This window comes from Lactuca saligna, chromosome 1, assembly GCF_052625555.1.
Source record: "Lactuca saligna cultivar CGN05327 chromosome 1, ASM5262555v1, whole genome shotgun sequence".
Lineage (NCBI taxonomy): Eukaryota > Viridiplantae > Streptophyta > Magnoliopsida > Asterales > Asteraceae > Lactuca > Lactuca saligna.
The window spans coordinates 11567348-11639436 of record NC_136417.1 but is presented as its reverse complement, the minus strand read 5'-3'; the positions used below and the strand labels follow the sequence as shown (position 1 = coordinate 11639436).

Sequence of the window (72089 nt, the reverse complement as noted above, 5' to 3'; positions counted from 1 at the left end):
TACGTCTCGCCTTTTGGCCTAATCGCCCACATTACGAACACCATTTACAGTTGAAAAGCAAAAAACAAGTAAACACCTTGGACCAAATCTTGATTAGGGTTTTTGCGTACAAAACGAATGAAGAAGAAGATGGAAGTGGAAGATAACTAAATATTTTGTGATTTTGTGTGTAATATGGCGCTAAGACGGTAACAAGTGGGTTTATTTCAGGAATTGTAAAAATGGTCCCTCACGTAAAAAGACATTTATGCCCTCGTGTGCAATGAACGTGAGAGGTTTAACAGCCACACACAAACGACTGTTAACCCCAGGGACTTGTTCCACAAACAAACCTTTCAATCAGGAACAGATATCCAATTTTTAAAAGGTTTGGACCATATCCACAAAAAATGACAAACCATAGGGACCATTTTTGCATTTTTGTCTTAAGTTTATAGTAATGTACTTTTAACAAAAAGAAATTGGTTAAACAATGTCGCGGCATGCGGGCTTAAAACCTCGTTGTGACACATTGCGAGAGTAATCGATGCGTGGCAAGTTCTGAACGACACACGTTTGGATGCAACGTGACCATAAAAGGGCGACGACGTGGCCCCTATGAATTTTGGTGTATTTATACGAAGTCTAGTTCTTCATTTAGGATTTTTTTCCAAATGAAATCATATGGAGACTGAGAGAGATATTAATTTTTGAGAACTCTATTGAAGAATTGGTGTTAAAACATGATGAATGAGGTGTCGACCAAGTTGATCTATCTTCTTGTTCTATTATTACATTATCGTATTCATAAAATAATTACGAAGGGTTTTTGGATACCGAGTTTGTCGATTAAAAATCATAATATGGTGCAATTATAAACTTCGTTATAAATCTATCAAGTGAATTCCACAAATGGGTTTTTGTGGGTTATAAACCCTAACTTATGGAATTAGTAGAATTACGAGTATTAAATAATAACTTATGGGGTTAAGTTAGTAAAAATTTGTATTATGGAGTCTGATGAGTTTGGTGACAACTAGTCACGTAATTTTATCTTGTAGTAAGTTATGATAGGTTTAGAGGAACCTATTGTTTGTTGGATATGTGTTGGTAAAGTGGAAATTGGTTTATATCCAAAGATGTATGATGTAGATGTAATGAATCGTTGGTTAGCCATAACGATGTCTTGAGGTAATAACCAGACTTCGTGAACTAATAATACTAGTAGGTATCAAAAGGAGTGATGATATAATAATCAATTGACTTTATATAATTAGTATATTTGATGTGATCTATGTTTAATTGTTACAGGTATATATATATATATATATATATATATATAGAGAGAGAGAGAGAGAGAAGAAATGGAAGGGGTACAGAGTAACCTAGCTCTAGCATCATTGCATCTAGTTCATGAACTGAGAACTCATCAATGTCTACTAAATCAGTATATCGCACTTCACCTTTAACATATTTCGTGTTTAGAAGCTTCGTAAAATTTCCACCATGGTGTAGCTTTATGGTTAACATTGTTGGTACACGCTCTACAAGATACAAAAAACATTAAGAAATTATCAGATGTTTGTATTTTTGGCTCTGTTCTTCAGATCATCAAGAAACCCAACAAAATTTCGTAAACTGAATATAAGTGAAACTAACCATATTCATTTGTGATGTCATACGTCTCGCCTTTTGGCCTAATCGCCCACATTACGAACACCATTTACAGTTGAAAAGAAAAAACAAGTAAACACCTTGGACCAAATCTTGATTAGGGTTTTTGCGTACAAAACGAATGACGAAGAAGATGGAAGTGGAAGAGATAACTAAATATTTTGTGATTTTGTGTGTAATATGGCGCTAAGACGGTAACAAGTGGGTTTATTTCAGGAATTGTAAAAATGGTCCCTCACGTAAAAAGACATTTATGCCCTCGTGTGCAATGAACGTGAGAGGTTTAACAGCCACACACAAACGACTGTTAACCCCAGGGACTTGTTCCACAAACAAACCTTTCAATCAGGAACAGAAATCCAATTTTTAAAAGGTTTGGACCATATCCACAAAAAATGACAAACCATAGGGACCATTTTTGCATTTTTGTCTTAAGTTTATAGTAATGTACTTTTAACAAAAAGAAATTGGTTAAACAATGTCGCGGCATGCGGGCTTAAAACCTCGTTGTGACACATTGCGAGAGTAATCGATGCGTGGCAAGTTCTGAACGACACACGTTTGGATGCAACGTGACCATAAAAGGGCGACGACGTGGCCCCTATGAATTTTGGTGTATTTATACGAAGTCTAGTTCTTCATTTAGGATTTTTTCCAAATGAAATCATATGGAGACTGAGAGAGATATTAATTTTTGAGAACTCTATTGAAGAATTGGTGTTAAAACATGATGAATGAGGTGTCGACCAAGTTGATCTATCTTCTTGTTCTATTATTACATTATCGTATTCATAAAATAATTACGAAGGGTTTTTGGATACCGAGTTCGTCGATTAAAAATCATAATATGGTGCAATTATAAACTTCGTTATAAATCTATCAAGTGAATTCCACAAATGGGTTTTTGTGGGTTATAAACCCTAACTTATGGAATTATTAGAATTACGAGTATTAAATAATAACTTATGGGGTTAAGTTAGTAAAAATTTGTATTATGGAGTCTGATGAGTTTGGTGACAACTAGTCACGTAATTTTATCTTGTAGTAAGTTATGATAGGTTTATAGGAACCTATTATTTGTTGGATATGTGTTGGTAAAGTGGAAATTTGTTTATATCCAAAGATGTATGATGTAGATGTAATGAATCGTTGGTTAGCCATAACGATGTCATGAGGTAATAACCAGACTTCGTGAACTAATAATACTTGTAGGTATCAAAAGGAGTGATGATATAATAATCAATTGACTTTATATAATTAGTATATTTGATGTGATCTATGTTTAATTGTTACAGGTATATATATATATATATTGTTATGTTATTGTAGTTGTTATTCACTAAGCTTTTACGGTGCTTCATTGTTGTTGTGTTACATGTTAGGTTGTTGTAGAGCCATCTTAACAATCTTTCGGTTTGTGGTTTGAAACCCCCTACGTGACTAGCACGTCGGGTGTATTCTTTTCATTTTATATCACCCATGCTTTAAACATGGTTTGTTCCCTTTCTTCCTTCATTTCTTTTCTCAATCGTGCTCTTCACTTTGTTCTCCTCCCTCATTTCTTCTCACTGTCACTACAAAATCAAGCATGGTGAAATGTAATTGTGGTGCTGTAGGTGTTATACGGACTTCAACGGCAAAGAGAAACCAAGTTAGCGTATTTTATGCTTACCCGCTACAGGTATGATGTTGTAATCGTTTTTGGTTATTTTCTATTATATCCGTAGGATCTGCTAATCGAAGCTATTGAGAATACATGGACCAAATTATGGCCTTATTTTGTGGGTAGATGAAGAAAAGCATGTTTATGAGGTAGAAATAAAAAATATAAGGGAATTTAAATCAGAAATCAAGATCTTCAAGTCCAAAATCGGAATTTCAAGACACTGTTAATAATCAGTTGGTTTTTGTTTTTTTGGGATAAATGTTTACAAGTTGTAATGTTAGGTTCAAGATCAAGTCATGTGATTTTAGTTGTTTGGAATGCATTGTAATGAATATATTTTGTATCAAGGGTACCCTTTTATCAATGAAAATAATATTATATTGAATTTTATTTGTATTTTTCAAATTTTGAAGTATATTGGGATCATATTATGCAGATGAACAAAACAAATAAAACCAAGATAAGATATATATATATATATATATATATATATATATATATATATATATATATATATATATATTACCAAAAGCAACGACCAAAAGTAAATTCCAAAAGCAATGAGCAAAACATATGACCAAAATAGAACAAAGTACATTGTTAAAACATAGTAAAACAAACTACATTGCTAAAACTAAACAAATTGCCAAAATAAAACAAAGTACATTGCTAAAACTAGATAATACAAGTAAACCATTGTTTGTCAAAATTAACCAACACAACCATGACAACATACAACCTAGTTCAAAAATAAAAAAAACATTGTTTTTCAAGAGAAACCAAAACAAAACATAATCACCAAAAAGCCACATTCATGGGACACCATTCCCTTTCTTGCTAACACCAGCAACCTTCACCTTTTCCTTTCCAATGCCACCAACATTTCTTGAACTTTTTGATCCACTAACATTCTGTCTCGATAGCATGAAATTTGACTCTTTCTTTAAACTCTTTGGATGTATTATAGGTTTGAAGGATATAAAATGGTTCACCAACATTTCTTCATCATTCTCTTCAGCTCTCTAGATAGCTTTGGTAGTCTTCTTTCATTGAGCAGCCATACCTTCATCTGAAGATGATCCTGACAAGAGAACGTCGTTATTTATAACTTCATTAAGCTCCCCTACATAATTTTCTTCTTGTACCAGGTTCTTCTTCTTCCATCCAACCCACTCTGCATGCACATCAATGTTAGCATTGAAATCGTTCATGTTAACTTCTACATTATCTAACATATTGTAATTCTCAACAAAAAATTCAATGTTATTGGTCTCACTGGATTCATAACCACAATCACCCCCATAAAAGCTTCATTTATGTCCTTAAACTTGTCCCTACTTTCAAATTTATCACATGGACTTCCATCCTCGTTATCATCAATATTATTATCCCTAATGTAGGCTTCCTCAATGTTATTGTCCCACTATCATTGTCAATTTTGTCTATATTGTCATTTAAAGTAATGTCCAAGTCGAGGGTCCAATTAAGAAAAAGTGCAGTCATTGCCAAAGGATTAAGGACACAAGCAGAAACTATGACACTCAGTTTCCCACATATTCAACAAAAACTGAAACTTCTAGTATGGCCAAGTAAAGTGGAAAAAGTAACGTTAAGTCAAAGAGTAGATCTAACGTTAAAACTAGTCAAAATAGTAGTCAACACTATGATTTTGTTGACCTTAAAAACTCGTGATGATATTTGTATGAAATTAGAATATTTTACATTGTTCAGAAACATAAAGTTCATTTTGCTACATAATCATAATGAAATTGTTTAAAACACACACACGAAAAAAAACATAACTCAAACATCAGGGTAATATGCAACATCTATCCACAGGACAATCTCAATTCACCACAAAGCAGCATGATCCTATTGGGGGACGCTACGTGAAACAATATATAAAGGTTAATATTAAGTTATTTTCTCGTACTAACTTATAAATTATAAGGTGAACTAAGCTACATACCTTAGTAACATTAAGAATACATTCGTACTCAGCAGCGTGCAGGCGCCTCATCTTGGGGTATGCAACTACCCCAGGGATAACAACCGGTATAGGGGAACTAACTATACTACTGGTGGGAAATGTCTCTATCAACCAAATCTACAAAATTAACATGTCAAACAAGTAACTAACTTAAGAAAGTTATAATACTTGTTGCTAAAAAACATTTTGAAAATAGTGGACATACGTTAAATGTTTATACAAATCCATGCAGAGTATATGTGTGTTTACTACCGATTCTTGGTGCATTGGGGTTTAAATGGTCATTAATCTTGTTAAACACAGTATGTAGCTATTTGTAAGTGTAATCTCATATCACTCTACCCCATGAGTATCAATGTCAACAATCACACTTTATAAGTATATGCATGATTTGATATAATATTTTTTAAAAACTACATACAGGTTCTCCTCGTTTAAATTAGGGACGAGTGTCGTATGTTTATTAGTAACCGGTTGTTGAGGGTATTTCCTCAAAAATCCTTTCTCTAGTATAAGTAGAGCGAGACTCTCACCATGTTTGCATCACTTAATTGATGAAGTAAAGTGCTTTCCTGTCCAACAAACATGATAGTCACCAACTGAAAATAAAAGCTCTTGTAGGTTAACTGGATCAAAAGTAGTAAATTCCTTGCACATAAGATAGTGATAGAGTAAATGGTGACATTCTACAACAATCTACATGTTCACATAATCACGAGAACCATATTTCATAAACAAGACCACACAAACTAGTCTATTATTTAAACAAGCCATGATTTCACACCCAACTTCACTCCTACAGGTTGTAGTAACAACCGCTTCATATGTTCTGTTGTGCTACAATCAAAAGAATCATTAATTAGCCATTTTTGTATGTATGTTCGAGAGGACATTGCTGAATACACATTTCCGGAACATAATTTCGGAAGAAAATTCTAGAACTAAATTCCAGAACAAAATTTCGGAATGTTCATCATATTTTGGAGGAGTTCTTTTTATTCCGGACATGTTTTTCGAATTCCAGACTAGTGAAAATGAAGTTTGTTGGTGAGAAATTTTGATGTAACATACATATATTCGTACATATAATCATATAATTGTCTTTAAACCAATAAATTTCAAAGGAAAACTAATAATACCTATCTAAATGCATAAATTATACAGGTTTTTACGTATGATCTAAAATAAAGGAATATAATTATATACAGAATTGAAACTTACATATAAGCAATGCATCTCATTCCTGCTATCTAAAGACTTTACTTTTGGTGGTGTCCGGAATACTGGTAATACAAAATGAGATAGTTTGAAATGACATCGGAAACAAGTTAAATGGTATTTATAAGGGAGACCACATTTCTGGGTCATATCCATTACCCATAAATGCACCGAAAACAAAATCGGGTCCGGAATGACCCATTCGAGACCGAATGGTCATTTTGCAAAAGAAAATTCTGGTTATATTATTAAAATAACATTAAAAAGTGGTTATATTACTCAATTTCCCTTTTTTGAGGCTATACGTATCTCTTTATTTAGGTAAAGACTGATATACAAATAAAGCTTTGTTCCATATTAGAATTGATGAACCTATTGATTAATTGGAAAAAAAAGAGCAATGTAAGTGAAGACTTTGTCATTTTGGAGGCTTCATACACCAGGAGAAAATTGGAGAGAAAAAGGGACTACCTATTTTGCTCTCTAAAATTGGTTCATTCATTTTGTTTAATATCAATTTATTTTAGTGTTTTTAGATATATTTTGTGAATTATATAATCTTTTAGTTTAGATCAATAAGTAAGTTGAACCTTTTGCTATCTATTTTTTTTTTTTACTGTTATGTGTTTTATGGGCTAGTAATTGTTGGGTATTATATTGAATTTAATTAATATAAGTTTTGTGGTAATGTTCTGATGTTGAAGTGGCTTAAATATTATTGAACATGATCATGTATAAATGTATGACATATTCATTATGATTATAACAATATAAATGTGTGAAACTAGTCTCTAAAAAACTCATTTATAATTAAAGGTTATTTATCGTTGCGATTTGATTAAATGAGATGACAATCAGTTCAAGAAAATAATAGCCGACATAAGGTTGGATTTTGCAAGTTTTTCTAGTATGAAGTGGTTAAATTATTATTGAATATAATCATGTATAAATGAATGAAAACAAAATGCAAAAAAACACACAAAAAAAAAAAAAAAGTGATGCAGAAGTGGTCCTTGTAATTTGTATGTTGTAACAAGAAAAGTGCATAAATGGTCACTCTATGGTTTGAAGGTATAATGGTCATTCTAAAAAGTTTTAAAATATAGCTGTTAAAGTAAACGAATTATTGACCAAAACCAAAGTTAAACACAAAAAAAAAAAAAAAAAAAAAAAAAAAAAAAAAAAAAACATTTTTGCTAGTAAACTATATTTTGGACGTTACTTATAGAAATCTGTAAACCAAAGGGACAATTTCTGCAGATTTGTCTTTTTTCTACAGCACTATAACCATGGTATTACTTTTTTTCTTCAATCTCTGAGTGGTATCTCATGCCTTAATGATTTCAAATGCGCAGGCAATGAGTTTAAGGGATCTACAGCGGCCACATCGTCTTTTCCAATCCCCAACGATCTTCTTAGTCTATATCAGCGGAAATGCAAGACCAATGAGAGGTGGAAGATGAATCCTGATGATAGGACAGCTCATGATCTTCAGTCAATCAGTTGCATTACAGATGAACAAACACATTCAAAATCTCTTTGCCCTTGTAACCTCAAAAGAAACCCCAGATCTGATGGATACATAAGGGCTTCAACGTCTGTTTCTACAGGGTTATCCGGGATAGCTTCGAGTTCTGGGAGTGCTCACTCTCTTCTGTCATCTCAATCTCGGATTACCATCTCTTGTCATTCCTCACGAACTCAAACATCAAACTCACAATCACACCCAGACTGGTTTCCTCGACATTTGCATCAGGATAATATGAACCCCTTGGTTGGGTTTGAGGGTAGTTCAGTCAAGTTTGCAATTGATGGGATGTTAATTCAAAGGTCAAAATGCATGAACTCTGAGGATTTGATTTGCTCTGGTTCTCATCACAGCTTGAGAGGGTGGAACATCAAAAGCGAAGCTCACAAATGAACACATGTCTATGTTCTTCTCATTGCAGTTTGTTTCAGTGTGGTTTAAGGGTGAACAACTGATATAGTTTACCTATGGATATTCTTACATCTTTACCGCTACTGCAAGCATACTGAGACTTATCACCTTCATTGTGTGAAATGGTAGATTTTGTATGTATAACTAACTTGAGTGCTAGAAGCAGCCACCCGAATGCTTTAGTGGGTGGTTTCTATAAGATTATCAATGCCACCGGTATTTCTGTTCTTTTTTGGGTGATTTGGACCTTTAGAAATGGGATTGTATTTCACAGCATAACGAGGAACACCACTGTTCTTGTTAGCGAGGTTAAGGTTCTTGCATTCCATTGGCTTAAAATTAGAGCTAGGAGAGGTTGTATGATAAATTGGGATAACTTTCTTGTAATTCTTGTAATTCTAGCTTCTTGCTAGCTTTTTTTTTGGAATGATAACTTTCTTGCTGCTGAAAAAAAAAATCCATGCCACTTGGTGGAACATTTGTGTAAATATGCAGGCATTCCAACTAAATGGTTCTTGGTGTATGGTGAACATATGATCAGGGTGCAACCTGATCAATTATAAGTTGATTTGACTTGTAAAATAAGGACATGCAAGCATGTTTCCTGTATAATTTATTTTAGGAGGGTGTTATTATATACTTTGAACTTGTTATATTGTCTTAGGAGGGTGTTATTATATTGTCTTAGATACTAGTCATTAACCTAGTTTTAGATGAAAGATTTGTGGTTGTAAAATCTATTGGCACCTAATAATATTGTAGTAAGGTTCTAAACTTCTAATGCGTTCGTTCTTGTGTCTAGGTTTATGTAACCTACTAAAACTTGAAGAATCTGACAATAGATTATGGAAAGGAGGGGGAGGGGGAAATGGATAAAAATGCCACTTCAAAGACATTCTATGGGTGGCCAGTATCTTTTTTGTTCCCCAAACGTGCAATTAATAGACATCCGGGGCACAAAGCTAATGAGATGAACAATACGTTTTAACAGCATTTCCAACATAAAACTAAAGCTTATTAAGTGATTTTTATATAATATTTTTTTTCATAAATAATGATTTATGTTTTATAAAATTATTAGCAAAACTAATCTACTCATAAACTACTTCTTAAATCCACCTATATCTACCACCGGACTGAACCCTCAACCTCAAGGAGGGAAATTTTAATGAACATATTGTTGTGTAAGGAAAAAAAAAATTGTTATTTAACTCTTATTCTTTTTACGATAAATATAGTGTAAAATTTTAGGACCCAACACCAAATGTTACGCTAAATTTGAAGTCTGTGAATATATACTATAAAATTTTCACTTGGAGACATTAGTTAACTTTATATATTTTTTTTACATTTTTATTTTATATTAACTAGAGTAAATTATATGAATCAACTTTGTGGTTTGGATGATTTACGTGTTTAATCTCTAATTTTTTTTTTTTTAAAACTTAGATATATATATATATATATATATATATATATATATATATATATATATATATATATATATATATATATATATATATATATGGTGAATCTCAAATGTAGTTGAAAATATAAAGTTTTTGTATTTTTCTTCATTTTCTTTATTTATTAATTATTTATATATTTTATGAGTTTATAAAAGGGTAAATTATACCATTCGTCCCTCGTGCAAGTACCAAAAGGCACGTTTAGTTCCTATTTTCAAAAATTAACTCGGACCGTCCATATGTTTGTTTTTTCTTGCATGCGTAGTCCCTATTGACATAAAATTACTATTTTACCCTTAATAATTTTTTTTTCATTTTTTTTATTTCTTTATCAGTTTTTAGATTTTTTTTTAATAATTAGACTTAATATCAAAGTTTATACCGTCGCTCCACCTCTTCCCTTCTCTCAACTTCTGTTGCTCCACTGGAACAAACCTAAATCGTATGGAATAAACCCACAGCAAACCTTAAATTACAGCGACATCACCTGGATTAAACCCTAACGAAACTAATTTCAGGTTAAATCCCCTTGAACAAATCATCCACATCGATGCTCAATTTGTGTATGCTGGTGCGGAAGAAATAGAGTTGTCGATGGCGACAGTCACCCCAACAAAGGCGACAAATAGTTAGTGTCGATCCCCTTAGGTCTATTTGTGGTTTGGAACTCAGTTTCTCTGATCTCTCCTCTTCTTAGTTCGATTTGTGGTTTGGAAATTTACAATGCTTCTAACTGTGAATAACAAAGCTTAAGGATATGGTCTTGGAGATTTGGTTCAAAATACAGAAGGATGGATAAAAGGGGTGAGACAAGAGATGATAACGTCGGTGGTGATGAAGATGTTTTCTCCGAAAGTGAGAGAGGAGATTGTTTTCGACAGAGATGGAGTTTGTTTCCAACGACTTCTACAACCACCCAAACCTACCGATATGGTGGTGGGGTTTGTGTGTAGCTTTAAGTTATGGGGTTTGATTTTGGGAGATAGGATGGTGGATCAAAGAGAGTTTAGGAGGTGATGACCATGTGAGTTGTTCAGCGAAGTTGAGAAAGATTGAGAGTCTGTGTGTATGTGCTGGCATCGATGTTTTAGAGAAGACAGAAGAGTTTCTTGATGCACATCGGAGGAAGATGAGTTCAGGTGATGTTCGTCGGAGGAAGATGAAGTCTAAGAGGTGTTGGTGGCGTTTTGGTGTTCCGATTTGAATCTTTTTCTTCTATGGTACATGTGGGTTCTCGATCTTCTTATTCTGCAACGTTTAGAGCGGTGGTGGTTGGAGGTGAATAGAGCGGTGATGGTGGGAACCTCGGAGGTGAAAATAGTTGTGGTGGTCCGGCGAATTGTGATTTAAAGGGAATGTAGAAGGAAAAAGGGGAAATAGAAAGGGAAGGGGTGGGGTATTTTATTTTATTTTCTTTTTATTTTGATACAAAATTAATTATAACTTAATTAAAAATAAAATAGTGAGGGCAAAATAGTCTTTTTATGTCTTCCAAAGGATACAACATGCAAATTCAAACTATTGAGGGATGGAACACGCAAGTTTTAGATATATGAGGGACAACCCGAGTTAATTTTTGAAAATAAGGACTAAACGTGCTTTTTGGCACCTGCACGAGGGACGAATGATGTAATTTACCTGTTTATAAAAATAAATAACGTGGCTACCACCTTATTCCTTACCCCCCCCCCCCCCCCCACACACACACACACATACACACAATGTTTCCAGTTTATTTATTGGTTAAATCCTCTTAAGTACCATTGGGTAGATGGACTATGTGGAACAGAATTGGATTGCATTGGACAGAACAAGACTAGACAAGGCAGGTAATTTGTATAACGTTTGGTAAGACTGAAACAAAATAGAACAAGTTGTCTGAAACTGTTTGGTAGCAATAGAACTGGACAAAAATAGATGTAAAAATGACCATATTATCATTTTGCAAAAAATATTAATAATAACTATATTTAACATACATTACTTCAAAACACTACTAGAAAAAAGGCCTTTTACGATGCTCATTGCACGTCGTAAAACGCTCAGACGACGCGCAAATGCGCGTCAAGGAAGGCCCTGTCATAACGAGAGACGACGCGCATTTACGACGCGCATTTATGACACGCAATGCGTATCATTAAAGCCGCTGTCAAGAAAGGCCATGTCATAAATGAAGATGACACACATTTTTGCGTATCGTAATTTTTATTTTTATTTTAAAAAAATATATATATTTATAGGTTTACTAATTTTCAAATTAAATTTGCATTTCATGTTTCATAATAGAAAATAAAATACCATATACAAAAAATACAATCCATTGCATAAAAGTTAATGTCATTCAAAATAAATAATAAAATACAATAAATAAGAAAGATAATTCATTGCACTAAAATGCAAATACAAATAATCATGGCTAACTACATAACCTAATACTACGTTGCTATTAAGGGACATCATCATAACTCACTGAAGGTCTTGGAACAATGTTCGCATCATCAACTCTTACACCAACCTTGCTTTAGTAGATGACTTTCACACAATCAATATTGAAATAGATGCTGCTCGGGCCACCATAGATGTTGCTCGAACTTACCGAGCTCAAACTTCCTAACCAAAACCCAAAACCAAACAAACACCATATCAGACACAATATTTAAATCAAAAATAAAAATGTAACGAACAGAACCTTGAAAAGCATAAAACAAAACTTAAAATTTACATGAACTAAGCTTCCTATATAAGTGCTCCAACCTTGTGTGGGCCCAATTCCTTGAGAATGAGGAAGAAAAATTTGTAAATAAGTTAGCAATAAATAAATTTTTGGAATTGGAAATTAAATTGTTAGGATAATATCATGAAAATAAATGAAGGATTTCATAAACCAACCTGTTCTCTTGCCAAATTTACCCATCCACCATAAACATAACCAAGGGCAATTCCTGTAGGTATGCACATGTAAAATATTCCCAACCAAGTTGTTCTCTATAAGAAGAAAAAAAAAGATAAATATGTTATATTTATATAGGGGTATTATCGTCATATGTAGAAATATTGGGTGATTTGTCGAAAAAGATGGAACCTGAGATAATTTCTTGAAAGATTCATTCATTTATCTCCTTCGATAACTCTATGTATGTCTTGAAACAATGGAATGAAATCAAATGTTTCTGAGTGAGTCGGATTAAAATTTTAAAGATTATTAAACATAACCAGTTGCTAGGAATAACCAACCAACAGAAGAATTTAAAATAGACAAATAATAAGCAAGAGGAATTTAATTAAATAAAGTACATTATTACCAGCTAGCAATTTTGCTTTCACAAACTGCAAAAAGAAAAAAAAAACTTAAATTTATAGCTCTTGAAATTACTATAATAAACTAATTTATGATTTGTTATTACCTGGCGGAATAGCACCCATGCATAACAGGTGTGGTGAATAGTCTCTGTTATTCCCAAGATACGCCACATTGACTTTAGAAGTTCAAGTATTTCTTCCACTTCCTGTATACATTCATAAAATATATACATTCATAAAATATAGCTGTTTGTTATGCGTCATCATCATATATGCTACTTCCATTTCTTTCTTAAGGCTTGTTAAAGCTACCCAATAATGTTGCCACTTCTTGCATTTAACTCCACTAGTAAATACAACATTAGAAGTTTAATGTTAATCATGCTACCATGGTTTGTAAGGGTACAGGTGGAGGGAGGGAATTTAATCAATTTATAACAAAATCATTCTTAACATTGGATATAAAATTTACATACCTCAGAAATCTGTGTTTACAACAATCATTATTATTATCAAGCACAACTTTGTGGGGTCCAGAGTCTACTAATTAATAACATGACATAAGGAAGTAGCATATACTTTATATAACTAATAGTAATATCTGTAATAGAACTCCTATCTGGTAAGAGCAAACCTAAACTCAGTATGGTTTCTAACAGTCCCCATCAATCATGTCCAACATGCAAACAAACCATATATCATACAAGCAAAATAGACTACTATATAAAACAGTGTATATATAAAACAGAAATATAGTTTGTACCTCCATCTGGACACACATTGTCTCCAGTAGGCCAGTCAAACCAGTTGATTGTTGGGATTGATTTGTAACTTGTTCACTCTTACTCCTTCCAAGCTTCTTCAACAATTTGGATTTCTTTTCTTTTTTCTTCTCCTTTGATGGCACTATAAGTCCCCTACTTAAACAATCATTACATAATAGTCAAAAGGTAGTTTGGCAGATCTGTAGTCCAGACAGAATCAGTCACAGCAAAATGGGAATTCAAAAGAAATTCTAAAACTATGTGTGTGTGCAAAATAAAGTTCATGCACAGAGCCAAAGATAGAAAAGAAAGAAAAGATACCCCGAAGCTCCTGCAGCAGCCAGAAGGATTTCATAGGCAGATTCACGAAGATCGTCATCAGTTATACCTGAAGAAATGACCAAACACATAACTTAACACACCAATTTCAGAAGATGATACAATATTTTCATAAAACTTTCCATCATTTGTGTTTACCTGTTGCAAATGAAGGCAAAACCACAACAAGATCAACAGTATCATTCATTGTTCTCCTTGAATACCTGCGACTATTCAGTTCCTCCAAATCATCATCATCCTCAAAATCATCAATGTCATCAATAGTTAAATTCTGAGCTGGGCCCGAGTTAAAAGATTTTGAGTTGGATATAACTGGTTCATCCTCTTCTGTTGCCTCAAAGGGGAGTGATGTTATGTCTGACATAATGGGTGATGGGGCCACAAAAGGAACAGCTGGTGGAGCCCTCCTTGGAGGTGAACCTGATAATTCAGGATTGGTAGCCAAAAAAAAAACTCACCTTCAGACCCTGCATTCTTTATTACACAGGAAAAAAACAAATAAATGAATAATAAACAAAAAAGGATGGTGATGCAATGTTCAATGATTCCTAGTAATAAGTGCCCAGTGATATATCTACTTCCATCCCCTCAAATCTGCAACAACTACCAGTATGGGATGTCCTTTATTGATAACAATCTTTGTTCTTCAGAAGTTCTATCAGCTAAATTGGCATATTTCTCTATAACACTACAAAAGCATGTGTAATATAGATAATGGCCAATACATTTATTTCAATTAAAAATTTAGGAGGTATATGGATTATGGAAACAATTTTGCATATTGATTCATGATGTATATCCATAAAAAGATTATGTATTTATATGCACATGGGATCAATTGTTATTTCTAACAAGGGCACTTATGACTTATGAGTAATTTCAGTTACACACTAGATAAATACAGTTCCCGTTTTTGTCTATTCACCAAAAAAGATATGCATTATTATATTTAAGATATATAGACATTAATTATTGGATGTATTATGAGATGCAAAGTAAGCTTGTACTAAATCATACCTGTATGCGAAGGACTACATCCAGAAACATCGACGACAAGAGAGCACCTCGATCTAAAAGTTGTAAGAGAGAGAGAGAGAGAGAGAGCATTCAAAAGGAATAAACATGGGAGTTTATTAGAGCGAGAGAGATGAGAGATGAGAGAGAAAGAGAGAAATGGAGGGGAAGAGTAGCTGCAACCCGTAAACTTTACCTCACTGTGTCTTCGGTTGTGTTATTGAAGTAGGCCCAGTAAAGTACATAGTCAATCCAACTTCCTTCCACACAATCTTCTTTTCTCAATCCCAATTCCAGGAAGTTTTTGGTCATTAGAGCCAACCATCTTCTCCCCAAATCACTCAAAACCCTAACCCCTAATTCACTAATTCAACAGTGGGATTAATTTTGTATTTAGGGGAAGCTAGAGAGGAAGAAGATGAATACGAAAGTAAATATGCCAGAGCAGTCAACCATGTTATGTTATTGCTTCACCGTTGGGCCCCATCGTGAGTTGCAGCAGGGCGTTGTCAACATGAAGAGTCGCAGACCCCCAATCGCCGGTTCTATGGAAGATTTTGTGAGGGACAAGAAGCGGTGATAGAAACTAGGATTTTTGTTGGAGACGGAAAAGCAAAATAAGAAGCGAGCCTGATTCTTTGGTCGCCGATTTTATTTTATGGAGCAAGAAGAAGATAGCGTCGGGGGAGAAGAAGATAGATCCGACGAAGGTAAAAAATATGGAGCAAGAAGGAACGTGAATGGCCAGTGGTTGTGTCTAGGGTTAGAGAGAGAGAGAGAGAGAGAGAGAGAGAGAGGATGGAGAGAATGGCTCTGTGCGAGAGATAAGGCGACCCATAGGATCAGAGTGAGAAGCGGGGTATTCAAAATTTTAGAATTTTAGATCCTCTTTAAAAACGCGCGTTTTGTTAAAAAAAAAATATAAAGCGACATTTGTAGACGATACACACTTAAAATAAGCGCCCTCCATGTTTTTAATTTTGTTTTGTTTAACACTAATCGTAGGGCACGCACAAATGCGTGTCCTTTATCCTTCAAATTTTGGAAAACTGACATCGATTTTTAGGGCACACACAAATGCGTATCCTCTATTAGCGCGTGTCATTGATTGCGCGTCGTTAAAGGCTGTTTTTCTTGTAGTGAAATTAACATTTTAATTAAAAAAATTATTTAAAATGCTCATAATATAACAAGTTTTAATGTCAAATAATCAAAATAAATAATATTAAAAGAAATTAAAAGATGCAAAAGCTAATAAAAAATGAATCAACTCCTCCAATTAACAAGTTCAAAAAACTCAGGTACACATACAAAAAGGGCTAATGCCATAAAAACCCTCAAATTTTCAAGAAATGTTCGGTTATATCCTAAGTCCATTTTTATGTCCACAAAAACCGTGCATTTGGAAAAAAATTATCATAATTTCCCTCTTTTCCGATTTTACCCTTCTATGGCATTTGGGGGTGTTTGGTTACATGTTGACACATGTTAGGGGATGTTTGGCATTAGGGGATGTTCCGACGACCTACAACTTCCAACGACCCTTCGTGGTCCTTATCTCGTCGTCCGCGGCCACCAATCAAGGGGAAAAGTAAGCAGCGACTGGGTGGATTGGGAAAGCACCTCCAATGCTCGCCTGCTTCCAAGAAGAAGAAGAAGAAGAAGAGTCGTGCTCTAACGATCACCTCCTCCTCCTTCCTGCTAAAAGAACCGTCTTCAACCACCACACCTCAATCTAATATTCAAATATGAAATCTAACCTTAAAATTATATTCAAACCTGAAATCACATGAAATCAAACATCAAAAGCTCATCTAAAATCGAACCTCAAAACCAAACATAAAAGTAAAAAACACTAAAATCCAAAGATTGTGTTCATTTCCGGTTAGCACAAGGAAATCACAAACAAGTCATGGATACAAGGAAATGGAACAGGGGCGACGAGATTAGGGCATCTTCGTCATTAGTTATCACGCCTCCATCATCTCTGTTATGTTTTTCTGTCAACATCTGCGCAAGAACAACCATGGCGTTTTAAAGATCGTCATATTTTCCTATCTATCTGGTCACCATCTGAAATCATCCTTTTTACTAAATAAAAGAGGATTCTGCATGCCCTTCGTTTTATTTAGATTTTGGATTTCCTCATATTTGAAACCAAATACAGCTTCAACACAAACCCAGGAAAAAAACCCAAATCTGAAACTTTAATAATCAAATGAAATCAGATTTGCATATGACCATCAAACCCTAATCAAGCCCACCAACAGATATGGGGATTAAGTAGAGAGAATAAGAGCTATAAAATTGGCCAATGGTAGCAAACCTGATTGTTCTCCAGTGATTTCTTCAAAGCAGGCAAGCACTGGAGGTTCTTTTCTAAACATCCCTTAACATGTGTCAATCTATAACCAAACACTCTCTAGTGCCATAGAAGGGTAAAATCGGAAAAGAGGGCAATTATGATAATTTTTTACGAAATGTGCGGTTTTTGTGGACATAAAAATGGACTTAGGATATAACTGGACATTTCTTGAAAATTTAAGGGCTTTTATGGCATTAGCCCCATACAAAAACTCAAGAGCATTTTCATTTGTAATTGAGTATCTAAAACATGAATTGGGCAAAAACAATATAAAGTCATCATGTACCAAACTAGGTAGGAACAATATGCTTAATCAAGCTCCTCCAGAACCAGCAAGCATCTCTACCATAAACAGGACAGGAACAAAAACTCAAGGGCAATTGTGTGACATCCCCAAAATCTCGGCCAGAAAAGACTGATTTTCATTTATGCTTTTAAAATAAATTCAGAGTAAATCCTTTTGATTTGAAAGAGTTGCGGAATTTGTTCCCAAAAACAAAACATGATAAAACAATGTTTACCAAAGCATTTCATAAAAGAAATGTATTTTTCATTATATAATCAAAACTCGGGGTGTCATGTTCCGATACAAACCAATAAGCATAAACGATAACATTACAAGTCATTCAACAAATATATACATATATAGACTTGTAAACAAAACAAATTGATGGTTCATCCATCTTACGCCCTTGCGCCACTTCCTGTAATACAAATAAAACTGTGTGGGTCAGGATATAGGGTTTTCAACCCACAATAAATAATTAGATTAATTATTATCAACCAACAATAAGCCAGTTACCCATTTCCGTTATTCTCACTTTATGTCCTAAAATAACTAACACAAGGGACCTAATCTAAGAATATTTTCATCGGGGTGACAACACATGCTGCGGGGGTTCCTCAGTAATATAAGTCAAATAAGGCAACCATGAGGGGGGTGGAATACAACGAATGAACACCCAAGTTCATTAACACCTACAGGTTATGAGCCTGCTAGCGTTCCACTAGACTGTCTAGAAAAGTCCGTGGTTGTCATCTAAATTCCGCTAGATGACTGGATCAAAACAACATTGAGGCCTCTCATCTGTTTATTACACACCAAATATCTACCCATGTTCTACCCAACATATTAGTAGATAAAAATATATACTTTTATACATAGTTTAAAACCTGCATAGCATTCTCATTCAATACATATTCCAAAACAACAGATGAGACACATACACATAACACGTATTTCTTAGAGAATAAATCATATCTATGAGATAGAAGAAAGTGAATCTACATTCACGCATATAACAACAAAATATACACATAACACGTATTTTATATTAAATACTTGATAATTATGCGTTAGAAGAAAGTAACCACACACTCACACATATAAACAACAATATACTTAGTACACTCAAATCATACTTGTATTATTATCGTGTTTATGAAAGGTAGTATACACTCACCTGATCAGAAGATGATCGGATAGTACTACGACTTGCAAAAGTAGTAATCCTCAGCAGATCTGGAAGATCTCTACAAAAATCGAACTTCTCGCGGGCAGAGCTTCGGCTCGGAAACCGCACTTCTCGGGATCTTCGGGATCTCGGGACTCGGGAATATTACCGGGGCTTTGGGGTACTTCTGGTACGCAAATCGAGGCAAAACGGGAGAGAGAATGGAGAAAAATAGCAAAGAAGCCGGCTACCCTCGCATCCTATTTATAGGAGGCTAGGAGTCTCAATTACGCGGGGCGTACGGGCGTCCGAAATCGTCACTGCATGCGTCATCTGAAATGTCGACACTCTCGGCGTACGCAGGGCGTACTCCGGATGAACCCGGTGACTCGCCTTCGGATAAGACCGGATTTAATAATTAAATTTAATTCTTAATTATTTAATAAACTTCGGAAATTCATATCTTCTTCATACGAACTCCGTTTTCGATGTTATTTATATCCACGCGAAGGTGAGACTACGCTCTACAACTTTCGTTTAGACTCTGTCGGCTAATTTTGACTTTATTTTTATTATTTATTTTTAATAGGTCGGGACAAAAAACTTCGTTATAAATTCATAACTTCTTCGTTTGACGTCCGTTCTCGCCTAACTTTTTATCTCTTTGATACTAACAACGAGATCTTCGATTCTCGTTTAGATCACTAAGGCTAACTATCGCTCTAATGTAAATTTTACTTTTTACGTCATTCAGCGTTGCCGGTTCTGTCGCGAAACTTCGACAGGTCATAACTTCTTCGTTATAACTCGGATTTCAGCATTCTTTATATCTTCGGAAACCTTGTTTCAACTACTACAACATTATCTAAAGATATCAAGTTTATTTTACACTTAAATTTTGACGTTTATTTTTATTCTTAATTAATCAAACCACATAATTAAGCAATTAAGCACAAAACGACGTTATTTATATCCACGTGAAGGTGAGACTACGCTCTACAACTTTCGTTTAGACTCCGTCGGCTAATTTTGACTTTATTTTTATTATTTATTTTTAATAGGCCGGGACAGAAAACTTCGTTATAAATTCATAACTTCTTCGTTTGACGTCCGTTCTCGCCTAACTTTTTATCGCTTTGATACTAACAACGAGATCTTCGATTCTCGTTTAGATCACTAAGGCTAACTATCGCTCTAATGAAATTTTACTTTTTACGTCATTCAGCGTTGGCGGTTCTGTCGCGAAACTTCGACGGGTCATAACTTCTTCATTATAACTCGGATTTCAGCATTCTTTATATCTTCGGAAACCTTGTTTCAACTACTACAACATTATCTAAAGATATCAAGTTTATTTTACACTTAAATTTTGCCGTTTATTTTTATTCTTAATTAATCAAACCACATAATTAAGCAATTAAGCACAAAACACATAATACTCAAATAATACACTTCTATTATTTCAAAACGGGTTACAAAGGTTAACCTAGACTATTACATTGCTATAAATGGCAAGCCCAGAAACACAGGCGTTACAAATTGCGCCCGAATTATGCAATTCTATGGCATCTGTTATGCGCTCGCTGTGTAATATTTATTTAAAATGATGATGAGAGAGAGAGGACACCATAGTGAATCGGAGGGTTAAACAATTAAGAGGGTGGAGAAATAGAGGGTGATCTTGATAACAATGTAGTATTGATTTTTCCAGATAATCACTTGTAAACAACGAATTGAAAATTGGACATAATTTTTCAACCACAAGCTCTCTGTCACGATTATAATGAGAGAAAAACCAAAAAATCAAGGGTCTTTTCTTGTTTATATAAATTAACATTAACTACAAAAGCAAATCTTTCCCTCGTTTTCCCTCTCTCTCTCGTTAAAAGTTTAGAAAAGTGTACGCATGCATTCAATGAACGTAAATCATAACTTAATCAATAGTGTAATGAATTTTTTTGCAGGTAAGTGAATAACGAGAAATTAAAAACAAAAAGCTAATACATGCCGGTAAGTGAATAACGAGAAAAATTATCAAGAAATCGTTTAGCATGTAAGTAAAGATATGCAAATTATGAAGTTTAATTAAAAACGTACCTTGAGACGATGAGAAATCGTGACAGTGTGCCACGGTAGATAAGAAGAAAAGCATAAATGCATTCCAAGTAGGGTTAATCGGGGAAAAGAAAAGAACGTGTTCCACTTAGTTCCAACTATTTGGGTAGACTGTTTTTTGAATGAGTTGTCCCATTTGACTTAAGTCAAAGTTCATTTTAGTTCTTGTTCTAGTCATGGCAAACAACATCCAAAAATTCTAGTCCTGTTTTGTCCCACTCAGTTCTTCCCAACAAACGCAGCCTCACCAGCCCACCCTCACCTACATTACTCATTCAAAATAACAAAAACCTATGAAAAACTATGTTGAAACTATTGTAATTGTGAACGGACGTAGAGAATTCAAGGGAAAACAAATGATATTGTGAAATTATAGAATGATTGGTTGATTATGGGTGATGTGTAAATGTGTGAATTTAAAAAGTTTGAAATTGCTTTTGATAAATGACGAAGTCTCCACGTTATAGTGTCGAAAGTGATTGACTATTCATCCATTAATGGATGATGAATGCCAATGATTTTATGTTAAAATACATCGATTTGATTGCTTGGCCTGCAAAATACCTTATATACTTTTTCTGTTTGTAATACATTATAAAAGATGTTTGCCCATAGGCCACTAAAAGATGCTTGATACAAGCAGGGTTAGGAAGAAAGTTCTCCGATTGGCAAAAAACCAAAGGTTTACCTCATGACTGGCTAACTTGTCGGATCTGAACTTCTCGATCCACATACCTGCGATGATCTTGATAAATAAACAACACCATACTTTTATTATGTTTTTCATCGAGGTCAACCCATTTTAATATTTACGACCAATCTTTGTCATGCACTTTGGACCTTCTACTTCAACTTCCATATTATATTCATGGGATCTGGTATCTCAACATTCTTTTGAAATTATTCTTGGATTTGTCTTGTTATCGAGTTATAAAACATTTGTCTTCATAGCGAATGCATCTGCAACTGCAAGTTCGACCAGGATGCTAGGAGCATAAAATAGGGAAGTTGTGAAGTTGGTGACATGAAGATAGTCTATTATATCTGAACTCTAGTTATCATAATTTCTAAGAAAATCATGGCTTTGAGAAGGTTTAGATTTACGTTAAGATCTTCTGTTGTGACTTATGTGTTATGCTTTTCCGCAGGTTAGAACTGAGAAAATGATTCTTAATCTTCACGTTAAATGTTCCGTTTAACTGTTAGTTTGTCATAATTAAAGAAATTAACTTCTTATGTTTGTTACAGTTGTAATGGCATATGATATCTTTGATCCAACCGCAAACATAACCATTACATGGGATGTTGTTTCATGGACTCCAGATGGCTACGTGGTAAGTAATATTCTGAGATTGATCCTACGTAAATTGTGATGGTTACCTGAGATGAGCGATTTGCAGGCTGTGGTGAAGATTAACAACTATCAAATGTATCGTCCAATCATGACTCCAGGATGGACATTGGGATGGACGTGGGCTAAAAAGGAAATAATTTGGTCGATGCTAGGAGCTCAGGCGATTGATCAAGGAGATTGCAAGGATTTACCGAGTAATATTCCTCATTCCTGTGAGAAGAATCCCAGAATCATTGACATGCAGCCTGGAGTACCTTACAACCAGCAGTTCCTCAACTGCTGCAAGGGTGGTTTTGTTAGTTCAATGGGTCAAGATCCTGCTAATTCACTCTCGGCGTTTCAGATGAGCGTTGGGAATTCGGGAAATACTTATAAAACAGTCGGTCTGCCCAAGAATTTCTCCCTGCTGGGTCCCAATCAAGGATACACCTGCAGCCCTATATCCATTGTGCCATCTTCGGTTTCTTTATCATCTGGTGGTCGTAGAAAGAACCGAGCTTTAAGTATGTTTCACAGGCCAAGTTTTGTTTTCTTTTACAGTTAACCTCTTCTGATTAATCGTGTATTTATTTGTAGTGTCATGGCAACTGGTGTGTCGTTACTCTCAGTTTCTGGCCTCTGAGATCCCAAACTGTTGTGTCTCGATGTCATCTTTTTACAACAGTGAGATCACTCCATGTCTTTCATGTGCTTGTGGCTGCAGAAACAATGAAAACTGTGTTACGTAAGCTTTCTATAATCATATTCTAGATTACGCATATAAGATAGTTGGAAATCTTGACTAAAATCGCAAGAGAATTCTTGTAACACATCAGTAATAACTCGCCTATATCACGTGTGGTTGGATCAACAAGCCCACATACAGAAGGTAATGCTCCATTGAAGCGATGCACTCACCACATGTGCCCTGTTCGGGTTCATTGGCATGTGAAAAGAAATTACAAGATGTATTGGCATGTGAGGATCACCATCACCAACTTCAATTTCAATTTCAACTACACTAAGTGGACACTTGTTGCTCAACATCCGAATCTCAACAACATTGTCAAAGTTGATGATTTTAACTATAAGCCTCTTCTCCTCTTTGAACCCATAAGTAAGTTGATGAGAACAACTATGAGCAATGTGATTTACTGATTTATAATCTAAGCAGGAAACAAACTCATTTGTCAACGTCATCCTGGTTTTTCAATGCAGATGATACAGGTATGTTTTATGGTGTAGAAAAGCTGGATAACGACCACCTTCTGGAGGCTGCAAGTGTGCATTCAGAGATGATTCTTCAAAAAAATAGGACAACATTCTCATTGAATCGTGGGTGGACATTCCCTCATAAAGTCTACTTCAATGGTGACGAATGCATAATGCCCCTGCCTGTCTCTTACCCGTCTCTTCCAAATTCCGTCCTTCCCCTTTTATATGTTGGACGAATGGCCATTATTATTCAAGTACTAATAGCAACATTTCATCACTTTATCTAAAATTAGACATACCATTGTTAATGTAGAAACATATGTTTTGACTTTATTTCGAAGGATTGAATCAAGAATGCCAATCATTGATATCAGTGTTATTGCTTCTTGGTATGGTTTATGTACCCGGAGATGAGGGAGCGCGGAGAATTACAAAATAATATTTACAATACATTGAACTTGATAGAATTCAATGGATTATCATATTATTTTTGGGAAAATGATTTACAAGCCAAACGAAGTTTCCAAACTGTTCAAAAAACCCTAATCATGTTTTGTGTGTCCAAAAAAACGCAACAAACTTTACATTTTATCTAAAAATCTCAACTAAGTTACACTTTCCTGAAAGTCAAATAAGAGAAATAGATGACGTGGCTTATTACCGTATCGGAAAAATGACTTGTTAGACCAATAAAGTTTCCAAAACGTTTACAAAACTCCGATCATATTTTGACTGTTCAAAAAAAACCTCAATGAACTTAAACAAAACAAAATTGAGATTTTTTGAACGGTTTGGAACTTTGTTGGACTTTTTAGACAAAAAGTTAAGTTTGTTGGGTTTTTTTGAACAAACAAAACATAATTGAGATTTTTTGAATGGTTTGGAAACTTTGTTGGGCTTTTAAGTCATTTTCCCATTATTTTTCTACATTTTATATAACTCTATCAATTTTTTTATAATACATTAAACTCTATAAAGTTCAATTAAAAATTATAAAAGCTAAGTATACATTTAAGAATTAAAAACATTTATTTTTCTCATCGAAGAGTTCAGTAGTCATTGAACTCCAAATCTATTGAATACCAATGTGGCATCTTAGAATAATAGCGTTTAATTCATTGAATGACAACTAAATTTGTCATCTCATTCAACTCTCTCATTGAACTTACCATTATAGATGCTCTAAGTGACCAAAAAATCACTAAAACATCTCCTAGGAATACCCTAGAAATTTTGTCCAAGGGCCTCTTGGATGAGGTTATTAGCATGCTTAGGCCTTAAGTTAAGGAATTAGGGTTTCCTCTTTAAAACTCTAGCTTTGGCTCTAAGCTACCAACAACTATATAACGGGCATACCCCTTTAAGATTTCGACCACCCATTCTAACCCTATGAAGAGCCAAAATCTTGAATCCTCATCCTCCTCTCTCATACATCCTCTTGTTAAGTGTGTTTGTGAGTCATTAGAGGTGTTACACTTTGACACTAGTTCTCAAGCTTCAACAACTTCAAGGAATCGATTGTGATTACTATATAACAATAATAATAATAATAAAAGGTTAGTCTGCTATCTCTTATTATGAATTTCAATTATAGTACATGCCTCTTAGGGTTTATTTTGTGTTCAATACTAGCATGTCCGATAGTGAAAACATAGATCCTACAAATTAGGGGTGCATGCACACATAGGAATTGTTTGTTATGCTCAATACCCATCAGACTACAACCTAGAAACTAAATTGAAAATCAGCCGATTTTTAGGAAAAACAATCTAAACAAGAGTTGAAGATCTCATTAATAAGAGTCCGCTGATATAAAGACAGTCGAGAACGCACATCAGACAAGAGAGTTATGAATTTTTAACGGACTTTAATAGTCTAATCTTATTAAAAATATAACTTCAAAAATAAAGTCAAAATTCTTCGATGGAGTCTAAATAAAAGTTGTAGATCTCGTTGAGAACTACGCGTGGATATAAAACCCGTCGAAAATGGAGCTCATATGAAGAAGTTATGAGTTATTTAAGAAAACATAAAAATTTTCACGCAACCACGTGCACCGGCAAAATGTACGGTGTACACTGGAAAGGTGTGTGGCATGCACCTGACACAACATCCAATTCGCGACACGTGGCACCATAAGAAAGTGACATATGACCCCTTCCGACTAGATGTGCGGCGCGCACCTGATCTATGTGCAACGCGCATTTCAAAAAGTCCTATAAATAGCTCCATTTCATATATGATGCTCATATCTTACCCCTACAACCCTTCTCTCTTAGTTCTCCCTCCTGTAGCCCATTTTCCTTCAGTTTTATAGCATCTCGGCAAAACCCTGCGATACCTGAAATACCCAACAAGTAGTATATGTCTAGCAGAAGTTCCCGGATCAAAGTTTTGCCTGCATAATTCGTGGTTTTCATCAGAATACTCGGTAAGTTAAGCTACACTTACTCTGCTTTAAGTGTAACTTATAATTATATTCATAGTCGTTATTATGAACCTATAATTAAGATGTATCAGTGATTCCAAAGTCATTATAGTGATTGATCTACTTACGGGAGGGACGTCTAGGCTGGATTTAATGTGGTGTTTAAAGTGGGATTTCAAAACAGTATACTATGTATACAAAACGCACTCTAACTCTAATATGATCTTACCGGATTGTTCCTTACTTGATAGATCTTTATGTAGACATTGGGATTGCTGAGAAATCTAGACTATCATTAGCCATAAGGAATATCATACTAAGACCTAGTAATAATCGTACTTAGGTCATGTCAAGGGGAAAAGTCAAGGTGTTATCGAAGCTCTGCTCAAATCACCAGTCATGCACTTCATCAAGTGAGTGCATATATATATATATATATATATATATATATATATATATATATGTGTGTGTGTGTGTGTGTGTGTATATATATATATATGTGTGAAGTATCTATTAACATATATGTGTGCTTACCATTTATGTACTTGATTTTTTTGCTATACTATGATATGATTTTATTTGTATAAATTAGTTTATCATATTTGCATTGGGTAGTAACGGGTTTTTAGGAAAATAAAATAATGGTGAGTGGTCACTCATTGTGTTATCGGGACCAGTCATCTAATAGAGTATAAGTGACGACCATTGACTATTCTAAGTAGTCCAATAGAACACCATTTAAGGGTGTTAATGATCATACTTTTCAAGAAAAAATAAAGTTGTTCATTAAAGTACTTTATCCCCCTCAGGGTTGCCTTGTTGACACGTAACTGTACGGGATTCCTCGAAGCGGTATTATCTACTCATATAGATCCTTTAGGGTAGGACTCTTGGGATTAGAATTAGGAATTATAGAGTAAGAATCACGGGAATGGATAATCAGGGAATAATTTCTTAATTATGAAAATATATAATTACAATGTTGTGGGTTGAAAATCCTATATGCTCACCATGTAACGCCCAGATTCTCAGGTATTGTTCTAAAAAAGATTTCATGGGTTAAGCCCTACTCGACGAGTTGGTTGCCCTACTCGTCGAGTAGTAGCGGGGTGGGATCGCGTGTTAAGTGACCTAATCAACGAGTCCATATTGGGACTTAGCAAGTAGGAGCTGGCAGATGAAACCCTAAATCTTGGGGTTTGTAGCCCTATTTAAAGGGACCTTAGCCTTCCTTGGACCTCCTTACAATTCTAAAAGAATCCTTGAGAGTCCTTAGTCATGTGTGTGTGCCTTGTGTGTGCCTTGTGTGTGTTTGAAGCTTGAAAAGTGTATCTTTGGAAGGAGACAACTTGGAGTAGAAGGAGATTGGAGCATTAGAGTGTGGGAATCGACACTCACCTTAGAAATCATCTTCCAGAGGTACCCAAATCGCCATCTTTCTTGTAGATCTCTTCCATTGGTTGAGTTTTAGGGTTTTTCTTGGAATATCAAGTTGGTATGATGAGTTATGGGCTAGATCTAAAGTTGTAACTTCAGATATGGACCTTCTTCGAGTTCTAGAAGCATAAAGTTACAGTTTTGATCCTGAGCATGAAGCCCTATTAAGAGCTTAGATTTGGCATTTGGAGCCTTTAAAGCCATGCATGCACGTAAAGATTGCAACTTTACGTGATAAGCATGCCATAGAAGCTTGGATCTGTGACTTGAAGCCGCTGCATGGCTCAAAGTAGGTATGTATGGAAAAACGACTGAATGGACTCGGCGAGTCACATGAAGATGGCCGTGAACTCGACGAGTTGGATGAATAACTCGGCGAGTCCGATGAAGATTGCCATAAACTCGACGAGTTGAAGAACAACTTGGCGATTCGGATGAGTTTTCTCTAGGATATGTATGTGCGTGTATCCGTCAAGTTGCAAGAAGGAAAATCGATGGGTGGCCTTAAAGTTTGATCGAGAATCGAAGGAACTCGACGAGTCACCCTGATGACTCGGTGAGTTGTGAAAGTGCTTCAAGGAACTCGGCGAGTAGCCGAGGGTACTCGACGAGTTAAGGTCAACATGGACTGTTGACATTGACTGAGGACTTTGACTTTGACCAGGGTTTGACTAGTGGGTTATGGAGTACCTTATAAGGTTAAGGACTTATGAGTATGTTGTACTATGATAATAGGTGGTGGATCCTGTGTCAAGTGATCTGAGAGTTGGAGTTTACCTTTCGAGTCGACATCTGTGAGGTGAGTTATCCTCACTATATCGATAGGGTCTACGGCACCAAGGTCGGTCCTTTAGTTGTTAATGTTATGGTATGCTACATGTGGCCATGATATGTTAGATTGGAATCAGGGTAGACAATATGTTATACTCTTATGATCCGTAGGGATTTGTATGTTAGTGACCTGCTAGGTTGGGACTCTAGTTACAAGAGAATTCTATGATTGATGATCAGTGAGATAGATATGTTTGATGTTTGTATATGCAAGTATATGATAGTTATGCGCACATGGTTATTTGCTTGTTGGTTGGGTTGAGGAGGTCCTGCTTTGTGTTGAAGGTCAGCATACCCTATGAGCGGTCCGGGGAGACTGCAAGCCCACATGGCGGACCAATCATGCCAAAGGCTCGGGATAGATCCAGACAGACTGTAGGCCCAGTAGGGCGGTCCAGTCAGGCCGATGGCCCAGTATGCATGTTGATTGATTGATTATTACTGATATGGTATTGTCAGTGTGGTATTGGTATTTTGGGGGTATCTCACTAAGCCCTCAGGCTTACAATTTTCAGTTTATTGTTTCAGGTACTTCAGGAGATCATGGAAAGGAGAAGGCGTGACCGTACAGCTCCTCATCCTTATGTTATGATTTTTGGGACACTCTGATGGAAAAGGATTTAAAAACATTTTGTAAACAATGCTATTTGGTTTTTATTTATGATTGAAAAAGTTTAAATTTGGCGTAAAAGTTATGGTTGTTACAAGTTGATATCAGAGCCTTGGTTTGAGCGAATTGGAGGAACACTTAAGTTTTTTTTAAATGGTTTTCAAAATAAAGGATGGAGGATGTAGAGGGTACAATCAGCCGGAGCCTGTAAGTAAACGCCAAAATACCATACAGTTATTTGATATTCTGAGATGTTAGAACAGCATGCTAGTGATAGGCTAGGGATCTTCGGGAATCGCATGATAGATTTGCCTGATTATATGATATCTATTAGCCTAGGGTTTCTTGTATGTGGAATTGATATCATAACTGTAGATGTTTAGTGTATGCATCACGGTTGTGCATAACAAAAACCTTATAGCCTGAGAATGTTGATTCACCCTTCGGGTAGGATTGGATATTCGAAAGTCTATTGGGTCCAGCGTTATGTGCAGCTTGCATGCACTAGCACTACAAAGGATGATGGAAGTTTCATGCATGTATGAGTCATGAGAAGTGGTGAGACTAGATGCGAGATAGTTGATATTCCTCTAGAAGTGAGGGTTGGGCGCATTTCTATGTTGATGATATTGTTAAGGCGTTGTGCTGATACTTGAGACAAATATGGGTAGGTGTGGAAGGTAGTATGGGCTCGTACTACTGAAAGCATAGGGCCTATACGCGTAGCAAGGGAATCACAACCCCTAGGGTTTTTGGGTTTTGGTCTCCCGACATTATGTTATTTATCTGATGACTTGTACATATATTTCATTATGGTGGTGACGAGACGTGTTGCTTCGGGATCAGGATCAGGGTCGAGAGACGGAGGGTTGGAGGTGTCGGTAGCACCTGAGCCCGTGGTTCAAATAGGGACCGAGGAGTTGGATGCCAGGATCTGGGAGATCATGTACGAAGAGATTGTTGTTGTGTTCCGAGCGCAGCTACCATAGATGTTTGGGTCAATTAAGACCGTGATGGTGGAGTGCTTTAATGAGCGATATGCGGCTCTAGAAGAGACAGCTACCGCTGCAGCCACTTTGGCAGGGGTTGGAGGAGGAGCCGACAGGGCTTTCCAATACCGGGACTTCAATAATACAAAGCCCCCAACATTTGATAGTACACAGGATGCGATCAGGGATATGCGGTGGTTGTCTGACGTGGAGGGTTGTTTCTTCATGTGTTCATGTCCTACTGACCAGAAGGTCAGGTGTGCTCTGAACCTGCTTAGGCTCGGGGTAAAGGACTGGTGAAGATTGACAACGGGTTCATATTCTGATGATCAGCAAGCTGCTATTACTTGGGAGCAGTTCTGGGATATGTTTCGCACCAGCTACGTTCCGCGAGTGGAATTGGAGCGGCTTGCTCAGGAGTTTTTGACATTGAGACAGGATGGGGAGTCTGTGATGGAGATCACCCGGATGTTCACTGAGAGGGATATATTTTGCCTAGAGTTTGCGTCAGAGCAGTCTCAAATGACTCGTTATCTGAGTATGCTCAAGACGGATATACGACAGTTTGTGGCTACACAGCATTGTGATACCCTCCAGGACCTTGAGGAAGCCGCGAGGCAGCTTGAGTTGGAGATAGATTTGCAGCTAAAGGAGCAGCGTCAGGCACCGGAACAGTCTCATTCGGCGCCTAAGCGGTCTAAGACCGCTGATACACTGTCTGGGAGCCATCAGAGTCGCACTTGTGGAAAGTGTGGCAAGGCTCATTCGAGGGTTTGTCGAGTAGGAGGTGGGTGCCACAAATATGGCAAGGAAGGGCACTATGTCAGGGACTTCCATCAGTCCGCCCCTCCAGTAGATATGAGGACTTGTTACCAGTGTCATCAGGTTGGTCATGTGAAGACCAACTGTCTGCAGCTCGCCGCCAAGCTGGCATAGGGTTCCGTGCTAGCTACTGTGAGGATTGGAGATAGGAGGCCAGTCAAGGTGGAGCCTCCAAAGGCTCAGGGTCACGCCTTCCAACTCACGGCCGAGGAGGTCAAGGCAGCATCGGATGTGGTTGCCGGTAAGTTTCTATTCTCTATCCCAGATATTGTATTTGTGATATGCTTATTGATTGTACCTGTGATTAGGTACATTTTTATTGAATTCTTTGCCCCCTTTGGTATTATTTAACTCGGGGCGAGTCGGTCGTTTGTATCTCAGACCTTCTCTAGAGGGTTCAGTGTGCCGATAGATGATCTTGAGTGTCCGTTGTGAGTTTAGATCTCCAAAGAGCACGGGGTTTTCGCTTCTTCAGTCTACCAAGGATGCGAGTTGGAGATTTTCGAGGTGTCCTTCCTAATAGATTTGATTCCTATCCCCATGGGGGAAGTGTGCGTGATTGTAGGGATGGATTGGCTTAGTCGTTTTGGCGTCATGATCGACTGTCAGGGACAGCGGGTCGTGGTTCAAACCCCAAGTGGGGGAGAACTTGTAGTATATGGTGAGGGCACCAGGTTGGGATCAGGGTTTTGTTCGACAGCCAGGGCTCGACAATATATTCAGCACAGGTGTGCCAATTATTTGGTGTATGTGGTAGATACACGGGTTAGAGAGTAGCTCTCAGTTTCTGAGGTCCTAGTGGTGAGGGAGTTTGCTGATGTGTTTCCGGAGGAGTTACTTGGAGTGCCTCCGGAGAGGCAGGTTGAGTTCAGGATTGACCTAGTGCCATGTGCGGCCCCTATTGCCAAGGCACCGTACCGATTGACACCACCTGAGATGCAGGAGCTATCATCTCAGTTACATGAGTTGCTGGGTAAGCAGTTTATTTGTACATGTAGTTCACCATGGGGAGCACCAATCCTTTTCGTCATGAAGAAGGACGGTTCGCACAGGATGTGCATTGACTATAAGGAGCTGAACAAATTAAAGGTGAAGAACCGTTATCCGCTCCCGAGGATAGACGATCTTTTCGATCAGCTGCAGGGTGCATCTTGGTTTTCCAAGATTAACTTGAGATCAGGATATCACCAAGTAAGGGTGAGGAAGGAAGATGTGTAGAAGACCGTGTTTCGGACTCGTTATGGTTATTACGAGTTTGTGGTGATGACGTTTGGGCTAACCAACGCGCCGATAGTGTTCATGGATCTGGTGAACTAAGTCTGCAGACCGATGCTCGATCGCTCAATCATTGTATTTATAGATGATGTCTTGATGTATTCCAAGACCCGAGAGCAGCATAAGGAGCATCCCAGGGAGCTGCTGGAGGTTCTGCGACTAAAACGGTTGTATGCCAAGTTCTCGAAGTGCGAGTTTTGGTTGTGAGAGGTTCAGTTTCTCGGACATCTCGTTAACTAGGAGGGGATTTTGGTCGATCTAGCCATGGTGGAGGCAGTTATGCAGTGGGAGACTCCAAAATCTCCGTCAGACATCAAGAGTTTCCTAGGTTTAGCAGGGTATTATCGGGGATTCATTCGTGATTTCTCCAAGATTGTCGTACCCCTCACTTATCTAACGAGGAAGAGGGTAGATTTCCGGTGGGGCCCTGAGCAGCAGAGGGCATTTGAGACCCTGCAGCGATGTTTATGCGAGGTGCCGGTGTTGACACTCCCCGAGGGAGTTGAGGATTTTGTGGTGTTTTGTGATGCGTCCATCACAGGTTTGGGGGAAGTCCTCATGCAGATCGGACGAGTGATAGCTTATGTATCGAGGCAGCTGAAGTCGCACGAGACGAGATACCCCATGCACGATCTTGAGTTGGGAGCGGTGGTCTTTGCTCTCAAGATTTGAAGGCACTATCTGTACGGGGTCCGTTGTACTATATACACGGATCACAAAATTTTGAGACATATCATGGATCAGCCGAACCTAAACATGAGGCAGCGTAGGTGGCTGGATGTGGTCAAGGACTATGATTGTGAGATCCTTTACCATCCTGGTAAAGTGAACGTAGTTGCGGATGCTCTGAGCCGCAAGTCAGCTGGGTCCTCTACCCCAGCCAAGTGAATGAGGATAGTGGTGGATTCCCCGCTGGTGGGTTTTCTCAAGGATGCTCAGATTGTGGGTATGAGGCCGGAGAACTGGAATTTGGAAAGGATTAAGGGAAAAAGCACCCGGTTTGTTCAGGATAGCCGCAGATTGTTGACCCGTTATGGTCGATTTTGGGTTCCGATGTCCGGAGGGGTCCGGCAGACAGTGATGGGGGAGGCTCATAAGTCTCGGTTTTCTATTCACCTGGGAGCCACCAAGATGTACTGTGATTTGAGTTCGAGTTATTGGTGGCCTGGTATGAAGCGAGATATCACTTGGTTTGTCGAGTGGTGCTTGACCTGTAGGATGGACAAGGCCAAGCATCAGAGGCCGCATGGTAAGCTGCAACCTCTGGAGATTCCCATGTGGAAATGGGAACGGATCGCGATGGATTTATCACGAAGTTGCCAAAGACTCCAAAGGAGTTTGATGCTATATGGGTCATCGTGGATCTATTGACAAAGAGTGCCCATTTCCTAGCCATACGGGAGAGTTCGCCGGCAGAAAAGTTGGCCGACCTGTACGTTCGCGAGATTGTCTCTCGCCATGGGGTCCTAGTTTCCATTGTTTCCGATCGGAATGTGATAGCTTCATTTTATTTACTTATTTTTATAGTTTATTTTAGTACATTTCATTCGCATTTTAGTTAACTTTCATGCATATTTTCCCTTTTGTTATTTTTATGACCATTTCGGGGTACTTTCTAGTTTCTTGAGCATTATTGCAGATTTTCTTGGAAACTAGCGGGGCGGCACTCTTGCGAGACGATTGGGCTTGAAGGGAATTGGAGATTTCATGCTTGATGGCTATGAAGGTGATTCATGGGGTGGACTTGTCAATTGCTTGAAGGCTTGGAAGAATTGAGCTTTAAATTTGAAAGATGCGGGGGAACATTCGAGCGTATGAAAATTATTAATCGGGCGAGTTCACGAGCTTTGGAGGATTTAGAGAGGTCAAATTGGGCTTTAAATGAAGAAAAACTTGAAGAAAATGGGCTAGTAGGTGATTGGATTCGATCTGGGCTAGTGGGATATGCTTTAGAGGCCCAAAATCTCAAAGGAGCCCATGTCAGGTGCCACCCGCGCAACCCACCCGCGCAGCAGCACGCGGGTCGCGCAAGGCCCTGCAGGGGCAATTTCGGAAATCCTTCTTTTGGGCTATTTGAGGAAGGTTGGTGCCCATCTTTTGCATACACTTGCACATCCGATTTTTGGAGATTCTCTCTGGAGTTTTGGAGACTTTTGAAGGCCAAGAACCCTTGAAGAACATCATATTTTTACCTCTTGATTCTTGCTTAATGTTTGGTACAAATTTCTCTAACTTTGTTTCTTTGTGTTTAGCCATGCTTGGCTAAACTAATCTTGGTTGACTTTTGTTTAATCCTTTGAACTTTTGTTGAATGTTGAAGAATCCATGAACATGTTCTTGAATCTTTATGGAAATGTTTTGTGTTTTAACATCTTATCATTACTTGTATGTTTTAGTTCATGAGTTTAAATGTGTTTGTGGTGATTAGTTGGCTAATTTCTTGATTAAGTAAAGGATCCTCAAATTAGCAAGCAACAAATGATTTTTGTGTTGTTTTTACTTCACACAATCATAAAAACATTTTCCTCCAACATGGTGGTGAAAGCATTTGACCCCTCTTGGATTTGGTGACTTTTTGGTTCTTAATGCTAGTTGACTTTCACTAATTACATGCTATTTGGAATTAGTGACTTTGACTAAGGAAATTGTTATGAGCTTCTCTAGCCATTTCAACAATTAAGAAAAGTCTAGGTAATCTCAAGCTTCTTGGATTACTATAGTCAAATTGAGGATTTAAAACAAGTATTGCACCATTGAACTCTAATGATATGTTCATCAAAAGTCAAAGTGAGAAAACTTTAAGTCAACCATCTTTCCCTTATTGATTTTACATCAAATTCTTATTTTTGTTGCAATTGTCTATTTAAATCATAGTTAATTCTAGTTAGCTTCAAGTATTTCAAAACACCAAAACCCCCCATTTTATTTTTTTATTGTTATTTCACAAGTATTTTTATAAAGAGATTTTTCATAGAGTTAGAAATTGAACCAATCTCCGTGGATTCGATCCCTTTACCACTATACACTATTTTAGTGTGTAATATTTAGGGTTATTATTTGTGTTGGCCTCGACAACCACCAGAATGTCAGGTTTACTTTCCGTTTTTGGCAGAAGTTCCACAAGGAACTGGGTACGAGACTACATTTTAGTACGGCGTTCCATCCGCAGACTAATGGGCAGAGTGAGCGGACCATTCAGACCCTCGAGGATATGTTGAGCGCGTGCGTCATTGATTTTGGTGGGAGTTGGGATTCCCACCTACTGCTTGTAGAGTTCGCCTACAATAATAGTTATCATTCCAGTATTGGCTCCCCACCTTTCGAGCTGTTGTATGGGCGGAAGTGCAGGACCTCAATCTGTTGGGGCAAGGTTGGGCACAAGGTAATGGGCCGGACAGAGGTAGTTCTGCAAACTACCGAGATGATACAGCAAATTAGACAGCGACTGCAAACCGCTCAGAGTCAGCAGAAAAGTTATGCCGACCGAAGCCGATCTGAGCTGGAATTTCAGGTGGGTGACATGGTTCTCCTAAAGGTCTCACCCTGGAAGTGTGTGGTCCGCTTTAGGAAGAGGAGAAAATTGGGTCCCCGCTACATTGGGTCGTTCAGAATTTTTGCTAGGGTTGGCAGGGTGGCTTATAGATTAGAGCTTCCGGAGGAGCTTAGCCGAATCCACCGCACATTTCATGTTTCGCAATTACGAAAATGCGTTATGGACCAGGAGGCAGTGGTATCGTTGGATAATATTCAGGTCGATGAGCGCCTGAACTATGTGGAGAGGCCTGTGGCTATCATGGAAAGGAAGAAGAAGGTTCTGCGGAACAAGGAAATACCTTTAGTAAAGGTACAGTGGGAACATCGGAGGGGATCCGAGTGGACATAGGAGCCAGAGGCAGAGATACGCGAGCATTACCCGACATTGTTTATTCCAGCGGACTTTGATGGCTAAGCCTAAATTCAAGTGGGGGAGAGTTGTAACTCCCCGATTCTCAGGTATTGTTCTAAAAAAGATTTCTTGGGTTAAGCCCTACTCGACGAGTTGGTTTCCCTATTCGTCGAGTAGTAGTGGAGTGGGATCACGTCTTAAGTGACCTACTCGACGAATCCATATTGGGTCTCAGCAAGTAGGAGCTGGCAGATGAAACCCTAAATCCTGGGGTTTGTACCCCTATTTAAAGGGACCTTAGCCTCCATTGGACCTCTTTACAGTTCTAAAAGAGTCCTTAAGAGCCCTTAGTCGTGTATGTGTGTGCCTTGTGTGTGTTTGAAGCTTGAAAAGAGGATCTTTGGAAGAAGAAGACTTGGAGTAGAAGGAGATTGGAGCATTAGAGTGTGGGAATCAACACTCATCTCAGAAATCATCTTCCAGAGGTACCCAAATTGCCATCTTTCTTGAATATCTCTTCCATTGGTTGAGTTTTAGGGTTTTTCTTGGAATATCAAGTTGGTATGATGAGCTATGGGCTATATCTGAAGTTGTAACTTCAGATCTGGACCCTCTTCGAATTCTAGAAGCATAAAGTTATAGTTTTGATCATGATTGACGTACCTCTTGAGCATGAAGCCCTATTAAGAGCTTAGATTTGGCATTTGGAGCCTTTAAAGCCATGCATGCACGTAAAGTTTGCAACTTTACATGATAAGCATGCCCTGGAAGCTTGGATCTATGAGTTGGAGCTGCTGCATGGCTCAAAGTAGGTCTGTATCGAAAAAAGACTGAATAGACTCAGCGAGTCACATGAAAATGGTTGTGAACTCGACGAGTTGGATGAACAACTTGGCGAGTCCGATGAAGATTGCCATAAACTCGACGAGTTGAAGAACAACTCGGCGAGTCGGATGAGTTTTCTCCGGGATATGTATGTGTGTGTATCCATCGAGTTGCAAGGAGGAAACTCGACGGGTGGCCTTAAAGTTTGATCGAGAATCGAAGGAACTCGACGAGTCACCCCGATGACTCGGCGAGTTAAGGTCAACATGGACTGTTGACCTTGACTGAGGACTTTGATATTGACCAGGGGTTGACTAGTGGGTTATGGAGTACCTTATAAGGTTAAGGACTTATGAGTATGTTGTACTATGATAATAGGTGGTGGAGTCTGTGTCAAGTGATCCGAGATTTGGGGTTTACCTTTCGAGTCGACATCTATGAGGTGAGTTATCCTCACTATATTGATAGGGTCTACGGCACTAGGGACGGCCCTTTAGTTTTTATTGTTATGGTATGCTACATGTGGCCATGATCCGTTAGATCGGAATCAGGGTAGACAGTATGTTATGCTCTTATGATCCGTAGGGATTGATATGTTAGTGACCTGCTAGGTCGGTACTCTAGTTACGGGAGAATTCTATGATTGATGATCAGTGAGATATATATGTTTGATGTTTGTATATGCCAGTATATGATAGTTATGCGCACATGGTTATTTTCTTGTTGGTTGGGTTGAGGCGGTCCCGCTTTGTGCTGAAGGCCAACATACCCTATGAGCGGTCCGGGGAGACTGCAGGCCCACGTGGCAGACCAGTCATGCCGAAGGCTCGGGATAGATCCAGACAGACTGTAGGCTCAGTAGGGTAGTCCAGTCAGGCCGATGGCCCAATATGCATATTGATTGATTGATTATTACTGATATGGTATTGTTAGTGTGATATTGGTATTTTGGGGGTAGCTCACTAAGCCCTCGGGCTTACAGTTTTCGGTTTATTGTTTTATGTACTTCAGGAGATCATGGAAAGGCGAAGGCGTGACCGTACCGCTCCTCATCCTTATGTTATGATTTTTGGGACACTCTAATGGAAAAGGATATGAAAACATTTTGTAAACAATGCTATTTGGTTTTTATTTATGATTGAAAAAGTTTAAATTTGGCGTAAAATTTATGGTTGTTACACACCAAGCTCCTAAGCCTGACCTACTCAATTTTTTTGTATCGCAGATAATGGTTTGAAGATACATTATGCTGAGAGATTCAAGGAGTTTTAGTCCATTAGTATAAGTTAATGTAAGTCATGTAATATTTTCGTTATGCTTATGTTTTTGTATTGACAATGACATCCCGAAAGTTATTAATGAAACGCATTTCTTCGAAAGTGTTTGGTAATAAAATTATCACATTATTGGGAACAAATTCCGCATTATAGTTCTTTAAAAAGGATACTCGGACATGAAATAATCATAATTACATTGGCTTTTCTAGCTGTGAAATTTGGGGATGTCACATACACTAACATGAAAAATAATGAGGTAATATATTCCTTCTGTCTATCAGAAATGAAGATAAATTTTGAATTTTCTCCTAGATCCAAATCTTCTCCTAACAGTTTCAAGAACCAGTCCAAGAACTAGTTATTTTTTCCTCTACTGCATATGCTACAGGGTAGATTCCATTGTCTGAGTCGAGACCCACAACAGTTAGTACTTGCCCAGGATACAAGACTTTCAAGAATGTAGCATCCGCTCCAAGGAAATCCCTTAACCCAGATTTGAATCCCAACTTCAATGCACCCTTATATATATATACACTTCTAAAAGTTCTTATGGTACTAGATAAGCATGTTTCAGGATACACATTTATCCTAACTGTTATACCAGGACATGTGTTTTTTAGTTCCAAAACATAATCCCTCATATACCTATAGTGTACTTGGTAGTCCCCACTAATGATACGGTCAACCATTGTCCCCTAACAACCATTTGAATTGTCATTCCGAGCTCCAGTTTCTTACACAACTCCTTGTGTAAAGCTTTTATTAGAATTCTAGGGTTACTCTAAATTTGTTGAAGAATTGTGTTTGCAAAATATTTGGTTGTGCAACTTTTACTTCCCTCGTTTGCAAAAATTTATGTTCATCTTGTACTGTTTTCACCATCCAATCATGATTTTCACTGGGCCTTGAGATTTAGACTGCCCAAGGACATACTTCTTTATTTCTAATTACACTTTACCTTACTTCTAGTTAATGGCCTACCGCATTAAACTGATTTAATAGATTTCCCTACAACACCTTCACATTTCACCCTCATTCTGATTTTATTATATTTTGCCAAGTAAAAGGGACCTCCTTGTTTTCATAGCATGTGAATTCTTGTAATTTTTAACTTTCACCATTGTTTTGAAGGTTCGGCCTATCCTAAATGGGTTTAAGTGAACCTCCACATATGAGCATGTAGTTGACCTAGTCAACTCCTTGAGCATTCTATTCCTATCATCTTCATGAAATCCTTTAAAATAATAATCATCACTATCGATAAATTCCAACTCTTCATTAACTATGTCATTCCATGTAGTTTGTTTAAAATTCCATGTTTATCTACATTCACAACACTATGGAATTCACTCATGTCTACATCCACATCAAATTATATGTTAGGCTCCTCTACATTGTAGTCACTATCATCAAAATCATATGTATTGTTATCAGGTCATCCCCACTCTCACTATAGAAAGCATCTCTATTATCATCACTTACCATTACCTCTAGAATATCCATTCTTACTTGAGTTTCACAACCACTTGCTACATTGTACTTGACATCATACTCAACAAAAACTGAATAAACCTCTATAAATGGTGGGACTTCATCAACTCTTACATTGTGGACTCTACCATCAACATGACAACTTGGTTCCTCTACATCTTGGAAGTTATAATCAACATGGTAACTTTCTAATAGTTCTCCAGACTCAACTTCATGATTAACTAAATTACCCTTACACACTTCTTCTTGAATTTTAATTTCAACTTCAATGATTAATCCCTTATTTTTTTTATTCTATGTACCCATGGTCACTCCTTCATTCACATCAATGACATTACTTTGTTGGATAGCCTATGATATTACATATGGAACAGTAGTCTTGTAATGACCATGCCCTTCATCCATATCTGTTACATGTGACTGTTCAACAACATAATTGATAGGGTGGTTTAAATTAAGCTTTCTACTACATGATCATACTTCTCTTGTATAAGGTTTTTTCTATTCATTTCTGGTGACACTCTCAGGTTCCAATTCTTCAATAACAACTTTGGAAGGAGACTTAAAATAAGTAGGTATCCTACTTTGATCATTTTCAATATACACCCTTATAAGTCTGTGTTTAGGGACATACAAAACCATTTTAAGTACGTCCTGGTCATTACCTAAAGGCAATAAGCCATAGTCTAAGGGGGTATTCAGGATATAGAAATAGTAGTAAAGGGTCTGTTCAATTTTGTACCCTAATTCTAGAACCATGTCATCAAGTTCATGGACTGAAATGTCAACACCATCTACGTATGATACAGTAATGTAGATGTATTTCCTTCCAAATGTATTGCCTTTCAGGTGGCTTGGTGAAGATACCACTATAATATAGTTTTAACGTGAAATAATTATCATATCCTTCTGCAAACACAAAAATAGACAGGGTAAAGATGTTGATTTCTCTTCATGAACACATTCAAGAAAAAAAATGATTTTTTTAAAGAATCAAACCGTATATCATTCGCAAGTCCTTCAGGCTTGATATTTTTGACACATACTCCATATTAAGAAAATCATTGTCGAATATTCCTTCTGATTAAACCCTAAAACACAATTTTCGTTCTTGTATTCGAATGGTTGGATGAAGAAGTTCAGTGTTTTCTTGGGAGAGGGACGGGTCTGGGAGTTGACGTGAATAAGATAGAGTGGCATAATGGTTTCCCTCATTTAATTAGAGGTTACAAGTGAAAAGACGAAGTTACTCTTCCATTATTTTAATAAAATAAGATTTGACGGACAAAAGATGATAGAACGAACAATAAGGACCAAACATCAAAAATTTTGAAAACACAGAAACCATATATGAGGTTTTTCGAAATTAAGAACTATATATCAAATTTATGAAAGCATAGGTACCGTTTGTGATGTTTTCTCTTCCCTAATAAATAAGATAGAAAAGAAAGGAAGAACACCCCAATAATGAGGCGCCACGCCCCCTCTTCTCTCTTGACTTTGCTTCCAAACATTGAAATGCTCTAAGCTTTTTGTTGTATACATGCTGCGTTTTTTTCCAACAACTTTATTCAATTGGATTGCGAATTACTTCATGTGGACTGCCCTTTTCTTTTCTTTTCTTTTTTTCTTTTTTTCTGTTAGCCACGTTTCCCATAAACTCCAAGCAAGATAATTAGCCCATTTAAATATTGTTATCGTGGGTTGCTGATTAATTCCTAAATGGGCTGTTATTTTAACTCTTGTGGGCTTTCAAATTAATTATCAAATTGGGCTGAAAAATATGATGCTGGCAGTAAACTGTACTATTGTTCGCAAGGCTAAAAACCGGACCAAATTCCATCCGAATCCACTCGGTTTCAGTCGGATCGAAGATTAACTAGTTGGGAAGACGCCCGTAAATTTTCAGATCAATAGGTGGTGTAAATGAGAGTTAGATCATAGTAATTTCCAGATATTTACCATCATGCAATTGTTATGTTTATAGGCATTGGTCAATAATTTAAGAAAATGTAAGGCTTGGATTACTTACCAAACATTATTGGTAAGAGGAATTTAGTCCTTCTAGGTAGGGAATGGTTATGGGTAAAAAGTCAGATCATTATATATGAAATGGAGATAATGACTTGCCATCACTCTAAACACTGCCAGTGTAAATTAACCATCACACCTCTTGCTTGATTTCTCAGCAAACAGCAAACTCATCTGGTTAATTAAAAAAGCTAAGGGTGAATCTTGAAAATCTCAATAGACATGCAACCACCATTAGGTAAGCTATCTCCATGCGTTCATATTCTTTACCTTATTCTTCGCCTTTTTAATTCACCAAAGGAGATTCTTCTGTTGCTGCGTTAATTATAGAAGTATCCAAGAAGCAGGTTTAAGTGTCAGGGAAATGGTTTTCAAGTCCGCATATCAGTTGTGGCACCCCCTTTCTGTTCTAAATCTGAGCATATGGCCTGTTCTTCTTTTGGTTTTTTCTCAGAGATCAAGTATGGTAAAGTGATTAATATGTTTGCTGCAATAGTGTAAGGTATATATTTAGTACTTATAACAACCTCGTAATGTAATTTCAGTGGCATTTGATCCTCTGGATCCTTTTGGAAATATAACAATCAAATGGGATGTGATCTCCTGGACCCCAGATGGTTATGTGGTGAGCTTATCGGTTTCTTGTCATCAAGAGATTCGACGACTAGTGTAACAAAATATAAACTATATATATGTTGATTGCATGTTGCATGCAGGCAACAGTGACAATGAACAATTTTCAAATGTATAGGCATATCATGAGTCCTGGATGGACCCTGGGATGGAATTGGGCTAAGAAAGAAGTGATTTGGTCAATGGTGGGAGCCCAAACCACTGAACAGGGAGATTGTTCAAAGTTCAAAGGAGGAAACATGCCACATTGTTGCAAGAGAAACCCCGTGGTTGTGGATTTGCTCCCTGGAGTTCCTTACAATCAACAAATATCCAATTGCTGTAAAGGCGGAGTGGTGTCGTCATGGGGCCAAGATCCCTCTGCTGCTGTTTCCGCTTTTCAAGTCAGTGTCGGCCTCGCTGGCACTTCCAATAAAACTGTAAAACTGCCCAAGAATTTCACTTTGCTCGCTCCTGGTCCTGGCTACACTTGTGGCCCAGCAACAATTGTGCCTTCTACAGTCTATCTCACTCCTGATCGTAGGCGAAAGACTCAAGCATTAAGTAATTCTATCTATGTCTTTCTGTTAGTTAAAAATTGTATAAAACCATACTTTTTTACGTTTTAAATAATTCTTTACGACTTAAATTAATGGTTGATTATCCGGATGCAGTGACATGGAATGTGACATGCACGTACTCGCAGTTTTTAGTATCCAGACATCCACGCTGTTGTGTGTCCTTTTCTTCATTCTACAATCAAACCATTACTCCTTGCCCAGCTTGTTCCTGTGGTTGCCATAGTAAAGACAGGTGTATCAAGTAAGAGTTTCTTATATATATACAAACATTGCTACGTACTAAAACAAGCTAAGTAATGCTAATGATTTGATTTGATTTGATGATTGATCGATAACAATTGTTTTGAAATGTGTAGGAGTGATTCAAAGAGGCTGAGCACAGTGGGTATAAACACTCCCAGAAAAGATAATGAGCCACTGCTACAATGCACTCGTCATATGTGCCCCATACGGGTGCATTGGCATGTGAAACAAAACTATAAAGACTATTGGCGTGTGAAGATGGCTGTCACCAACTTCAATTACAGACTCAACTATACGCAGTGGACTCTTGTGGCACAACACCCAAATCTCAACAATGTTACCCAAGTTTTTAGCTTCGATTACAAGCCTCTTGTTCCCTATCGATCCATAAGTGAGTCAATGTATTCTTCGCAAACGTTTTTTAATATGAACTGAAGTTTGGTGAAAGAGTGAACCCCTTTTTCTGTTGTGCAGATGACACTGGGATGTTTTATGGAATGAAGTTCTATAATGATTTGTTAATGGAAGCTGGGCCCTTTGGAAATGTGCAATCAGAAGTTCTTATGAAGAAGGACAAGAACACCTTTACATTCAAGCAGGGATGGGCTTTCCCTCGTAAAGTCTACTTTAATGGGGAAGAATGCATGCTTCCACCTCCTGAGGCATACCCTTCGCTGCCAAACTACGCTAGCACTGAATCAATCATAATTTCAGCCATGGCAGCTTCTTTGTTTTGGCTCTTACAGCTTTTCATTTGTTGATAGAGTGTCGATTAAGGTTTTGTTATCACAAGCTCGTGCATGATTTTGATGGCAACTATTTTGTGCGAATAGATATATGTGTGCATCTATACATTTGTTTGCAGTTCTCTCTAGTGATGTTTTTAAATTTCATTTTCTTTGTATATGCATTCTGATGCTGATTATTGATGCTCAATTGAGAATTTGGGATTACATAGTAGGTTGATGTATATACTCTGTGCTTTCAGAAATGTAAACTTCCACGTTTTATTGAATAGATCATGAAAAAGTGAACAATCTTGATAGATAGATACATGATCAAGGCATACATTACATCATATGCCGAAAAATATCAAAACAAAAAACCGAGTTATTAGAAAAAAGAAATGAAGCTATAAATGCTTTTTCAGTATCAAAAAACCCTAGCCTCGACCTTGCACACCAAAGGCTTCTTCATCTCCAAAGACAGCTTCAAACACTCGGACAAATCAACAGAATCAGAAGTCGGTGCAACCCATTTGAAGTTCTGCAGCAACTGAGCCAACCAAAGCTCAACAGTAGCCAAACCCATTGCTTTCCCTGGGCAAACCCTTCTGCCAGCACCAAAAGGAGCCAACCTTAGATCAGAACCCATTATCGCAACATCTTCCTCCATGAACCTCTCGGGTTTAAACATTTCAGGTTCAGACCAGACCCGTTCATCATGGGTAATGGCCCACATGTTCACCATGGCTGTCGTCCCCGCTGGAACCATGTGTGGTCCAACCTGAGTGTCATGGATTGCAAGACGAGCCCAGGAAAGAAGAGGGCCAGGAGGGTGAACACGCAAGGTTTCCTTCACAATTGCTTGGAGATAAGGAAGATTAGGCAGATCGGAATCTGCAACTGCTCGACCATGTCCGACAACATTATCTATCTCAGATTGCGCCTTGGATTGAATGTCCTGGTGCAACACCATCCTTGCAAGAATCCACTCCAGAAGGATGGCCACTGTGTCTGTTCCCCTAAAAATCATTTCCTGTTAAGAAAGAAAGAAAGCTTCAAATGATGAGCTAGGGAAACATTAATCTAATTAGTCCCACGCGTGGAGCAACATAATAAACAAGGAAAATTAATAAAAATTGAGATATGTACCCAAAGAACGGCTATCATGTCAGCATCATTGAACTTGTTTTCAGATTCCAAATCAAGCAAAACATCAACAAAGTCGCCATCAGAAACTTCAGCTTCTTCTCTTGTATTCTCCGATCGTTTCTCTCTGTGTTCTACAATTATCTTGTCAACAAAAACATTAACCTTGGACACCAAATCTCTGCACCTCTTCCTCACACCTTGGAAGTCAAACCAGCTTACAACTGGGAAATGGTCACTCCAGTTGAAGATTCCGAGAAGCTCATATCCTTCGCTGACTAGCTTCTCCAGCACATATCCATCACCAACATGGAAGTCGTCATAGGACTTTCCGAATACGGACATCATGACGTTGTTCAAGGAAGCAAAATGAAGGATCTTTTTCACCTCAACGATGCCTTCGTGTTGCATGGAAGATGAAACTTGATCCACCATTTTCAATCCTATCTTCTCTCTGAATACCCCAAACCCAGATACCCTTTTGGGGCTAAACAAATGGGTGGCAGAGATTCTCCTGAGGTTCCTCCAGTAATCACCATATGGAGCAAAACCCATGGCACGGTGGAACAAAAGCTCATAAGCAGACTCCTTCACTGGCCTGTCGGCAAAAGCAGAACTTGAAAGTATTTCTTTGGCGGTTTCAGGGTGGCTTGATATGATGAAACGTGTGAAGCCGACAGAAAAAGCCATTAGAGGTTTGGCATTAAAGGCCTTTGAGAGCTCGGCAAGGGTTCTGTGTGTTAGAGATGATGTGAAGGCGAACACAAGGCCTAAAATGGGGAACCCAGTGGGTCCAGGAATGGCTGTTTTTGATCGGGGTTTTGAGAGAGACCATGCTAGGCCACCTGGAGCAAGAACGAACGCAAAGATGGAGACAAAAACAATAGTACAAAGGAAGAGCTCCAAGCTGAGCACAGATGAAGCTGAAGGTAGAGTATTGTAAATAGCTGCTGAAGTAGACATTTGGAGAGGAGACAAAGAGAATTGGTGGAGTGATGAAGCAGAGGTCCTTACATCTATTATATAGGAACGAACACTAGAGGAAATACAGCTTGGTGCTACTTCTTAATTAGAAGAAAAAATAATGGTAATAAAATATGCGTATCATTGCATATTTTGTAAGCACGCGCGTTACACACGGATATAAATTCATTCGATTTGTTACCATGTATAGATTTAGATTCTCAATATGTTGCTTCTGATTTTATAGACTTTCCTTACATGTTTGAACAATATTTTCTTATAAACATTTCTACATGTTTGAACAATATTTTGAATTTTGAAACGAAGCGTGCTTTTTATTTTATTTTATTTTTTAAATATATTTATCAAATATTTGCATTTAATTTGAAAAAAAAAAAAAAAAAAAAAAAAAAAAAAAAAAAAAAAAAAAAAACATATGAACGGCAACTTTATTAACAAACAAACATCAAATTTGATCCAATGAAGTGAGAGAGTTTGGCTGTCGGCAATTTTATTGACAAACGTACATCAAATTTGATCCAAAGATGTGAGAGAATTTGAATGACATCAGCCACATTGGTTGGCTTTGTTGCTATGTGAGCCTAATTCTCTATCATTGGGAGTGATCATTGGTTGCTTCCTTTCCAAGTATTTAGGACAATGCAACATTTTTTATTGTTTTATGCAATTTCATGATGTGTTTTCTTCCAACCTCGTTATCTCCTACATATCCACTTCTAACGTTCGAATTCTTTATCTTAGCACCTAGATCATGTAAACTTGACCTTGCCTCCGGGAAGAACAACTTGTCTTTCTTGTTTTTTTCATTTTTTTGGTGTATTCTACGTTCCATTTTTCCTTGTCTCATCTTATCTTTTTCTACTGCGAATTTATATTTTTATTGCACAACTTTCTTTCTAAACATACAAAAATCATATATATATATATATATATATATATATATATATATATATATATATATATATATATATATATATATATATATATATATATATATAACATATGTTGGGTTTTAATACGAAATAAAAGTTTGTTTTTCATAAAAACTGGCAACGGAAGACTTTAAAAATAACAAGTTTATTTTTAGTTCATAACAAAACTAAATCATCATGGATCTATTTATAGATATTATAATGAAATAAAACCAATCATATGATGTTTTAGAGATAACCTTTAAAGCCTTTGAACCCACTTGGTTTTGGAGTGTTGATGAAGATAACAAAAGATCAAAGGGTATGATCTTTTCTACAAGTATCCACCATCAAAAGTAAGACACTTGAAATGCTAGTTTCTTCCTGTATTCTTGAGTGTCTTAAACCTTTAAGTACTTAACTCAAATAAACACTAAAGGGGACAACTTAAGAGGTCTTCTAAACCACCAAACTAACTTCAAAAGAGAGAGATGGAGAGGAGTAGAAAACCCACAGTTTTAGAGAGAAAGAAAGGAAGAAGAAGAGTTTCACTCTTGCAAAAATGCAAGCATCATGACTCTCTTATATAACCCATGGAAAATAAGGTCTAACCATTAAAATAATCTAAAGTAATAGTAGCCTCTAGAAGCATGGGAGACAAAATATGGAAGGTTGAAAAAGCAACCTCCTACACCATCATTATGTCTTTTACAAATTAAGATTCTTTATTTTTTTAAACTCCAAGTTTATAAAATATAAACTTTGTTCTTAGGTAAAAGACAAAAGAATTCAACTAGTCCAAAATATTGTGCATGACTTATTAATTCATATCATATAAAATAATAACTAGTAATACTCTCTTATAATTATTATTTTCACAAAACAATAATTATTCTCCAATTAAAAATATAAGAATTGATATTATTTATTAATAATCATATTAATAATAAATATACAAAATGTGTCAACTTGATAAATGTGTGGCTCTATAGGATCATATATTATTAGCAATATCACTCCATAATGATTCTTGGGCATATAGATTCAACAATCTCTCAATTGCACAAGTTTCATTATAGATTGACATAGACAATAGTTGACGTCTAGCAAAGGGCTACTGCCCCTAACAACATATGAAGGATGTCATTTCACCAACAGCTAATTCCAGGAGCTCTAAGCTACAATTGTTACTAAAGGTATGGGATCAATTCTTCCTTTGTCTCAGACATGAGATATGGATCACGATCAATCTCATTTAATGTTCAACTTTAACTAAGACCTTAGATGTCATGCTCTCAACGAATAAGAGGGACAAATCTCATATTTACTACATACACCCATCAATGTAGTTCATGTCATACCCAACGATGGCCCTTATGATTGCCTTTTACGAAACAACGTTAAACCATGTCAAAGCACAAAAATTTCTACACCTCAAGTCCCAAATATGTATCTCAGGTCTAATAATACAAAGATTATCTTGACTACATATGCCAATCAATGTAGTTCATGTCATACCCAACGATGATTGTTATGACTGCTTTTTACGAAACAGCGTTAAACCATGTCTAAGCATGACAATCCCTACACTTTAAGTCCCAAATATGTATCTCATGTCGAAGATTAAAAAATACAACATTGATAGAAACATCACTCTTACTACAAACAATATGACATTTAGTGGCATACGGTTTTAATGGTATATATTTTATGCAACTATATTACGTTTTTAGTGACACATTATGTATATGCCACCAAAACATTAATGAATTTAATGACATTTAATATTTTATGTCACTAATAATCATAGTTATTTATGGCATATTTATATAAAATGCCATTAGAAATATAGATTTTATATCGTACAATTCATCATATGCCACTAAATGTATTATTATAATTTATTCAATTCCACTAAATGTTAATAGTTTTTGTTCAAAACTTTCCTACACTAATTTTCCATTCGTTTTTATGGTTTTGAAAGGAGTGCACCTAAAGTCTAAGGTTTTAAGATCGTCCGAATTCTAAACTCTCGAAACCTAAATTTTATTGTTTAGGTGTTTAATCACTGTTGTTTGTTAAGTTTGTCGCAATCATCTCAACGCAATTGCAAGAGTCTCTGTATGATATCTCCTTATCTTCGCAGTCGCAACCACTCGTGAGCCACTCATTCCCGTATTTGCAGGCCCTCTCTATGATATGTCCTAGCGTTTTCCCCCATTCATTGCCTTCTAGTAATCACAGACACCTCTATGTTGGCTTTGGTTAATCGATTATTCATATCAAACGATTAAGGTACCATTCAATGATTTAATACTACTTCATTTGTTTATTATTAAGGAGTTTACCATAAATTTTTAGTTTCTTATATCGAATAGATAATTTAATTAGGCATATATTTAACTAAAGTTGCTTCTATTACAAGTTGATTTGTTAGGAGAGGCTACAATTGAAGTTGTTAAGCTGAAGTGACACATACAAACATTCAGAAGGGGCTTTAAGGTAATTTGCAAAGTATATACCTACCTTACCTTTTTATGGTTAAAAGTTAATTGCAATTAAAAAGTATATTTTTAGCCTTGTTGTGGGTTATCGATTTGGTCCACAACTTGGAGATATGTTTTGCTACTTTATGTTCTTATTTTATTTAATTCAATATGATTGAGTTTTTTTTATGTTATAGTGTAATTTTTGTATGTGCAGACTTTAGAAATTTTCCTACTTGAATGCTCATAGGATATTTTCTCTTTCTGTCTCTTTCTGTAATGAAATTTTACATACTCTAAGGTGAGATAACTTATCATAACCTCAAAATCTATTTTAACTAATGTATTACTTTATTACCTTCATCTTGAGCATAGTTGTATATTATTTATTATAAATTTAGTGTTACCCTCTTTTACAATGCATGGACATGCTTTCACAGGAAGTAGTCATATTTTTTTTTTGTTTAAAAGATACATATTATCTCTAACGTATCCTACTTACCAACTATTGCTACTTGTTGTTCAAACTCATGCATATTAATAGTCTAATGGTGATTGAATTAAATCTAATTTAAAATGTGTATGAAAAAGGAAACTTAATAATTTATTTTTTGTATCCAAAAATTAACTTAGAGTAAAATAATTCCATAGAAGTTGTAGAATTAGAAAGTCGTGACTTTAGTCATTTCAATACATAATCAATGGTTTACTTTTTGTAGTATAACAATATATGTTATGTGTTTGTATCATGTATCTTGGTCATTGCAACTTGTTAGATTTGTATAGTGTTCATGAAGTTGGGGGTTATCAGTTATCACATTGTTGTATAAATTTTGATGAATGATACTCTTGATTCCTTATTGTTCCTTGAACATTGTGTAGAAAGGTGAAACCAATATTTAATTCTTCATTTCCTAAACTTAATTCTTAGTCTTGTAACTCATTGGTGATCACTCATGTAGTTACAGAGCTTCAACAAGACACTTATAACGTCCCTTTGAGATGAAGAATGAAGTTTTGTTAGTTACTTCCTTTAAGATTTTGGGTAGATCAAAGACTGGTTATATGGTTTGAAGTTTGCCTTTCTTATTTATATTAAAAAGGTTCACTGAATAGTCCCAACTTAATCATTCAAAGCATTTTGATTTCAATGTTAATAATGATACTAATGTGCACTTCTTTGTGCTTGTTGCAGGATGCACTCAAGTAAATGGTATTTTTTTCTGACAAGTGAGGTGAAACTACCTATATACCCATCATTTGCATTTTTCTCCAATCAACTTGTTCTTATAGTTGTTGCTAATCATCTATCACTTTTTTTTAACTTTCATTAGGGCTAGATTGTCATATGAGAAATTTGGTGCATTTTTCGCAAATAAGAAGGAATTAAACTCACACAAGCAAACAAATGAGGTATGTGTAAGCATATGCTTTCTTGTTTCATCATAAATAATGTACTTACAAAACAAATATGAATTTCATTTTATAAAAACTTATCTTTGATACATATACGAAGGGATTTTTTGTAATTAGGTCATTTCAAGTATGAGAGTCATGGTCTAAAAGATTTTACTCTTTTAGTAACTGTTTAGATTTAGGTTAGGTTGGACATGTTTGTTGGGATGACTATGATATTACACCAAAAGAAAAAGACCATAATTCCCATTCCTTCTATACTCATGAAAGAACTTGATGTAAATGTCATAGCAGGTAATATTACACCAGAAACCTTCTTGAAAAATATCAAATTCATGTAAAATATTATAAAGACCAAAATACACCTTAAAGATTTTATTGCACCAAACTTGATTATCGTTAAGCTGACTTCTACTTTTCCCTTGTCAATCATAGCCTCGATACTTCATACAGAAATAAAAGATCACATTGTAGTCGACAATAACCAAAAAATGACCAAATTTCCCTTTATTCTCTGTTCTATACGAAATTAAACCACTTCTGTTGTCCTTTATTCCACATAACCTAATCTCATTCCAAATGTATCCAAAATTAATATCGACACAAATAGGACTAGATTGATTAGTAAAATAGTGTGCCAAGTCTTAAAACCATCGGATTCTAGAAAAAAGACCAAAATACCCTATTAATTCTTTAATACACCAGAGTTTCAAATAGTCAAAGCAATTTATAATATATGTGTGCCATCCATAATGTCGAGTCTTGTTGTTAGTTTGAGCATATCTGACAAGTTTGCATAACCCCCCAAAAAAATCCATTTTTTCTTATTTTCGCACCATAACATGCAGCCTATGTTGTTCTTCAATCCAAAAAGACCAAGCCACATCCAACTACAACCATGGTAATATTTGAAAAAATTACAGGATAACAAATAAATTTATTGATTTAAGATTATAAAGAACATGAAATAAAATTACGGCATACTCAGGGTCAATCTTGACAACATCATAATTCAGAATTCCATCTTCTGTGTTGCCAACAAGCTTTAAACTTGTTTCATATTTTGCATCTGTAAGTAGATTCTTTTCCTCAACATTGTTTTTTGTCGTTCTCTAGTATACTTAATGCACTTTTATTTTTCCAGCTTATCTTTGCGTTTCTATAGTCTTCAGTTTGTTCTTATCGACATAATTGATAAGTGCTTAATTATTATTTATTTTCTAAACTATGCCTTCCTTATTTAACAGTAATTTGAATGGTCTTTATTTTTTGACAGGAGATTCTTAGTATTGATTCTAGAGTAGGAGATAATACGATTTATTCAATCTAGCATGAAGTTTGGAAATCTAGCATGAAGTTTGGAGAAAAATTCATCTACAATTAAGTTTCTGGTTTTTTTTCTACTTTTTTTTTGTTCGGTACTCTATGTTTAACATGTACTTGGTCACAAATTTAGACATATTTGATTCAAAGAGTTTAAAAATATTGATAAAAAACAATGGAATTTTTATTATTTCTATGTGCTACAATTTAATTAATTTTTTATTTTGTATTATTAAATAAAAATTATATACATATAAGTAGCATAAATTACATAATCTCATGAGTATTGCTGGCATAAAATGTGCCACAATTTTATTTTATTTTTGTATTATGCCAAATAAAAAAGTGTCATTAAAGTCTTAAAATACGTAACTAAAAGTGGCATGGATTCTTGAAATTGGTAGCAATTCTTTGCTATTTTCATCTCCATGAAAATCCACCAATCAATCATATTAGTCTTGCTTCATAGATGCTCTAAAAACTATGAACGACTATGGACATTTAAAATAACCTAGTTATTCAATGATTTAAACATGCTAATATAAAACACAATAATTATTTAATGAAACTCATATCTGATATATCATTCATTACAATATATGTTGCTTTATTGTTCCAATATCCAAATACTAAATTTCAATCAAATACATCTACTTGTATCAAATCGAATTTGCCTAGAAAACTCCTCTTTATATTGTATTAATAATATGTATATATATAGATACACAATTTACACTTTGGTACCACATAGTTTACAAAAATAAATTTCCAAGTCTAATATACCCCTTCAGTTTAATGAGGACGATGACAGATGCTTAGACTCGATCTGAAGTCGTTAAAAAGTACTTGTGGTATCCCTTTGGTGAAGATATCAGCTATTTGGTAGCGAGATGCGACATGTAAAACCCTGATATGACCGCATTGAACCTTCTCTCGTACGAAATATATATCAATTTCAATGTATTTGGTTCGTTGATGTTGAATTGGATTTCCCGACATGTAAATGGCATTGACGTTGTCACAATAAACTAGAGACGTGCGTTTCGGATGGTCACCAAGTTCAAGAAGGAGGATTCTAAGCAGCAAATCTCCGCAGAAACGTTAGCGACGCCTCTATACTCTTCCTCAACACTAGAACGGGAGGCAATCATTTAACACTTGGATAACCATGATAGTAAGTTGTCACCTAGAAACACACAACAGCCAAAAGTAGATCGTCGTGTGTCTGGACAATCGGCCCAATCAGCATCGGTATAAGTAGTAAGAGTGGAGGCCGTGTTACGATGCAAGTATAATCCCATGTCAATTGTACCTTTAACATATCTTAGAATGTGTTTTAGAGCATTCATGTGTGACGTCCGTGGAGCATGCATATGCATGCAAATTTGTTGTAAGGCGTAAGAAATATCTAAACGTGTTAACGTAAGATACTGTAAGGCACCAGCAAGACTGCGATAAATAGTGGGATCAGGAATCAATTCCCCTATGGTGCTACTGAGCTTCCCATCTGTGTCAACAGGAGTATGTACCGAATTACATTGGGCCATATTTTCCCATAAAAGAATATCAACGACATTTTTCTGTTGTGATAAAAATAAACCTTTTGTGTCCCACTTGACTGAAATTCCCAAGAAATAGCTAAGGTGGCTGAAAGATGTATACTCCATTCTTTCTAAAATTACATCATATTTCTGAAAGAGCCAAACTTTCATACTTCATAATATTGTTACTCCAAAACATGCTACATGCATATTCATAAAATAATATTTTACATTGATAGTTTATTTACATAGATTGGATACAAACCGACTATTAAGATTTTACAAAGTTTTATATATATTACATACTTTCCTAGTAATACAATACAAAAGTTATAACATTATCTATTCTACATCTTCTACCAGTGCAAAACTATATTGGATGCTTATCACTTGCAATAGTTTAAACATTGAGACGGATAAGCGGGTGACGCTTGGTGAGTTCAATAATAATTACAATATAACATTATGCCATATACATATCAATATGACAGAAGCAAAAAAGGACAAGAAACAAGAAAGGCAAATAATATATGATAGGCTTTCCATAACAACGAATAATCAGATTCAAAGATTTGAAATCAATGAGAAATAACAATTTTCCAATACTTGATATACATCAATAAGACTTCAACCCAAGTGGCATAAAAATATAATTTTAGAATATCATTTCACTAGAATACACAGGCTTACAACCATGTCTTTGTATTCTGCTATGCCAAAGTGATGCTTATGTCATACACTTCATGGCTAAAGGCTACATACCAATACCCAAGTGATACTTATTTCATATACTTCGTGGCCTAAGGTATAACTCATTATCATAATAATATAGGAAAGCACATTGAACATATAACACATAACATACAATTGTTCCTATATTGAAACTCACCGTAAACTAATCAGGGGTTAAAATAGTAATTTATGCAGCACTTCGTTAAATTAGATAAGTTTCCTCGCTAAAAACTGGGATCTTTATTGAAAATCAAGCCCTGAGAGGGTTGAGCTTTAAATCAAAAAGATAAATTTATCGGGCTCTTTGGGCACTTCGGGACATGTTTCGGGTGTTGGGAATGATCATGGGGCTTCGGGGGAAGTTGAAATAGTTAAAAATTGGACTTACGAGCAAAAACTGTGAAATTTCCAAAATTACCCGGGAGGTTTCGCACCCTTTATATAGGTGCGATCCTCGGATCCAAAGAGAGGAGAAGCGAGCACGTGGATCGCATGCGAGGGTGCCAGGCGGTTCGGTTCACAGGCGGACACGAAGAAGGCAGGTGGCGCGCTCGGATTGGGTCGCGCCTTTGGGTGCGAGGGGTTGCGACACGCATCGACTGATGCTTCGGATGAGTAATCGGCATCGGACACGGGGCAGCTCCGCGGGCGAGGTGACATGGCCGAACTTGAGTCATGTGAAATTACTCGTTTTTAGCATTTTTCTCGAATTTTGTGTCCCAAACTTCTAAAATCCATAACTTTCGCATATGAGCTCCGTTTTTGACATTCTTTATATGCATGCGTAGGCGGGAATATAATCTACAACTTTTGTTTAGACTCCGTCGTCTAATTTTGACTTTATTTTTAATATTATTATATTTAACAGAGCAGGACAAAAAAATCCGTTAAAAATTCATAACTTCTTCATCCGATGTCCGTTTTCGTCAGTCTTTTTACCGTTGTACTACTATTGATGAGACCTTCAATTCTCGTTTAGGTTGAGTCAGCCAAAAATCACTCGATCTTTATTTCGAATTTTTAGTTGTCTACTGCTATTCTGAAACTTAGAAAAATTATAACTTCCTCATACAAAATCAGATTTGGACATTCTTTTTATGAAAATTCTCAGTTTAAAAAATACTACGACTTTCATTTAGATCATATAGACTAAAAAGTAGTTTATCAAAAACTCACTTCTTACGTCATTCGGTGTCGTGCCGGTTTTGTCGCGGATCTTCGATTGGTCATAACTTCTTCGTTATAACTCGGACTTCGATGAGGTTTTCGCCTAAATGTTTCTAATGAGATTCTTTACAACTTTAAATAATAAAATTTTACTTATTTCAAATTTTATATTTTCGTTACATTTTGATATTTGACTTTTAATCGGAATCTCATAAGACTTCCAATATTTTCCGAATGATTCTAAACATAGTTTTACTTCATTTCTAGTAAAAATTATACATTAGAACTCAATTACTCAAATTCATATAATATTTCATAATATTATTTATTACAAAACACGATAACTAAACGTATATGTTACAGTGGCCCAAGTCCTTCATGAAAAACTCGTTGGATAGACGAGTCATAAGATATTGTTTTAGAGTCTGTGATGATGTGGTAAGAACTACATTGTCAACATATAAAAGAATATATGTTGTATCCTTGTCATGGTTGTAGATGAATAAGGAATGGTCACAAGCACTATGTCGAAATCCAAGCGTGGTGACGTAATCTGTGAATCTTTGGTACCATGCACGAGCTACCTGTTTCAACCCGTATAGGGACTTTTTCAGTCGGCAAACATGGTGTGGATAAGAAGAAATTCAAAAGCCCATGGGTTGATACATGTATACCATTTCTGCTAAATCCTTATGTAGAAAAGCATTTTTAACATCCAGTTGATTAATTTTACTGGTGAGATAACGCAATGATGAGGACTGTTCGAATGGTCGTTGGTTTAACAATTGGGCTAAACGTCTCGTCGCAATCAAATTCAACCTGATATGACTTGCCATCACAAACCAAACGTGCTTTGTAGCGCTCAAGTGATCCATCAGATTTGGTTTCATGTTTGAAAATCCACATGCACCTGATAATGTTCATGTTTGGATGCATCGGTACCAATTCCCATGTATTATTATCAATAAGGGCATTAAAATCATCAGTCATGCCACAGTTCCAAATGGGATTGTTAAGGGTTTCGGTCGTGGTGTAGGAGAGTGGCTCAAAAGGTGCAGAAGTATGGAGAGTAAACATTTGTGTTGGGTTTGGATGAGCCGGTCATGCTATGTGTGCACATGGTACGGGTAGGTGGCGATTGTGGATTAGGGACATGCTCACTGGATGATGGTGTTGGTTATGATAGTAGGGGCAGTTGGGTTTCAGTTAGGGGTGGGGTGAGGTTCTGTTGGTTTATTTTGACGGGTGTAGGTTTTGAGGGTGGATGTTGGTTGAGCGTGATCATTAGCAGGTGATTGTGGTGGGGTGGTGGTTTTGGTTTGTGGTATGGGAGGAGTGGGAGGAGAATTTTGGGTTGGTGAGGTAGTGGTGACGGATTCCCAGATACAGGGATGAAGATCACTAGATTGGTTTAAGTGAAGGAGGTCATAGGAAGGTGGCGAGGAGTGAAGGTTGGGAAATAGGAAATTGTTTTCATAAAAAAGAATGTGGCAAGAGATAATTATCTTTCTGGTGGAGAGTTCATAACATTTATACCCCCTATGGTTGGACGGGTAAGCGAGAAATACACACGGTGTGGATTGGTTTTCAAGTTTATGAATAGAAGTAGAGGGAATAAGAGGATAACAAAGACAACCAAAGGTTCGTAGGTAGGTGTATGTGGGATGTTTGTTGTAAAGAAGTAGTGTTACGGTGGAGTTGTTTTTTGTTTTGGATAGTAGGATATTGAGAATGTAGGTTGCCATTTATAACGAATGATGCCAGAAAGTTGGTGGTAGAGAGGCGTGGGTAAGAAGGGTATAAATAATGTTGTTTATTGATCGAATTTTTCATTCAACTTTCCCATTTTGAGAGGATGTGTGAGGGAAAGATAACCTGAAAACCATCCCGTGTTGAGTACAAAAATCACGAAACGATTTATTGTTGTACTCAGTTCCATTATCGCACTAAAAACTATTAATTGCTCGTTCAAATTGTGTGTTAATGAGCTTGTAGAAATTTAAGAAAGCGGAGTAGACATGTGACTTGTTTGTGAATGGGTATGTCCATAGATAGTTTTTATAATCGTCGAGAAATATGATATAATAACGGTGACCCCCCTGAGCTAGGAACTGGGGAGGTCCATAAATCACTATGTATAATATCAAACGGTAAACACATAACAGAAACGGAATCATAAAACGGTAATTTGATATGTTTACCAAAAACACACGATTGACATAAATGTTTTTCTGAAAAAGCCTTAACATAAATGAAATTGCTTTTATTAAAGACTCTCAATAAAGATAAACTATGATGGCCCAAACGCTTATGCTAAAGATCTTGTGTCAAAGCAGCAAAGGTAGAAGGTGGTGTGACTTAGCAGAAGGTAGTGAAAGGGGATAGAGTTCTCCAGTTTTGTCACATCAAAGGATAGGAATCCGCTTCTGATAGACCTTCACAGGAAAACCAAAACAATCAAATTCAATAAAAATGGGGTCATCAGTTGTTAAACGTCGAACTGAAAGTAGATTTTTGATCAGTTTAGGTGCATAAAGGATATTATTAAGTTTTAAAGGAGGTAAGGTGGTTGTAGGGTTGTGTGACTGGTTCCATGGATGGGCATTTGAGAATCGTTTCCAATGGCGATATTGTTTTGTATCCCATTATTGAAATAATTTGAAATGTTATCTGTTGTATTCGACATGTGATTGGTAGCTCCATAATCGAGATACTAGTTCTAGTCCGGGTTTAATGTCATAGTATGCATCGCCTAGTCAATGTTGGTCGGGGTATATGATTACTCAGAAGCTGCATAATTGTATGGATTAGTGCCAAGAACACCTGCAAAGTTAGGATTTCTATTTTGATATCTGTTCACCGGGTTCGTAGGGTATGGTGCAGGTGGAAAGTTCCATTGTTGTGGCTGCCAATGGGCATTCCATCCGATTGTCGGCTGTTGCGGATAGTAATTTTGATGAAAATTTGCTACACGTCTGCGACCCCGACCCCCTCTACCATTATGTTGCCCTCTGCCAGCACAGTCAAACTGTTTGAACTGACCGTGCACACTACCACTATGGTATTGTTGTTCGGTTGGCGGTAGATGGTGCCGTCAGTCAGTGGTGGCTGTTGTCTGAGTATTCAAGGCAACTGTTGTTGTATCGGGCGATGCCTTGGAGGTGGTTGCAGTTAGGATGGTGTTGGAATTATTTTTGAAAGACCAAAAATTAAAACACATAAAACAAAATATATTTCCTAAGAAAAACTAAGAAAATTAACAATATATATCTTAAGAAAAGCAAAAAATGAGCAAAACAAAAATAAGAAAATGCAACTCAAAAAGAAAAAATAAGTATGGAATTGAAAAACATTGCATTTTAAAATAATTATTTAATAACAGAACATGTGTTTGAATCTATGTATGGCTTACACATATATTTTCTCATTGGTTTGTTTAGCAAACATGTATGATTGTGTGTGAATGTATCATTAGGTCCGCATATATTTTTCATCATTGGTTTGTTTAGCAAACATGTGTTTAATATATATGGGGGCTTGTATATTTCTTTAATCATTAGTTTGTTTAGCAAACATATGTATCTGTGTGAATGTATGTGTGGGCCTACGCATATTTTTCATCATTGGTTTGTTTTGCAAACATGAACTACAAATAAATTTACATCTATTGGCACAAATTTTTAGTGGCACAAAAATTTTGTGCCACTATATTAAGTTTTTTAATGGTACAAAAATTTTCATTCTTGTTACTTGCTAAAATTTCATTCCCACTTCCGTCGATTTTTCATTTCCGCTTTAGTTTTCTTCCACCCAATATAGTTGTAGAAACTTTCATTATCTTCTAAAAATGCAACCCTAAGTATCTTTTCTAACCTAAAATGAAGTCCAAATCCTACCTGCTCCTCTCTTAACCGTGTTCCATAGCTTTGTGCATCAATCTCTCCTTTTGCCTTCTCTAGCCTACTGAAGTTCACCATTGACACACATTAAGGTCTATATCTAATCTGTTCTTGAATTTTTAGATTTTCAAAGTAAATTATTATTGGTCATAAGTTTTTTTTAGTTCGATCAAATTCCTCAATTAAACTAGAAGCCTTATCTGATGATTTCATGCTTCCTTTTGTTTATAGTTACAAATGTTGTAAGCAGTACTTGAACAACACCTACACAACTATGTGAATTTGTTCATTTCATAAAAACTTTTATGCAATGTTGAGCTATCTGATGATGTATGCAAATTATTTGTAGTGTTGTTACACTTAATTGTATTCTTCCTATTACTTCTCCTAAAAAATGTGTCAACTTTTCTTTATTCCATGAAATTTAAGCATAAACTGTCTTTGATAAAATTTAAACATCCATGTTTATCATATTAACATCAGGTGAGGATCTCAATGTCCCTTACCTTCATTCATATCATTATCAACTTATTCAAGTTGCTTCTTAATGTTTGATTCTTGTTTATTAGCACTATCCGATGATGTTTGTTTTAACGAAAAATGTGAAAAATACTTATAATATGGAGAACACAACTTTTAGTTGTTTTGGTCCATATATGAGCTCCTCAGTTACATGTACCCAAAAGCTAGCAAGATGTGGGTAATAGATCTTCATTAAAACTACTTTTAAGGGCTTCAAAAGAGAGCTTTCATTAGATAAAAAAAACAGTTCTTTTGTTTAGGTTCATATGGACATCGTATACCTTTGTTATCCCCTGTTCTAGAAATCATGTCTTTTCCAGGTTAAGCCCCTGGTATAAAGAATAAGGACTTTCTAGAATTTGAGCTTTATTATCTTTGATTTTTTTATTATAAACCAATTGCTTCCTGGTTTCTTCTTTCAATATATTATAAGGCTTCATTGTGTATTTTATATAAAAAATAAAACCAATTTTAAATTCTATAATGTTGAAATCAAACTTTAATATTGGTCTTTCTTGTCTTTTTATTCAATGATGCACTCTTTGGTAATGCGACATGATGTTGGTTTTTTGGTAATGGAGCTTGTTTGAATTGATGTTGGTTATGCTTTATAACAATAAATCTAATATATATTTCACTAACTAGCTTTATAAGTGAAGGGAGTTGAGCGGTTTCAGCAATGTAACGATGTAAAATTTTCAAAAGAATTTTTCAATTTTTCAAACACGGTAAATCACACATCACATTTCTCCAAAACTTCAAGTATCAATGTCAAAACATATTTCAAAAATTGCTTATCATAAATCCAGGATCCAAAAATAAATATAACTCCAGCTCAAGTGTGTGTACAATCAAGTCGGTGCCTTCCCGCGATCCTCGGAAGTACCTGAAACACATAACACATAACACGGTAAGAACGAAGCTTAGTGAGTTCCCCAAAATACCGCATACAACACATTAGACACTCGAGGTTATAACTCTATATGACCCTCCGGTCTATGTGTCTCAGTGGGACCCTCCAGTCCCATGGCTCATTGGACCCTCTGGCCCGGTCTAAGTGAGGACCCTCCAGTCTCACAGCTCGTTGGACCCTCCTGTCCGGTCTTAGTAACACATAATATAGAATATATATCACACAGAAAAATGCATAACTCAAGTAAGCACATACAACCCTCTTGTCACATATAAATACCACTCTAGGTAAAGTAAAGTGAGAAGACTCACCTCGTAAGAACTCGGATAATCTCGAGCTCGAATCACCGGTCTAGCCTACGCCTAACACACACAATAACTATCCCCAATTAATAACGGCTCTCACAAGGCTATACTAACCCTTTCATATACTCACAGAAGGGTAAAAGACCATTTTACCCCTCAATGGGCTTAATAAACCACATGTTGACCAAACCCTAAAAGTCAACCGAAAGTCGACAGTAGGGAATACGTTGCGCGTACCAACTCTCTACGTTGGGCGTACTCGGCTACCATGCAGGCATCAGGGATGCTCGACCTCTACGTTGCGTGTATTGGTATTACGCCCAGCGTACGTCCCAGTTTCACTCTCTTCACATTTTTGGTCTTAATCAGTTAAGACATTGGCACATATCTCAGATCTGGACTCCCTAATATCTCTTAATCCATAAAGTTGGTAACTTTAAGCCTTTGCATGGCTGAATAGGTCACAAACACTCAAAATACTCATCCCCTTTCCTCATGAAACTCATAACTCATGCATGGCTTACTCCTAACGTCAAAGATTGGATTTTTATGACTCTACTCCAAAAAATACACTGAAAAGGGATAGATCAAGGTCTCTGGAGCTCATTATCTCATAAAGTCTCCATCTTTTGGGACAAAACCCTAAAATAAGTCATATGAATGTACCAAAGAAAAGAGTGAGAAAGCTTGAAGCTTTATGCCTTTATGTGAAGCTTTCTACACAGCTAAGCTCAGATCCAAACTCGTGGGCTCTTACTCCTTCTCCAAAGCTTCTTTTCCACTTCAAGAACACAAGATTAATCTCACAAGCTCTCAAATGAACTCTCCATCTATAAGAATGAAGATTTAAGGTTAGGAGGGTTTGGTGTCTGGGAATGGTGGCCAGGAATAAGGCCATCATGTTCGTTAAATAGGGAGCTCACTAACAATTAGGGTTTCATTTTGGGCCTAGTACGCCCAGTGTACCTACTGGTACGCCCATCATACTAGGTAGCCTTCGCGTCACATGCATGCATTCGAGTATGTTGAGCGTATACTCTAGTACGCCCCGCGTACTCGTTTACCACCTTTTCTCTAATAAGGGCCAAAATGGACAAGAGCTCAAAAGATCAAGGTTTTTTTACAATATATACCTGGACTTAGGATGTTACAATTCTCCCCCACTAGAATTAGACTTCGCCCTCGAAATCATGCTCCGCAAATAACTCTGGATGCTGCTCCCGCGTCTTTGACTTCGGTTCCCAAGTCAACTCGGACCCCCTCCGATCTTGCCATTGGACCTGAACCAGAGGCACTTCCTTGTTCCTAAGAACCTTAACCTTTCTATCCAAAATCGTGATCAGCCTCTCGATGTACTTCATGCTCGCATCCACCTGAATGTTCTCTAGTGGTACCACTGTTATCTCAACGACTACACACTTCCTTAACTGGGATATATGGAAGGTGTTATGGATTTGACTCAATTCTGCATGTAGCTCCAACTGGTATGCTACTCTACCTACACTGGCAGTCACTCTTAAAGGACCAATGTATCGGGGTCCTAGCTTACCCCACTTCCTGAATCGGATCACCCCTTTCCATGGGGATACCTTCAGGAGCACAAAATCTTCGATCTGGAATTCTAACTCAGATCGTCGCATGTCCGCATAACTCTTTTGAATGTTGCTTGCTTTGTGCTTTATGGGACTCTTAGTAATGTGAGCTAGCTATATTCATGAGGTAGCTAGTTAACATTACTAGGAATATTTCAGTAGCTGAGGACTGGGTGAGTTTGGGAACCTAGGAAAGCCTAGGATACATTTCAGTGGGTTAGTAGTAAGGTTCAATGAGACTTGGGCATACCAGTTTGAGGAAGTGACTTGGAGGATTCAGGAAGATTGATGAGGAAAGTATGGATAGGTGTGGAAGGTATTATTGGGCCCGTACTACTAAAAGCACAAGATCTATACTCGAATCAGTGAGATTCTTGGAGAATATGAGAAGCTTCAGGGAGGAGTTTGTGACCCGGTTTAGGGACAGAGGATGTTCCCGTTGTTACAGCTTATCCATTAGCAAGTGAGTTAATGAGTGTGGTAGGGTGTCAGACCCTGAAGGGTATGAGTTCCACGAGGTTGCATATGCGAGATCGATTTGTAACACTTTGAGAAGAGGAGTTTGTACTAGGTGTGTATAGTAAAGGGTCCCGAGAAGAGACCCATGATTTCTGATCATCAGGTGAAAGGCCAACAGGACCGAAGTCAGTGCAGCATATACGGGAAAGTGCACAAGGGAGTTTGTTGCTCCAAGGGTTTAGGTTGCTACATATGTGGCAGGGTTGGTCATGTCAGCAAAAGGTGATAAGGATTCTTGGGTATATTCGGATCTTTAGAATGTCAATTTCGTATGGTGTTAAGCACCCAAGAACGAAACTCATATTCGGGTTCCGGCTCAGGAGCAGAGTTTGAACCAGTTGATGCGCGATCGCAGAAATTCATGTCATCGGAGATTACTTGTAGAGTTATGGGAATGGACATTAGTGGACTTTTGTCCAGTCAGGGAAAGGACTTTGGGAGCCCTCGGTAGTCGTCTCGGGGCCTTTCGGGCCCGATTTGTCGCCGGGGGGGGGGGGGGATGTAGAGGTTCATTTTGGACCCAAGTTCTGTGGACCCTTATAATCCTCCGGGAAGGAAGATCCTATACTTGGTCCCTGTCATCAAGATCAGGATTTCATTAAATTTTCACGGGTATGTCATCTTTTGCCACTTCAAGTGGATATTGGGAATCTATACCGCTTCAAAATTTTGAGTGAGTTTGGACAAGTCAGGTTTTTTCTAGGTTATATGGATTGCTATATGCCAATCTGCATGTCGGAAGTCCTTGATGAACCTACATAGGGATGTATCTTGCGTAGTGGATTCCGCGTGTACCGTTCTCATCTCGGATCTTTGTCGGGATCTATGCTGGAGTATTATTCAGAGAATATTGGGTCAGGATTAGAGTGATAGTACTTCAGTGAAGTCAGGGTTCAGTTGTTGTATCATTGTTTGGGTGTGGTCGTTAGCTGTCTATGGAAGAACCTTGGAGTTCAAGGCACCACCGTTGCTAGGGAAGGATTGGTAGCATGAAGATTGTGGAGTCAGTTGCGAGTGTTAGACGTATAGGTGTTCGGTCATTGGATGTTCAAGAGAATTTCATTTCTCGCATGGGTTGTGTTCAATTAAAGTTCAGTAGTGCTGCAAGATTGGAAGTGAGAACGAGGATTCGTCAGCCATAGTGAGAATTAAGGCCTCCAATGGTCAGCATGAGAGGTGGGCTGAGGTGTCAGACTTGACCAGGTTTCAAGAGTACTCTTCAAGATTCAGAGGATGGGCGATCTTAGGGTGTAACCGGTGATTAATCGCTAGCATTAGTAAGCACAGGTTGTCATCAGTGGGATATTAGAAAGCAAGAAGGATTAGGAATCCTTCAATTCTCACATGTCGTGAAGACTTAGTTGAATCTAAGTGGGGGAGAAACTTTTTGTAAAGTTCTCCAAATGTGAGTTCTGTTTGCGCGAGGTGCAATCTCTTGGGCACCTTGTCAATTAGAGGGGTATTCTGGTCGATCCGGCCAAGATAGAGGTCGTGATGGAGTAGGAGATTCCGAGGTCTCCAACTGAGATTTGGAGTTTCCTGGGTCTAGCAGGTTATTATCGGAGATTTATACGGGACTTCTCCGAAATTGCGGTTCCTTTTACCCCGATTGACCAAGAAATCGGTGGCCTTTCGTTGGGGGCTTGAGCAGCAGATAGCCTTCGAGACTCTCATACAACAGGACTTAGTTGTTGCATGGGTATATCTTGGGAAGGTAGACCTTAAATTGAGTAAATCTCCTAATTTTTTTGTCTATAAAGCTAGGACTGAATGTTCACTTTTTATATCAATATACTTTGCACTTGTTCATATGCATTAACTGGCATTTTAACTTCTTGAACTGTAGTTTAGCTTTTCTCTTTCATGAGAAACAGATTAATGCTTGCCTTTTCCCAAATTACATAATTATGATTATGTTTCATAGTTTATTTCATATATAACTAAAGTAGCTAACAAAATTTTAGTTACCTTTTTTCTTACTATGTTATGATAAGATGTATACATGAATGAGTATATATATATATATATATATATATATATATATATATATATATATATATATATATATATATATATATATATATAGGTTCAGGTTCATTTGAGACCATTCTAATTTTGTGAGACCGTGAGACCAAATCTAAAAATAATTTTAAAATGCAAAATAAATGGAAAAATCCAAAAATTCTTTTTTTTTTTTAATTTTATTTTCGAAACTTGAATTAAATAAAAAAAAATGAAAAAAAAATCCCGTTTTTTTGGAAAAATACGTGAAATATTTTAATAGAATATTACACTGACATATTCTAAAAATAACTTTAAATGCAAAATAAATTGAAAAATCTAAAAAACAATTTAAATATTATTTTCGGAACTTGAATTAACTAAAAAAAATATAAAAATTAAAAAAAATCCTGTTTTTTTTTTAAAAAATACGTGAAATATTCTAATAGAATATTACACTGTACATTTTGTAAAAAAATAATTTTAAAATGCAAAATAAATGAAAAAATCCAAAAATTCTTTTTTTTTAAATATTATTTTCGGAACTTGAATTAACTAAAAAAAATTTAAAAAAATGCGTCTCACGGTCTCACAAAATTAGGTCGTCTCATATGAACCTAACCATACATATATATATATATATATATATATATATATATATATATATAACCCGTGGAAACCACGGTTATAAAACTAATTAAACATTTATAGTAAAAACTTAAAATTATTAATCAATTATTTTAGATAAATATTAATTTAAAGATATTTTTATTAGTTATGTGAAATTATAATCGTTGATTCAAAAAAATATGTAAAATTAATTTTTAATATATATTAGACATTTTTTATTTGTGATTTAATGAAAACAATATAAAATTTAAATTTAAATTTAAATTTAAATTTAAAATAGATAATATATATTGATAAATAGCATCACATTAATGAGGTTAATGAGAATGTTTAATAAATTTAAAATTGAATAACTAATAGATTGACAAGTGGCACCACATTAATTAAAATATCTAATATGATGACAAATGGTAAAAAAACTACTCATTTATTAGTATAGGGAGATAGAAAGATTGGATCCTTTGTATCGTATTCTCATTGATGTACCTTATTTTTACATTATAAGCATTCAAACCATTTTATTTATTCACGTCTTTTCCTAATTTATCTTACATATATGCACCTAATTTATTTAAATAGTTTCTTTTTTCGCGGCACTTAAGGCATATAAAGCTTATGATTGTTGTTTAAGAGTTGCTTAATTATTTTGTTTTCATTTGTTACCATGATGAATTTGGTAATTTTAATGTCTTGTTGTGTCATTATGCTCATGAAACACGTTTTTGGAGATAATAATATCAATTTATTGGCATTTAAGAGTAACTAATCTTGCATAAAAGTGTAGCAGCTTTTGTCACACAACAAGAACATCTTAAAGACATCGAAGAAGATATGCAATCATTTGTATCAATCAAGTGGAGCAATTATACAAAGTTCATCTTCATATCAACTTTTACGTTTCTTCTCTAACAAATATTTAGTTTGATAGTTTTATGTTTTTTAGACTTGTATTTTGAAAAATATTTTTGTTTTCAATTTTAAGAATATTGTTGTAAGACAAATTAAGTTTTACTTTAAGTAGTGTTTTTGTGTTTTCTATTTATTACCTTAATTGTTTTTATTCTTTTTTATTGCATTTAAATTTATATAAAAAATTGGACCTAGTTTTCTAATATAAATGTCGCGGTAAAAAGTGTTGTTAAAAATGTTTTATTTTACCAATTTTATAGCGGCATAAAAAATGTGCCACAAAAACCAAAAGTGTTAAAGTGGCATAAAGAAAGTGTCACTAAAACCCAAAAGGGTTGCAACGATACGATCCAGAAGTGTCACTAAAGGCAGGGGTAAGCATGGGACGGGTTGGGTCGGTTTTGGGGTAAAACCGAACCCAACCCATGTTTTTCGGTTTCTAGGTTTTAGAACCCGTCGGGTTTGGTTTTTGGTCGGTTTCGTTTTTCAGGTTCTTGGATCGGTTTCATCGGTTTTTGGGTTCAACCCATAGGTTGATGGGTTTTAGGTTACTTTAAATGGAATAAAAAAGAATAAAAAACAATTAAGGTAATAAATACAAAACACAAAAACATTACTTAAATTAAAACTTAATTTCTCTTACGATACTATTCTCAAAATTGAAAACAAAAATATTTTTCAAAATTGGTCCTAATTTTCTACTATAAATGTCATGGTTGTTGTTAAAAATGTTTTATTTTACTAATTTTACAGTGGCATAAAAAATGTGCCACAAAAACCAAAAATGTTATAGTGGCATAAAGAAAGTATCACTAAAACCCAAAAGGGTTGCAGCGACACAATCGAGAAGTGTCACTAAAGGTAGGGTGAGCATGGGTTGGGTTGGGTTGGTTTTGGGGTAAAACCGAACCCAACCCATGTATTTCGGTTTCTGGGTTTTAGAACTCGTTAGGTTCGGTTTTTGGTCGGTTTCGGTTTTCGGGTTCTTAGGTCGGTTTTATCTGTTTTTTGATTCAACCCATGTGTTGATGGGTTTTGGGTTGTAACCCACTTTTCAGCAAATCTTTATAACTCAAAAATGAAACAAATTTAGCAACCTAGATTAATGAAACTAAAAAAAAAAACCATTTCAACACCAACACAACATCAAAATAGTATGTTGCTAAAAGTTTACAACAACCAAGTTTAATAAGTTTTTAGAAACAAAAACAAGTAGCAAACAACCAGGTAATAATCTCGGGTTCACTAAAACAACACCAAAAGGCATAAGCCATATATTTGGTGTAATTTAGTACTAAAATCAATCTCCTTTTGCATTTGACGTATATTACCTTTGACATAGAAAGTAAAAAAACATTGAGAAACATGTAATAATACTGAGTTGGGTCAGTTTCATACCTAGTGGGTTGGGTCGGTTTCTAACCCAACGAATTGGGTCGGGTTGAGGTACTAAAACCGAACCCAAAACTTATTTTTCGGTTTTTAAAAATTTAAACCCAAACCCGACGGTTTGGGTTTAGTTTCGGTTGCTCGGTTTCAGTTTTTGGGTTTTCGAGTTCGGTTTTGCTCACCCCTAACTAAAGGTCTTTAGTGGCACCGTTTTTAGTGATATTTTTTTTTGTCGCTAATTCCCCAGATGGCTTTTAGTGATATTTTTTCGATGTTTAGTGGCACTTTTTCTATGCCAATAAATTTCATTTTATTTGTAGTGATGTGTAGATACAAATGTGTGAGCTTACACATATTTTTCATCGTTGGTTTGTTTAGCAAACATGTGTTAGAATGCATCTTTGTGTAATACATATTTTTCATCATTGATTTGTTTAGCATCCTCATTACTTTTAATGGTTGTAGACTAATAATTAATAAGACATCTATGACCTTTAATGGAACAATAGTTTATATCCTGCGGAACAACGGTTACAAAATTAATTAAATTTTTATAGTAAAAATTCAAAACTATTAATCAATTATTTTAAATAAATTGTTAATAAAAGATATTTTTTAGTTATATAAAATTATAATTGTTGATTTAAATAAATACGTGAAATTATATTACTTTATAATTTATATTAATTTTATTTTAATTTTTATTCTAATATTATTAATTTAATATAATTGAAATAAAAAAATTTAAAATAATAGGTTGACAAATGATATTAGGGGTGAGCATGGTGCGGTTTCAGACCAAACCGGAACGCAAACCGCATGGTGCGGTTTTTGCATTCTTAAAACCGTTGGATGCGGTTTTGCAATGGTTCGATTTTTTGGTTTTTAAATGCGGATTCGGTTTGTATCGGTTCGGTTTTCGGTTTTTAAACCGTGTTAAGAATTTGGTGCAGTTTTTTTTATGTTTTTAGGTGGGGTTTTTTAAAACTGTAAGAACTGAAAACCATATACATATAAGCTTGTATTGTGCTGTTTTTTTCAATACATTCATTTTCAGCTCAAAACAAAATTACATAATCAAAAATTGTAAGTCGCTTAAAATACAACTTGTGACCACTCTCACAAACTAATTAATAATTGAAGGTTGGTTGATTTTGACTTAATTTGTTACAAGCTTATTACATGTAATCGATTATTACGTTTGGCTAACAATAGAATATTTCTTTTGCACCCATATAGCCTTATACAAACACAAAATAAACATATAATAAATATATTATCGTTTAGAACTATTTTAAATAGCATGTATATAATATACATTGATTGATTTATTACTATACACGTTTGCGGTGCGGTGCGGTTCGGTTTTGGTGGACCGGTTTTTAGGATAAAAACCACACCGAACCGTTGACCTTCTGTTTTTGCAAAAATTAAATCCGCAGCATTGGTTTTTGCATAGGTTTCGGTTTTTCGGTTCCAGTTTATTGCGGTTTTATCGGTTTTTCTTTAATCGGTTCGGTTTTTACTCACCCCTAATTATTATACGACATTAACTACCTAATAATAACACATAGGCAAAACATTCTAAATGAATCAAATTTTACACAAATTTATGAGAATCTTGCGTAATACTTAAAAATGTTATTTTTAATTGATAAATAAAGTATAGTGGCAAGAAAATTGTTTGGGCGAGTAATATCTACGGTTTATAATTGAAACAACTGAACTAAAAAAGAGATATCAGTTGTGTTTTAGGGGAAGCAACCCTGTGATGGAATCTGAGCAAGAACGACTCCGAATCTCTGATGCGTTTGTGTGTGTTATCTGTGTGTGACAGTTTGAATCCCTCGATACTTGGGCATCGCTTCAAAATCTTCTCAACCTCTCTCTGCCGTAGATTTTCTAATCCCCACGGAGGTCAACGGCGGCGGCTATTCTCTTTTCTCCACCATTTTCTCCCTCTGAGACGTCTTCATTTCCCTAATAGTTATCGTAAGTGCGTAAATCTCTAACTTATAGCTTTAAATCAAACCCTACTTGAATTTCACCAAATAATTCATTCTCTCTCCATCTCTCATACACAATTACAGAGTAATTTGAGTTATGAAGTTCCTGAAATTGTACTTTTGAATTCCTGTTATGCGACTTTTCCGAATTAGTATTTGGTGATGTGGTAATTTGGAAATTGATACTTGTTGTTGAACTCATGAAGTTTAGTTTGGTAATTAGTAATTACGTAATGTAGTTGGGTAGAATTCCTGCTTTCATCGCTTTTCTTCTGCTTTTTTTGCAAACTCTTCCGAAAAGCACTTTAATTGTGTAGTTGGAAGAGTGGCATCCATGAATTAGAAGGACATTTAGGGTAAGATGCAGAAAACAAATGTGAACCATAAAAGCTTAGAGTTGAATTTAGTTTAATTTCATGAGTAGGAGTTCTCTTAGATAGATGTTAACACTAATTTGGTAGACAATGTGCACCTATGATATACAACTTCTTTCAATTTTCAGTGTCGATTTGAACATTTTGATTTTACATTTTGATGCTCCTAATGCATTTGCAGATGGAAAGAAGCATGGAGGTTTATGGCCCACCTGTTAAAAGGAGAAGGGTATCACATCCACACCGAGTGAACCATTCTGAATCTAACAAAGAGCCTAATCTGCTCCCCCCAAATGGGAGCACAGATACTACTAGTATGGCTTGCATAGATGAATCACCTGCAACTGTTTCTCCAGCAGACATGCCAAATGTAGAAATGGTAGTCAAACAGGATGACACATTCAATAATGGGAAAGAAAGTTTAACTGAGGGCTCCCAGATTGACTGTTTTGCCCTTGAGCAAGAAAGCGAAAAGAACAAGGATAACATTGTGATGGAAGGATCAGAATCATCTACCAGTGAAGACAGGAGTCATCCCAGTGATAAAAACACAGAATTGAAGATGGATGTGGTTGATTCAATAACTAAATTGGATTCAATTAAAGAAAATTCTAGTGAAGTTAGGAATGAAGATAATCGTCATTCAAATTCTAGAAAAAAGCTTCTTGTCCTTGATGTGAATGGGTTGATTGTTGATATTGTAGCAGATCCAGATGAAGCCTATAGAGCTGACACAATAATAGGCTCAAAATCAGGTAGGGATTTGGTTTTAAGAGTAAAGATTTAAAATTTATTCCTCTATATCTATGCTACTCAACTAATTTCTAACTTAATTATTCTTTGCTGTTGTAGTTTATAAGAGACCATATTGTGATGAATTTTTAGATTTTTGCTTTGAGAGATTCAATGTAGGTGTCTGGACATCAAGAACAAGGTACTCTAAATTTTTGTCACTTGTATGGAATATAAGTTCATCATATTACTTTCTTACTCTGTTTTATTTTCTCTTATCCATGTTTATGAACTTCCTCCAGAAGAAACATAGAACGGGTTCTTGACTTTCTTATCAAAGACACTCAGCATCAATTGCTTTTCTGTTGGGTAAGTCATATTTTCTGTACTTCTTTGGCATTTTAGATGTATCATGTGTTTCATCTCTAAGCACCAACTTGTATTTTATAGGGTTATATGCAAGAAATAGCTACAAACTTCTGTTGTTTTGTTTATGATAGCATCATACTTTCAGTTCTTATGACAGCATTGTACTTTGAAAAATTGAAGCTATGCCATCTAAAATGTGCAAATTAATGAAAGTTCATTGCTATTTCTTGCATTTAGCTGTATATCAGTATTAACATGATAAAGATTGGTTTTTGACACAGGATCAATCTCACTGCACTGAGACCGGTTTCAATACTATTGAGAAC

At 36.2% G+C, this 72089-nt stretch overlaps 4 protein-coding genes and 2 long non-coding RNA genes across 9 annotated transcripts in view; 4 read left to right on the top strand and 2 right to left on the bottom strand.

The window, feature by feature from the left end:
- Positions 1-14051: 14051 nt before the first annotated feature.
- On the bottom strand, positions 14052-14491 carry LOC145048214 (uncharacterized). The gene is made up of 3 exons (XR_013682773.1): positions 14477-14491; positions 14321-14387; positions 14052-14152 (listed from the first exon to the last, which is right to left on the bottom strand). It is a non-coding gene; the product is annotated as an uncharacterized LOC145048214 (long non-coding RNA).
- An 8048-nt stretch (positions 14492-22539) lies between these two features.
- Positions 22540-24121, top strand: LOC145002620 (COBRA-like protein 4). Its single transcript, XM_078961857.1, has 5 exons — positions 22540-22620; positions 22687-23143; positions 23217-23364; positions 23456-23736; positions 23838-24121. The coding sequence occupies exons 1-5, from the start codon at positions 22540-22542 to the stop codon at positions 24119-24121; spliced, it is 1251 nt and encodes a 416-aa protein (XP_078817983.1).
- Positions 24122-42012: 17891 nt separating this feature from the next.
- Positions 42013-44212, top strand: LOC145006734 (COBRA-like protein 4). The gene is made up of 6 exons (XM_078965808.1): positions 42013-42197; positions 42282-42361; positions 42453-42912; positions 43023-43170; positions 43286-43563; positions 43647-44212. The coding sequence occupies exons 1-6, from the start codon at positions 42101-42103 to the stop codon at positions 43931-43933; spliced, it is 1350 nt and encodes a 449-aa protein (XP_078821934.1). The 5' UTR covers positions 42013-42100; the 3' UTR covers positions 43934-44212.
- LOC145006667 (cytochrome P450 78A5-like) lies at positions 44115-46071 on the bottom strand. The gene is made up of 2 exons (XM_078965758.1): positions 45047-46071; positions 44115-44930 (listed from the first exon to the last, which is right to left on the bottom strand). The coding sequence occupies exons 1-2, from the start codon at positions 46004-46006 to the stop codon at positions 44325-44327; spliced, it is 1566 nt and encodes a 521-aa protein (XP_078821884.1). The 5' UTR covers positions 46007-46071; the 3' UTR covers positions 44115-44324.
- Positions 46072-48902: 2831 nt separating this feature from the next.
- Positions 48903-52359, top strand: LOC145006794 (uncharacterized). 3 transcript variants are annotated; one of them, XR_013662972.1, is made up of 6 exons: positions 48903-49233; positions 49364-49452; positions 50387-50527; positions 50620-50659; positions 50759-50837; positions 52117-52359. It is a non-coding gene; the product is annotated as an uncharacterized LOC145006794 (long non-coding RNA). The 3 variants fall into 3 exon arrangements; XR_013662969.1 differs by having other exon boundaries at positions 48907-49233; positions 49364-49440; XR_013662971.1 differs by lacking the exon at positions 50387-50527 and having other exon boundaries at positions 48909-49233; positions 49364-49440.
- A 17632-nt stretch (positions 52360-69991) lies between these two features.
- The window catches only part of LOC145006534 (uncharacterized), a 5037-nt gene continuing 2939 nt past the window's right edge, over positions 69992-72089 (top strand). The window contains exons 1-5 of one of the 2 annotated variants that reach the window (XM_078965648.1): positions 69992-70274; positions 70844-71417; positions 71515-71596; positions 71697-71763; positions 72045-72089. The exon at positions 72045-72089 is cut by the window's right edge and continues 141 nt beyond it. In XM_078965648.1, the coding sequence (XP_078821774.1) occupies positions 70844-71417; positions 71515-71596; positions 71697-71763; positions 72045-72089 (768 nt within the window). In that variant the 5' untranslated portion in view covers positions 69992-70274. Of the gene's footprint in view, positions 70279-70843; positions 71418-71514; positions 71597-71696; positions 71764-72044 lie in introns of both variants that reach the window. The other variant, XM_078965705.1, reaches the window with a different exon arrangement.

What these genes read in the sequence shown, in the direction of transcription:
- LOC145002620 (XM_078961857.1), top strand. Translation starts at nt 22,540, where the DNA reads ATGGCATATGATATCTTTGATCCAACCGCAAACATAACCATTACATGG. An exon ending in GGACTCCAGATGGCTACGTG is followed by an intron (nt 22,621 to 22,686) that starts GTAAGTAATATT and finishes AGCGATTTGCAG; the next exon opens with GCTGTGGTGAAGATTAACAA. An exon ending in AACAATGAAAACTGTGTTAC is followed by an intron (nt 23,365 to 23,455) that starts GTAAGCTTTCTA and finishes GTAACACATCAG; the next exon opens with TAATAACTCGCCTATATCAC.
- LOC145006734 (XM_078965808.1), top strand. Translation starts at nt 42,101, where the DNA reads ATGGTTTTCAAGTCCGCATATCAGTTGTGGCACCCCCTTTCTGTTCTA. An exon ending in GGACCCCAGATGGTTATGTG is followed by an intron (nt 42,362 to 42,452) that starts GTGAGCTTATCG and finishes TGTTGCATGCAG; the next exon opens with GCAACAGTGACAATGAACAA. An exon ending in AGTAAAGACAGGTGTATCAA is followed by an intron (nt 43,171 to 43,285) that starts GTAAGAGTTTCT and finishes TGAAATGTGTAG; the next exon opens with GAGTGATTCAAAGAGGCTGA.
- LOC145006667 (XM_078965758.1), bottom strand. Translation starts at nt 46,006, where the DNA reads ATGTCTACTTCAGCAGCTATTTACAATACTCTACCTTCAGCTTCATCT. An exon ending in ACATGATAGCCGTTCTTTGG is followed by an intron (nt 44,931 to 45,046) that starts GTACATATCTCA and finishes CTTTCTTAACAG; the next exon opens with GAAATGATTTTTAGGGGAAC.